This window comes from Quercus lobata, chromosome 8, assembly GCF_001633185.2.
Source record: "Quercus lobata isolate SW786 chromosome 8, ValleyOak3.0 Primary Assembly, whole genome shotgun sequence".
NCBI classification, from domain to species: domain Eukaryota; kingdom Viridiplantae; phylum Streptophyta; class Magnoliopsida; order Fagales; family Fagaceae; genus Quercus; species Quercus lobata.
The window spans coordinates 39,679,503-39,740,450 of NC_044911.1; the positions used below are offsets into that span (position 1 = coordinate 39,679,503).

The 60,948-nt window shown below is 35.6% G+C and overlaps 6 protein-coding genes across 8 annotated transcripts; 2 read left to right on the top strand and 4 right to left on the bottom strand.

Annotated features, from left to right (window-relative positions):
• Window positions 1-776: 776 nt before the first annotated feature.
• On the bottom strand, window positions 777-4,335 carry LOC115955583 (ADP,ATP carrier protein 3, mitochondrial). The gene is made up of 4 exons (XM_031073758.1): window positions 4,233-4,335; window positions 2,238-2,730; window positions 1,678-2,049; window positions 777-1,329 (listed from the first exon to the last, which is right to left on the bottom strand). The coding sequence occupies exons 2-4, from the start codon at window positions 2,706-2,708 to the stop codon at window positions 1,033-1,035; spliced, it is 1,140 nt and encodes a 379-aa protein (XP_030929618.1). The 5' UTR covers window positions 2,709-2,730; window positions 4,233-4,335; the 3' UTR covers window positions 777-1,032.
• A 1,060-nt stretch (window positions 4,336-5,395) lies between these two features.
• LOC115958140 (mitotic checkpoint serine/threonine-protein kinase BUB1) lies at window positions 5,396-10,800 on the bottom strand. The gene is made up of 14 exons (XM_031076505.1): window positions 10,623-10,800; window positions 10,362-10,500; window positions 9,622-9,779; window positions 9,405-9,495; window positions 9,168-9,278; window positions 8,986-9,073; window positions 8,058-8,161; window positions 7,910-7,981; window positions 7,736-7,825; window positions 7,496-7,653; window positions 6,667-6,721; window positions 6,444-6,578; window positions 6,233-6,354; window positions 5,396-6,017 (listed from the first exon to the last, which is right to left on the bottom strand). Exons 1-14 carry the CDS (start codon window positions 10,688-10,690, stop codon window positions 5,831-5,833), a joined length of 1,578 nt encoding a protein of 525 aa, XP_030932365.1. The 5' UTR covers window positions 10,691-10,800; the 3' UTR covers window positions 5,396-5,830.
• Window positions 10,801-15,647: 4,847 nt separating this feature from the next.
• LOC115956858 lies at window positions 15,648-16,386 on the bottom strand. Its single transcript, XM_031075134.1, has 2 exons — window positions 16,023-16,386; window positions 15,648-15,802 (listed from the first exon to the last, which is right to left on the bottom strand). The coding sequence occupies exons 1-2, from the start codon at window positions 16,384-16,386 to the stop codon at window positions 15,648-15,650; spliced, it is 519 nt and encodes a 172-aa protein (XP_030930994.1).
• A 5,814-nt stretch (window positions 16,387-22,200) lies between these two features.
• LOC115958592 (squamosa promoter-binding protein 1) lies at window positions 22,201-24,297 on the top strand. The gene is made up of 2 exons (XM_031077020.1): window positions 22,201-22,812; window positions 23,730-24,297. The coding sequence occupies exons 1-2, from the start codon at window positions 22,466-22,468 to the stop codon at window positions 23,965-23,967; spliced, it is 585 nt and encodes a 194-aa protein (XP_030932880.1). The 5' UTR covers window positions 22,201-22,465; the 3' UTR covers window positions 23,968-24,297.
• Window positions 24,298-43,530: 19,233 nt separating this feature from the next.
• Window positions 43,531-52,793, top strand: LOC115955700 (putative E3 ubiquitin-protein ligase RING1a). The gene is made up of 10 exons (XM_031073958.1): window positions 43,531-44,149; window positions 44,274-44,316; window positions 46,229-46,287; window positions 49,311-49,392; window positions 49,561-49,681; window positions 49,770-49,811; window positions 50,356-50,877; window positions 51,116-51,223; window positions 51,933-52,148; window positions 52,404-52,793. The coding sequence occupies exons 1-10, from the start codon at window positions 43,801-43,803 to the stop codon at window positions 52,431-52,433; spliced, it is 1,572 nt and encodes a 523-aa protein (XP_030929818.1). The 5' UTR covers window positions 43,531-43,800; the 3' UTR covers window positions 52,434-52,793.
• A 716-nt stretch (window positions 52,794-53,509) lies between these two features.
• LOC115958253 (protein TPX2-like) lies at window positions 53,510-59,372 on the bottom strand. 3 transcript variants are annotated; one of them, XM_031076659.1, is made up of 19 exons: window positions 59,033-59,372; window positions 57,602-57,687; window positions 57,265-57,470; window positions 56,914-57,150; window positions 56,732-56,831; window positions 56,513-56,638; window positions 56,288-56,401; window positions 56,030-56,200; window positions 55,858-55,920; window positions 55,688-55,768; window positions 55,427-55,585; window positions 55,202-55,333; window positions 55,026-55,106; window positions 54,823-54,942; window positions 54,560-54,726; window positions 54,360-54,468; window positions 54,206-54,265; window positions 54,030-54,124; window positions 53,510-53,912 (listed from the first exon to the last, which is right to left on the bottom strand). In XM_031076659.1, the coding sequence occupies exons 1-19, from the start codon at window positions 59,205-59,207 to the stop codon at window positions 53,816-53,818; spliced, it is 2,379 nt and encodes a 792-aa protein (XP_030932519.1). In that variant the 5' UTR covers window positions 59,208-59,372; the 3' UTR covers window positions 53,510-53,815. The 3 variants fall into 3 exon arrangements, with proteins under 3 accessions (XP_030932519.1, XP_030932518.1, XP_030932520.1); XM_031076658.1 differs by having other exon boundaries at window positions 56,914-57,162; window positions 59,033-59,371; XM_031076660.1 differs by having other exon boundaries at window positions 56,030-56,182; window positions 56,914-57,162; window positions 59,033-59,369.
• Between the last annotated feature and the right edge of the window lie 1,576 nt (window positions 59,373-60,948).

Here is a 60,948-nt window from a genome sequence, read left to right on the forward strand (position 1 = left end):
AGGGACTTTTTGGTAATTGCAAACTCCAGCCCATGCGAATTTAACTTTAAAAGATGATTTGGAGAGCCCCATGTAATAAGTGCTCTAACAAAACTTCGTAAACATTAAAAACCACCGTACAAAAATCTAGCTTGCTGTTTCCAGCACCAGGTGTAGTAATCTAGTAAATTACTCCTAAAACCTAACTCATATTCATAATCATGTTGTAATTACATGGGATGGACAATCATTAGGGGCCTGTTTGGTTGTATTATTTAAACAACAATTTTCGTTGTTTAAACACATGTATTTTCACAATACTTTTTCACCCAAACATATTTTCACAGTACTTAAACAACATTACTAAAATAACATTACCAAATAAGTCCTAGATATTTAAGATAACACAACCGAACTCAAGATATTTAAGATAACACAACCGAACTCAAGTCCTTCGCAGTCCACGGGATCCATCAATATTAGCAGTCCCAGCCCCCCATCATCTCCTAGAATGAGATACAAAACCACATAAATAGCTTAAAAAAAAAAATATATATATATATATATATATATCTCTACAACTCCAACAAAGCATATAGTTCTAGCAATACTATATTTGAATACCGTTTATTTTGCTAAAAACTGAAAAACACTGTAGTAAAATAATTTTTAAATTTGTAAAAAATATTCAGTTTTAAAGTTTTTTTTTCTTAATTAAGTACTTGTAAGTGTTGTGAACACTACACAGGACCTACAGTGCATAATCTCATGAAACGCTCTTCCTCGACCCCAAAAAAAAAAAAGCCAAAACGCCAAATCTGGCAGCTGTATCCGAACGGATACTAATTATTCTCCATCAAAAGAAACAGAAACTACACATTGGAGGTGCTCAAGCACAGATAACAAACATTCAAAATTCAAGTAATGTTTTTCAGAACTATAATTTCTAATATCAAATCCCTAAATACTGGCACTATTGTTCACCAAAATTATTCAACTCTTGAAGAAGGCACACTCATCATCATCATCTTCATCACCATAACTTGTGCCATATTAACCACCACCAGATCCATATTTCTTGCCGAGCACTATGAGCTGCAACTTGTCGTAACCTGCAAGCACACCAGCACCTGCAACGGCACGCAAAATGTTTGCACCAGCACCCTTGAAGAGTGATTTAGCACCCTCTTTCTGGAGAATTTGATTAAAGGCATCCAAAGAGCTCTTATATTTAACAGCTTCTCCAGAGGTCATCATCATCCTTCTACGTACTGTATCAATGGGATAAGAAGCCAGTCCGGCACCTATTGTGATTCCCCATCCCAGCAAGAAACTAGCAAGAAAACTATCCTGTAAACACCAAACAAGAGAAAAGTGAAGATAAAACATGCCTAGGAAACTTTATAAACATCATTTAAAGCATTGCAGTACAACTTTGGCCAACATTCCATGCACGGAACAAAAATAATTGGGAGCTGGGCATTAATTCACAAATCCAAAGTTGGACAAATTGCAGTCTCTGAAGTAAACCTAATTAGGGCAGATTTCCAGGCAAGGCAGACTGGCTGAATGATCCCATTCCAGTGATAAAAACATAATGATGAAACACAAAATTCATCCAGAGAAATGAAAGGGCTGCTTATCAACAAACCCAAAAAACACAAATGAAACAGACTGCAACTGGAGATTGTCACATACCTGCAACCCACCAACAAGAACCACAGGCTTCAGAGAATCATACATTCCAAAATAGAGACCACGGTAAACTATGATTCCAACACATGAGATGTTGAATCCACGATAAAGCCCAGCAACACCATCAGATTTGATGGTTTTCTTGTAAACATCGACCAAACCATTAAACTGCCTCTCACCACCCTTTTTTGCAGCCTTTGCATCGTTAGCCAAACGTGTTCGGGCAAAGTCTAGGGAATAGACAAATAGAAGAGATGAAGCACCAGCAGCACCACCTGATGCCAAGTTACCAGCAAACCACTTCCAGTACCCATCTTTGTCTTTCTTGAAGTTGAAAAGGCTCTTGAAGTAGTCCTTGAAAGCAAAATTCAAGGCCTGGTATACATGAAGGAATACAAGCATTACCAGTAAAGCGCAAAAAAGAAAAACCAAAGAGTAATAGTTAAAGTTATGATCTACACTTCCCTTAAAAATTACACTACAAAAAAAGTTGCACCAATAAGAAACAAAGAAAAGACAGAAACGGTAGAAGACCAGCAAACAACAAGAGAGAGGAAATTGACCTGGGTGGGGAAGTATCTAATAACATTAGCAGTGTTTCCTCTCCAAAGAGCAAGGACACCTTCTTCCCTAACAGTTCGCCCAAAGCAGTCACCAATTCCCTTGTATGGTTCACTCAATCGACCAGCCTTGATCATCTCATCCTGATTTTGAATTAGGAGCTTAACACGTTCAATTGGAGCGGCTGCTGTCTTGGAAACAGCAGCAGAAACTCCTCCCATGAGAAAATCCACAAGAAAACCCTTAACACCTTTCTCGGATGGAGCTTGTACAAACACAGGAGACAGAGGTGAAAATTGTGCCAAGCCGGTAGCCTGGGATGCTGGCTGCAGGGAACTCAGCAAACCACCATTGACATAAGCACTACTTGCACTATAATTCATGGGGTGCATATTGGGGGAAAGCCTAGAAACAAGGTAAGATTGCCCGTGTATCTTCTGAAATACTGACAGATGTTGTGATCCATCCGCCATGTTTGTGACTCAAGACGGTGACCTGCAAAGGAATAACATTATATCATACACACACAAAAATGTGCAAGGGTAATCAACATCAGTTTCTAAACACTATTGGATCTTCAGTTACCATATACACACAATTGCAAAAAACATAAAATTTGCAGCTTCCAACCATAAGTGACAAAAAAGAATTTTTCCATACAACAGCTCGAAACAGAAAATCACCTTACCCCTCCCCCCCTCCCCCCCACCCCCTTCCTTTTTTACCCTTCACTGCAATATGGATAAATTCTTATTGTATTTTTCAGTGTTGGATAGGCTTTTGTAAATCACACTATGAAAGGAATAGCCATTTGTTTCACGGGCAATTCTATTACAAACGTCATTAAAGAAATGCTGTTATATTATGCTAGTCATATGTAGAGCATGGAAACAAATCAAGCATAAACCATAATCAGGCGCACCACCACGTATTAAAAACAGATAACAGAGTGAACATTAAGATATTTTGCAACTGTACCAAGATTTGAATTAAAATTCCAAAGGTCCACAAAGGGCACTTCTGAATTTAATTGGATGAACGTCTTCATTTTGTTTAAAAATGAAATGCTGAAATGACAGAACGACAGCTAAATAATCTTGTAAGACTTCATACAGGGTTTTCACCTTCATAACACTGCTTTAAAAGACCATTTTTATTCAAACTAACAATAATAATAAAAGCTCATTTTACCAGCACATGATCATTTCACCATTTCATTACAAACAAAAAGTATCATCCCATTACTTTGAACAATGCCCCACCCATTAGAGTGTACACTATTATTGGTTCCAATTGGTTGCACAAAAGATGTGGAAATAAAAAGAATATATTTAAAGACAGAATTCCACACAATTGAGCATAACAAACCACTAGGTTCCACAAAACTGAGGCTGATTCAAGTACCGCAATTAATTGCAATGGATACTAAACATTAAGACCCAGATTTCATTTTCTTTCTTTTCCTCAACATAGGCTAAACAATAAGCGTTCAGATCTTAGACTGATCTATAAAACAATCAGATAAAAAACCCAAAACTGAAACCAACTTCAAAGATCTCCACTTATCATCATACAAACCAAAAATGTACAAAACTAAATTAGCTTGAAATGCTCTTCACCTTTATCTCTCTCAACTTTCTCAGCAACCAAACAACGTAAAAAGAAAATGAGTGCAAAATCACAATGATCCCCGTACAAACACAACATAGTGAACTCTCATTTCTATCATTTTACTCAATTTTCTCAGCAACCAAACACAGATTAAAAAATATATATATATATATATATATATGAAAGCAAAATCGCAAAGATCACCCCCACAAAAACAACAAAAAACAAGAAATGACAAACCACATCATTTCGAACCGGATTCATTTCCTCTAGGAAAAGAAAGATCACCACAAAACAATCAAATTCACAATTTAGCAAGCTCGAAACGTTTCGTTTTCGATTCTCATACATCTGAGACTATGAGATCGAAGAAGAAAAACCCTAACCTGAGAAGGTCGCCGAAGGAGAGAGAAACGGTTTAGAGTGAGAGAGAACGCTACGTCCTGAATGTCAGGGGAAGACGATGACCAAGGAGGTGGCTCCCAATATATAAATGGGAAACTTCTATGCAGCCATTTAGGGTTTCTCTTTCAATTACGCTTTTCACCTTCATATCCTGCTTAAACCACGCTTGTGCCACTGAAGTGAATGAGTCAGTGGGAGCGAGGGAGTGGGTGAGTGAGTGAGTTGACTCGTGAGTATTAGGGAAAGTGAGAGTGTGGGCTTGGTCTACGTAGCCCAATGGCCCGATCTCCACCAAAATTTTTTTGGTAATTTCCTTATTTCAATTTGATCTTATCCGTTATAATAAAATATTTTGTTTCCGATTATATGGTAGTGACTAGACAAGAAAGAGAACCATCCAAGTTTGTTGACCATGAATTTAAGGGCTGCTAATGCTTTCGGTACACACTATGATCATTTTGTCGTGCTAATCTAATCCAACAATTTATATCCATACATCTAAATATCTAGGTGGTTGAACTCTCTCTCTCTCTCTCTTTTTTAGTTTAATAGTCGAGATAAAGGATTTGAATCATGAAAGTTTCCATTGAAAATATCATGAACTGCTTTACTGCTTATTAAGCTACAAGTCTCTTGTTAATATTTGAATAATTTGATAATAAAGTAAATCAAAAGTAAGTAGGTTATACACACACATGATGCAAACATTGTACAATTAGCAAATAATGTACAATGCTGAAGTAGAATTTCTCTAACTCCAGTCTCCATGACCTGAAACTAATAATTCTTCAAGGCAGGGCAAGGAGTGGATATTCCAATGGGCTTTCAATAATCAAGGTTTGGAGAAGAGCTACTTTAGGTTGAAAAGTGCCAGAACAAAGCCTCATGTCTAGACTATACAGCATGGTGGTATGTTTAAAAAGGTGGTTAATACATCTTTAGTTCTTGCCAAGTCCATGGATGTTGAGACTTTTTGAGATGCTGAGTAGTTATACATTAGAACACGAAACACGTCTGCTCAGCAGCCCAAGCACCTGAATTGGAAGAAAGAATTGCAAGAGGCAAATATTTTGGGTTTCAGCTTTACATCATATTAGAGTATGAGTGGACCATAATAGAAACAAAGTGAAAGGGTATGAAACGGTAACACGAAAAAAGAATGCTGAAATAGTAATGAAAATCAATGAACTAAAACAAGAGGCCACTAAGAGTACAGATTTGAATATGATACACAGAAATCAACAGTACTAATTTGCTAAAATATACAAGCATACCAACTCACTACATTCTTTACAAGCTTAAACTATTCTTCTGAAGACAGAAAGCTTCACACTTGCAAGTGCTCCATCAGACAAATCCTCTCATGAACTCAACTGACTTCAGGAAGGAAGGGAGGAGGGGGGTGCAGAAGAGTAATTTAACATTCTCAGAAATCTTAATATGGCGTTCAAGGATGTGTATGTATTTCTAGGTAAAATTAACCTAGAGTTTCACCTAATTTTGCTTTTGTTGCACTGTGCATAAATTTGACAATTCCATGAATTTAAGAATTAAGATTTGGTGGAAATGACCAAAGACACTAAGCAGAACACAAGGAAGCCCTTTGCTTCACCAGTAACTCCTTTAGTTTCTTTATTAGCTGAGGTTGAGAGCACATGTAATCCTGGAATGATTCCCTCAAATTCTGCAACAACTTTATGTGATCACTGCCAGGGCTTATGTTAAGCAGCTTGGTAAAGAAATCCTTCCAGAGGTCAATCCAATATCTGAAGCCAATTAAACAAAAAGTATGAAAGTGAGTTAAATATAAGAGAGATTTCATAAAGATGTTCATTTTACGGTCCTGTATATCTCAAATTCTGAATTGACATTTACTAAAAATTTAAGAAAAATTAACTATTGCATCCTCTTCCATCAATCAAGAGAACAGTGCTCAGTAATATCAACAGATGCCTAGGACTATGCAGATATAAGCGAATACCGTTTAAAAGGTGATTTGGGTAGATAAATGTAGCCACCATCAGATGATACTTTCTTTTCAATCTTCATATAAGAATTGTGCAGCATCAAATGGACAACAGCACAAAGGCCATATGTGTCTACCTGGAGGCAAATAAAAGAAAAGGTCTAATATGAAGTTAGTCATTAGTGCTAGCAACTGCATTTGATACATTATGTAAGTGGAGACTGGCCTGATATGTCCATGGCTTATTCTCCAGCATTTCAATACAGCGAAAGCCAGAAGTCCGGCAATCTCCCATAAACTCTGTATTGTCAGGAAAGAGATGTTGGTCTATACCCCGCCCCCAGTCAACAAGGCAAAGACCCTGGAAAATAAAATTCTAATTAATTATAAACAACTCAAAAAATAAAATAAAATTTAGGCTTTGATACAAGGTTACAAACAGAAATTACCTGATCTTGCCAAGAACCAGTTCGGTCACGAAACCCATCTTCTAGAAGGTCCCCCCTGCCAAAACAGTCAGGTAATTAAATTCAAAAAGACATTATCTGCAAATTGCAGATAGTATAATGACATTAGTGTCTGATCATGAGAAAATATGCATTAGAGAAATATAGGTTATCTTTTGGCAGCATTATGAAACATGGAAAAAAGGTTTGACATACAAAAATATTCTTCTGCATTTATTGTGGATAGATATAAGTTATGCACTGTGAGAATCCGTTGCAAGAACATTAGTATTATACAAGTTAGAAGGTAAAAATCCAACAAAGATGCCAAGACAAAAAGGGATGCTGGTAAATCTGGGGCTAGACTTTATCAAACACAAACCAATTTTTGAGATAATGTATGACTTGCCTATATTACAGTTCTTATGTGATGCAGTGAATGTGCGTAAAGAGTGTATAGCAACTTTGTCCAGCAATTGATAATTTTGAAAAACAGTGTCTTTAGTAGGTTAGGAAGTGTCTAACAATCTGATGCTGCAAAAAAATCTAAATATTGCAATCGCCATTTTTGAGAGATGAATTTTCTCCCATACATAAAAAATGGAAGCTTTTTACAAAAAACCACAAACAAATAAGCCAGGAATCAGAATTTAAAAGAAAAAACAGCAAAATGGAGGACCAAAATAGAAATTTGACATTCTGATGATATATAAGAGATTGAACCAAAAGCTGTCGTTAACACTCACAAATTGCACTCTGTTGTTTCTTGAAAGTTCCTTTAAGAGGTGACACAGTAATGAGTCTAATGACCCACAATGAAAAAGTTTGTTACCTAGAATAACGAATAAGCAGATTATCAGGCTTGAAATCACCATGAATGATGCCAGCACCATGCAAAGTTTCTAGCATATAGAGCATCTCTATAGTGTAGTAAATGCATAACTCCTCTTCCATGGACTTGCCAGAGACCAGATAGGAGTTTATGGCATCCTGCCCAAGGTTGATTTGTAGCCTGAGTATTACAGAGGACTAAAACCATTAACATAGATTATAAAAAATATGATAAACCAACCTGAAGAGTTCCCTGGGCTAGATAGTCAAAGACAAGTATGCTGTAGTCTGAGTAGAGATGCATTCTGTGAGCAATTCCAAAGCTTGATCTCTGATTACACGAGTTATAAAGAATAAGTGAATAACTAAAACCAGAAACTGACATTAAACATTGGAACACTAGAAAAAGGCATACTTCCTTCTCTGAGATGCGCTGATCTAGTTGACGATACATGTAGAACTCCCAAGGGAAAGCAGGCTTTTGTATCTGCCAGAAATTTCAAAGACTGATATAATCCAACAAGAAATCTGGTCAAGAAGGAGAATACTAAGATAGCAATTACCTTTAGTGCAACAACTTCATCTGGATTACTGTTGACATATGCTTTATATACTTGAGCAAAACCACCTTGACCAGCACAACCCTTGATCTGGTACTTCTTTCCACCTTTGAGTATCACAATGCACACAATCAAGGGTAAACAAGTTTGGGCTCCTAGAGTCCTAGTATCTAACTCTTGCCTTTATTTAAAATTCAGAAATCATAAAATGGTAACTCAGAGATATGTTTTCTTCCTCCCTAAGCATAAAAACCTAAGAAAGTGATATCCTTCAAGAGAAATGGCCAGAAAACAGAACTGACAAAAATGGATATGCACGTATGTTGCTCCAGAATGGTACTAATTTATTTGACAACAATAAATTAATGGTGGCAAGCAATTATTTATATGAGACACAACTTCAGGGGTTTACTCACATTTTTGGTAAAAAGCTAGAACTTGAATATTAAGTAAGAGAAGCAAGAATTTCTAGAATGCCTCAGCCTCAATAACTTGTCTCAACAACTTAATATTCCAATCCATTCAAATCCATTACAGAAAGAGAGAAAGAGGGCAAGAGTTTCTCTCTTCCGTTTCATTCTATGATAACAGAATTGAATAACAGTTCTTCCCCAGAATTTTCAACCTGGTTTAAAAGTGTGAATGCACTTCTGTTTGTCTATAGTCTGTTCAAGAAAGTCAGATCTCATAATTTTAGAAACTAACTTATTGCTCATGTTTGAAAATCTTAGATATCCGATGATAAATTAGAGTGATTATTTCTATTGCTAAACTATTGCATTTTTTAAATCAAATAAAGTTCATGCAAATGATTGACATTGAACAATTATTTTATACAAAGAGAAAGATTCATGTAAAACTAAATTCTTAATGGCAGTTTGAATATTGATGTGTATATATCAAAGTAAATGAATCTAATGTGGAGCATCACCTATCTCAATAATCCTGTTCCTTGATGACTTCTTTAAAGAAGTTAGGGTCACTTTTCCTGTATAAGCTTTTGTACTGTGATGGTATCCCTGAAACATGTGTCAAAAAGCAATTACAACACCAACTATTAATGAGATTACTATATGCAAAACTAAGCAGAAGATAAAGACTATACTGCCTCACATCATATTTTATTATTTGAGTATTCAGCTTCTTCAATAGATCTTTCATAGTGGAGGCAGACCATGGATTTATGTAACTTTTCTGAAACTTAATAGTTTCACCTTCACCGATCTGCAAATGGAAATGAAAAAAGATGAATCTTGACACAGCATATAGATATGAAGTTCAGCTAATTAAAACTTCAACCCTCCACCCTTTCCTTAAGAAAGAGCTGCACCATTTGGAACGTGAACATACCTTCTGAAGTGAACAAGCATTCACTGATTCAGACAATCTATCAAGAAATAAGGCATGCGCTTTCTTCAACAACTCAACCGGTTTGGCATTCCTAGCAGCAGAGTAACATTACAAGTGTTATGACACAACTTGAAACACCAAAAGGATAAGACACCTCCAATCTGAGAGAGAGAAACAAACAGACACAAACAAATTGGGGAGGGAGAAAGAGAGAGACCTCAACATTCCATACTGATAAACCAGGTGAGCATCATGCAACTTCTGTTTCAATTCAAGAAAGGACGCGTAGCATACATAAAGCACAGAATGGTCAATACATATCTCACTCTCCACCATTTCTCTAAAAACACTCTCAAAATCATTACTAACGTCCATCTACAAAAAACAAGAACGCCAAATTAAGCCCATCAAACTTTTCAACCAACACAGACAAGCAACTTTAACGGTGAAACAAAATGACCCAAAAACAAGCAAGTCCCAACTAAAACATCAATATATACAGAAACCAAACGAACCCATCAAAAATCTTAATCTATAGAAAAAACTCAACCATCCATGAAAGTACCATAAAGAAACAAAACCCAAGCAATTGAATTGGAAAACAAAACGACTTATATAGACTAACCCAGATCAACTTAAAGCAACTTAATTGTGAAACAAACACAACAACAACCAAGCCTTAGTCCCAAAAGTTTGGGGTCAGTTACATGAAGCCGAGAAACCAAGAAAACCCACAAATATTTTAAGCCTAAAAGTAATAACCCATTAAGCCCAATTGAAAATGAAAGGCAATAACCCATAATAGACACGCTTATAGTATACACAAACAAAACTAATAAAGCAATTGAAACTAAAGTGAATGTGAGTTACAAAGACAAGGGAAGTGAACCCATTAAACATTTTTTAAAGCAAAATAGAAGAAATTGAGAAATGGGAAAAGAAAAAGGAGGAAATTACGTAGAGGAAGCAAATCTTGAGAAATCTGAGGTCGTTTCGGTACTGGGTATTGTCCTTGAAAGTGTCGAAGCAATCGGAGAGAAGCTTTGTGAGATCTAACCCGGAACCATCCTTTTCTTGAAGTGCTTTCTTGATCGACCTGGAATCGGATCCACCACACCAAAAATCATCACCATTAAACACACACAACAACAACAACAAAAAGCCAATAATGTGTTTGTTTGAATGCTTCAGACAGAGAGAGAGAGAGAGAGAGAGTACCAGAGCCAGGACAAGAGAGGATCAGTGGCAGAGTTTGTGTCTTGGGAGTCTTTGGAGATCACAGCCATGGCTTGGACTTGGCCTTTGTGTGTCTCTGTGTGAAACCTGTGAACGAAAACTCGGAAAAGGTTTCTTCAGTTTGAACTTCTTTTTTTTCTTTTCTTTTTTTGCTACAAAAAGAAGCGGCAAATGGTACTTTTTTGAATTCATTGGATTCAAATTTAAGCCTTTTTTTTTTTTTTTTCTATTTCTGGTTTCTAGTAAAAAATTAACAATTTTACAACTGGTTGATTCCGGCCGTATGACAAAATTTTCCCTCAAATCCATTTGGATTCTCCTAATAAATCATATAGTTGTTTCTATTATTTAAATAAGTGTGAATAACAAATATAAAAACAAGTATAAATAATATTTTGAATTGTTACACAGTGAGTTCGAGGAAAATTATATCCTTACCTTTTTATTTTTGCTTTTAACAAGTGAAGGTTACTGGGTCAATGGTTTTTGGTAGGTTAGTTGTAATATTCTATGAGCATGAGTATTTTTCAAGTTTTTTTTTTTTTACAAGTGAAGGGAATTGAGTCCATGATTTTGGCTGTTAATTTATTATTTTATCCACAAACAATTTGTTCCCCTTTTTCTTTTTAGGGTCCGTTTGGATAAAACTTATTTTGCTGAAAACTGAAAATACTGTAACAAATAAGTGAAAAAACGTGGATGATATTTTTTAATACAGGTACTATAGCTCAACTGAAAGTACTGTAGCAAATAAATACAGCGTTTACTCTTTCTTTCTTTTTTTCTTTTTCCTTCTTCTATTCACTCCTCATCGTACCCTAGCTAACGCCTGTGCTTTCAGAGAGTTCCATGCCCACCAGAGAAATCCACAAGGAAGACCTACATCGGTCTGACGCCGACGAAGAGCTCAGGTAAGAAATCCACGAGGAAGACAACCCCAGTCCGACGCCAGCATGTACTCTTCCTTCCATAAACCCATTTCACCGTCTTCCCCAATTTCACTTGAGCTCCCACCCATGACACCTCTCTTCCCATAAACCCATTTCGTCCTCTTCCAATTTCACTCCTCTCCTAGCCTAACACCTCTCTTCCCATAAACCCATTTCACACCTCTTCCAATTTCACTTGATGACCCATTTGTTAAATTTCTGGGTAAATGGGTTTTTGAGTTTGTGAATTATGGATCTTTCGTGTTCTAAATCACAGGTACCTTTCACAATATTCTCATTACTGTGATTTGTGTGTGTGTTTTCTCTTTGTTTCTTTCTATTTTGAGAACTGGATTTCAATACTTTGATTGTTGTTTGAAACACGTGATGATCAAAGCTATAAACGGAGATGTGGATCTGCTGGGTTTTTTTTTTTTTGGTTCTTTTTGCTTAAGATTATAACCATAAAGATAATTTAAATAAAATCAAGTCAAGATAAATTCACAAAGTATCTTGAAATGTGGCCAGTATCGATCTGAATGCTGAATATGTTCTGGCACGTCCCGAAATGTACGATCAGAAGGCTTGATAATGTCCGCTGCCATAACGGTGGCTAACAATGTAACTACCGTGGCCACATGTCGATGCACTGCCTCACTCGAGTGCTGAAATTTATCCTACACCATTTTGTTACCCTCAGCATGACTAAGTACCACCAATGTCATGGCCACAGACTCTTCCAAGCAAACTCTTCTGGTATTTTTATATCCATACTAAGTGCGCAATGTATTATACAATTGTCCAAACACATGGCTTGACATTCTAAAAGTTCTTAGACATTTCTTCACATTTACAGTTAATGTATACTGTACCCATTCATACCCTGTTTGTATATTCATATACATTGGTACTTTGGTCATACAGGTCTCCACATAAACTACACATGCACACCCAGCTATATATGCTGCGAGTACAATGTCGTCGCTTATGTCGAAGTTTGTGTCCTTGCATATGTTACTGACTTTAATTACATGTACAAATGGACAGATAACCTCATTAAAGATAGGCTTAACAGAAAAGAAAGAAGTTATTACCCCATCTAGGCAATTGTCAAACAAAGTTTCTGCGATGCTTTGCTTTCAATGGCCTTAATTTCTATCACACCTTTTAACCATCTAGAAAGAGGTTTTTAAACATTCTGAAATTTCAGATATTCTCATACCAATTGTGATGCTTTTTATAGATAACCCCATTAAATTGTGATATTTTTTTCCATTCTATGATTAATTTGACTCTCATCAATACCAAGACTAGTACACTTTTGTGACATCCAAGTCACCATAACCAATCTATTGAGTACGATCAGTACACAGTCAACATCTTTCAAACTTCAACAAATCTAAAAATCAAATAAATTAAACAGAACCATCAAATAGCACACAAAGTTTTAGACTTTTCTAAATTATGTAGTAGTATGTAGATACCAAACTTCACTTCTTAGTTCTTAGCTAGGTTTGCCAACAACTATAACAGTTTCAGACTTTCCTCACTTTTAATGTGAGCTTGAAACTCAAGCTTCGGCTGACATGGTTCCCATGTGTTTCAATATCCAACCCTTTAACAGTGGCTGAAATGTGTTTCAATATCCAACCCTTTAACAGTGAAACTTCAAAATGAATCAAAAAAAAAAAAAAAAAAAAAAAAAGTACCTGCTTTGCCATCTTGCCATGCGATGAAAGAGAGACTAGTCCCAAGTCCCAACTTCTATATTGATTTTGAACTTATCTGTCTTCCTCTAGAATTCACCAACTAATAATTAATTTTTCTTACCTATTAAGTAATTACTTTAAATATAACATAGTAATTTTTTGTTGGATAGACTTGTCTTAAATATTAACTCTCTCATAAGGCAGAAGAAATGTCATCATGATGGAAAAAACTGGAAATTCTATATTTTAGTTGAATTGTGGTTCTGGACCTTTCTTTATTCTCTCCACACATTATTTCAATATGCAATTTTGAACACAGGCCCTTATCAAGGACCACCAGTGGCGACACCTCCTCAGTACCATACAACTCCACCACCACCCAAGCGAGAACCAAGTTTTCTTGAGGGATGGTGTGTACTATGAACTAGTTTTGTATCATAATTGCTTCTTTGTTATATATATATATATATATATATATATATAAGTGGGTGTTAAACTTGCTCACTCTCTACCCTATTTTTATGAGAGCAGGAAGAACTATTAGAATTGGAGTTCAGATTTATACATCATCATTGAAAGTTTGAGCATTTCTTTCTAACATAAAACAGGAGAACAATTTATAACCCATGATAATCCTGCCATGCCTATTGAGTAAGCTATAGCATTCCCCTGCATAGATTATTAGCCAGTCAATCAACAATCACAGACATCTCAAATAGAAATACCACTTTGTAAACCTCAGTTGATTTAGTAAAAAAGAACAGTAAACACTACTCTATTGCTCTTTTAAGGATTCTAAATGATAAGAAAGTGTATATCTACATTGTTAGTAATAACAGCAATAGATGATAAGAAGGCTTTTGAGTCCTAAAAGATTAGAGAATGCAGAGCAACCTTAAGCCAATTCCATCCAAAACAAGCTTAGAACTTAGAATACCTTAAGCACTTAAAATGCACCACTGTCTAATTTTTAGTTGAAGTATAAATCAGATAAAATGCGAGAAATTCAACATAGAAGTTTTAGGTATTTTCTAGGAAAGGGGAACAATGTCACTTTGAAGTATGTCATACCAACATTAGAGAGAGTTCTTCCCAAACTGAGCTTAGAAGTACAAGAACCGAAAGCTCCTCAAACCACTAAAAACTTCTAGATTTCAATTTGTCATTATTTTCTAGACCTTACAACTCTCATGATAGCAAAACTTCCAACACAAGAATGAACACCACCATTCTAGGCATCACCAATGCATGCCAAACAAGGATAACAATAGTGACCAACATATTACTAGAAAACAAGGATAACAACCATGTACCTAATTAAAATGAACAAAACCAGCTAAGCCTTATGCCAAGTGATGCACCTCCTAAGCTACATGAATTCCCATAAAAGAAGGGGGGAAACACAAAGACATTGAAGTGGCAATGCTATAAAAATATTACCACTGTCGCATAGAAATTTCCAACATATTACTTCAGATAATGATGAATATTAAACATCTGCAACATACATTCTAGTACCTGCAATTGCTACTGATAAGTTGAAGATTGGAATCGAACCAATAATAAAACGAAGCTCTTGCATCAACAAATGAAATGGTGTTAAATTTAAAAGTAAAAAGATATTCCCTCCATCCCCAAGTAAATGATAACATTTCCCTTTGGGTTATTCCGGAATATATGAAAATTTTAAGAAGTGAAGTCCAACAAACCCCATAATCCCCAAAGAGAGTTCAGATCAACAAACCCCAACAGCTTTCTAAGTAAACTTCTTGAGTACTCGAAGGCATTCGTCCTTATTAAAATTTTCTTACTCATCAGGAAAAAAAAAAAAAGGATCAATGAACCACAATATCAAGAGCCTTTTGGTCCACCCATATTGAGGTTAGGCAACCCTAATATCCAATCCAGAGGGCCATCCTACATCAGAAACCATATCAAATGCACAACACTACAGAGTTGATGACAAGAACTATAAGCTACCATCCAAATGAAGTTAGGTAACATTTTTCAGCAGGTGTATGATACTAAACAGAAACTTTAAAAAAATAAAGAAAAAGATTTACTAGTTTCCAAACTCACCAAAAAAAGAGAAAATGCAACAAGCAAAGGAACAGGTAAGCATAAGAAAAAGGAACAAGTAAACATATACTACATGACAATTAATTAGTAATGATTGTCTTACGTAAGCACCCATGGTAAGCATAGTTTCTACCAATAAAAAAAAGAAAAAAAAATAGTGCAACAGGTACAACACTGAAAATCCGATTACTACAACACCAAGCCTAAGCAACTCTATCGAGACAATCCTTTTTCCTTCAGGAAAAATGATATTCAGGGTGCCTTCGGTACTGCCTCTCTAGCCATTTCAGCTAGACGTCCTTGTCATCGCTCAGTGCTGCAAACATGGGCCTACCCTCTACTTGTTCCATGAAGAAGAGAGTGCTGAACAGATGAAGGCGATCACCTGATTGCACTCCAGGAAGACTCAACACCATGTCCAGAATTGCTTTAGCTTCAGTAGTTGCTGTGGAAGCAAATGGTATACGAGTATTTACACTTCTGCTTTCAACAATAACATCTGAGATGCTCTTCAAAAAGTCTGACATCTCTTGCGCAACTGAACGTTTTTTTTTTTTTTTTTTTTTTTTTTTTTGGTTTCTTGCAAATTGGCTTGAAAAGGTGGACACTAGTTGCCAAGCCTTTCCCCTTATTCACTGTCGGTCTTGCCCTCGACGATGATGGACCTTCAACCTCCATTGGGTCAGCATTCACAAAGGGTTCACAATGGGGGCCATCACTGGCCTCAAGCATCCCAGTTCCAGCATTAATACCCAACCCAATCTCATTGTCAAAACACTCAGCATACTGCTTCCACAGTTTTCTCAGATGATCCCATTTGTTTTTAACTTGCAGGTAAGTCACCACTTTCCTCATGTCACCTAACTGCTCAAACACTTTGTCAACCCCAGTTTTGGTCAAAAGTCCTCCGGCCCTTTTGCCCTCTAGGACTTGAATAGCACAGAACTCACAAAAAGCTTGTAGTTCCTTAGGATCTTTCCAATCAGCTCTTGGATCATTATCACCGTCCTTCGATTTCGCCTTAACCATTTTTGCTACAACTTTCTTCTATACTCATTGAGGAATTTCAACAAACAGTTCGTGTGCATATCATAATCGGTTAGGCATGCCCACATGAAAAATGCAAAGCAAAGTCACATATATATCCAAATACAACAGAGATAGGAAGAGAAACACATAAAATTACACGAAAGAGAGAGAAACCCACATACTAGTGTCATGGAAAACACAAAAAAAAAACCACACACAAACGTTGAACACAAAAAACCACAGATTGATGAAGCCTCATGGAAAACAATATAACCACACACCAACATATCAAAGAGCATGAGAAGTTAGACACAACTTACCCGTGAATGCAGAGACCCATAGTGGCGGCAATGATGTCCCAAGCGGAGAGAAGGTGAGCTCGAGCGAAGGAAGAATAGAGGGGATCTTTTTAGAGAGTTTCGCGTAATGGGTTTGCTTGTACCGTGTGTGCTCTGTTTTGATGGTTTTGTGGTTGGTGGGTAGGTGCAATTCATTGAAGAGGATTCGGACGGAGCATTGAAGAGCTTTGAAGACATTCTACCATGGTAGTTGAGAGAAATGAAGAAAGCTGAAGAGAATGTGAAAATAGCCGTTGAACAGAGCACACCGTTTTGATCAGATAGCTATGCTTGTGCAATGAATCACTGTTTTGATCAAATCGTTGAACAAAGCGCACCGTTTTGATCATTCTGTGCTTGTGCAAAATGAATCACCATTTTGATCAGATTAATTGGGCTTGTGCAATTACTATTGCTGGCTTGCGTCCATGAACATTATAGCACCATTTTGATCAGATCATTGAATAGAGCGCATTGTTTTGATCAGTCTGTGCTTGTGCAAAATGAATCACCGTTTTGATTAGATCAGCTGCGCTTGTGCAATTACTGTTGCTGGCTTGTGTCCAAGAATAGTACAACACATGTGTTTGGAGTTTAATGAAACGGTGCATCTCTGATTTTCATTCCTACGTTTTAGCTCAAATCGTCTTTGTGTTTATTTTGCCTACTGTAGTGTGGATCCCATCTGAGTTTTAAATGCAGACGCAGGAATAAGCTGAGAAACGTGGATCCAAACGGGAACCTAGATGGGGAGAATTTTTTTTTCTTTGCTATGAAAGAGATATACATACAAAAATGTATACACACACATATATATAAACAAAATAAGTACATATATTACAAGATCAAACCCTTTTTTTTTAGTAGAATGATCAAATACATAAAATAGACCTTTGGACTTCCCATCAATACATAAAATAGATAGACTGAGGTTGTACCCAACTTGCATCTCATTGTAGAGTAATTTTTCAATATGTCTGAAGGCTTTTACAATACCATAGTTTTGTTAGAAGTATGTGATTAAATTATTAAATTTACCATATCCTATCAACTTGAACTTTTGGGTCAAACAGTAATTTAACATGGTGCCAAAGCGAGAGGTCTTGAGTTTACTTACCATATCTCATTAGCTTAACCTTTTAGAACAATCGATAATTTAACAAGTCTAACTCAAAATAATCTTTAAAATCATAATTTAAACTTTCACTCAATTGAGTCGTAGTCACATCAATTCTCTCTCTTCCCCCCCCCCCCCACACCACTTATGTTTTATTTGAAGATATATATATATTTTTTTAATTCAATCTATTACCACCAATACTAATATATTCCCCCATTCCATACTCTTTTTTATATTCTAATTAATTGAACCCATTAATTTTTTTTTTAATCTTGAAATGAATCAAAATAGGAGAGCATCCATCTTGGGGTGGGCTTACTACTTAAATGCTTTTTACCATCTACCCTATAAGGTTCGAAATCCCTATTTACAACTTGTAAATTTTCTTGAAGTCGCCACACCATCTTTCTTTTATTGTACCCATTAGAAAATTTAGACCCTAATCTCAACCAATTAATCAATTTTAGTTATACCGAGTTTGATGAATTAACCAATTATGTTTTGAAAATTAATTCATGGTTAATCCATATAAACACCATATTGCAAAATATAAACAATGAAAAATAAATATCACATGCAATATGGTTAAGAAGAGAAATCCCTAAAAGAAAAAACTCTTAAAGGGTTTACCACTAACCATCAAGGAAAAAAATCCACTAAGAATTACGTGTTTACAAAAGAATTAGCCTTGATTCTAATGTGACTTCTTGTGATACTGATGTGACCACATACAACTCCAAATCCTTGGACTCTTATACTATGGATTCCGTTCAACCTGAAGCATTAAGGTCGTGAATCCCTAGTTTCCCTCCAATAGAAAAACAAATGTCGCATGTTTCTCAACCATATGCATACTATAGTAGGTGATGTGGCAACATCCTATTAAAAGAAAAAGAGACGTCTGGTTAACTAATAGTGGAAAAGGAAAATGCTAAAACCACAAAATATTTTACAAATTGTTAATGTAGTGAGTGGTTATTAGTAAGCAAAAAAACGAAGTTACCATGGGTTCAAATGAAAATCAATAAGAATTCATCACATCAACCACTTGTAAAAAATACAAAAAAGAAAAAAAATCACAAAAATTGAGTTAAATTTTTTTATTTTATTGGATCACATTTGAGCTCACCACATACATCACTTCTTTATTTTTTTATTTTTTTATTAACCACTAATAGCATGACATATCAACAATTGTGAATTCTTTTGTGTGTATAAACTTTCTTCTCTTAATAGGTTGCAAGACCATCCTCTGTTGACTTGAACTTGATTATAAAAAGATAAAGTTTATGAAAAAAAAAATTGACATATATTGATATGACAAATTTTTAGTCATAGATAAAAAAAATGAAGTTAACGGTGTACTTAAATGAGAACCAATGAAACTTGCCAACTCAACAAGTGTGAAATAATTTCTTTATAGGTGTGTTTTTGTTCTCATAATCATGTAGTCTCTTACTTAGGTAGTACACGGCTCTCTCATTCTTGCCGTCATTTTCTTGGGCTAGCATGCTCCCTATGACATCTTCTATGACTAATAGGTAGAGGAGGACAGATTTTTCGGGCTCTGAAGGTATTTGGACAGGTGAGTTGAGGAGGTAATCCTTGATGGTTTCAAAGGCTTTCTGACATTCCTCATTTCATATTTGAGATTCATTCTTTTTCAAATGAGTTATCAAATTTTTCGTATGCCTTTTGTATAACTTAAAAAAATAAAAAGAGAAATTAAATTGACACTTATCCAACCCAATTAATAATTCAACGGTTTCAACCCCACCATGGTTTTCTTTGTGAGGTGAAAACCCATTCTGCCCCGGGTTGGTTGCTTTCTCTCACATGCACAGCAAATATGGGCTCCAGAAATGAAGTCAATTTAATACTATCCAATGACATCAGCTACTCTGTTTGTTAAATTTGCAAGTAGTTTTGAAATTTTCTAAATTAACACACACATATATAAATATTATGGTAGAATTTAGGAAAAGACACCGTTATTTTAGAATCATCATGCAGTGTCTACTGTCTCACATATCTTCTACTACAAAATACCCTGACAAAATACCAAAATTCCCTGATAAACACATTACAATCAAATCAACAGAGATGGGATTTGAAACTTATTGATAATGTACAAATTTATGAGGGCTCAAATGAATTTCTAAAATCTTTGAATGAATAGAGTTTGGTATTGGCCTTCAACAAATAACCTTGACCATGAGTCCACTCCACGACCGTGACCCAAAAGAAAGAGATGATTATTATCACTATCAGGAGGAGAAGGACCACTTTGGGCATCTTGGCTGGCAGTCGGCACATGATTTTTTATTTTTTTTTAGCTTTCTCTCTCCAGTCTCCCCCACTCCTTAGTCCTACACCAATCGGGTCGGATCCTAACTGGGTCGTCACCAAGTTCTAAAAGTTAAAAAAAAAAAAAAAAAAAAAAAACCAATGTCCCCACCACTGTAATTAGGAATCGTACCACGCCCACTTAAATAGGACAAAGACCCAACCTTCACTACCAAACTCCTCATCACCATCAACTCCGATAAGACCCCCACACGTTTCGATTTCCCATTAGTCAAGTCATCCCAAAGTCAATGAGGACCACCCTATCCACCAATCCTATAGCTCCACGTTACTAATTCCCACACCCCCTCATCACCCACCCAACTCTTTCACCCCACCACACATACACTGTCCCTCTCTCTCTTTAACCATAGCCTAGGGCCCACCACTCACGAGAAGACTCACAGCCCATGAGCCTTGACATAAAAAAGATAGTGTGTGTGCGTGTGTGAATATTGTTACTTTTGACTTTTTTTATTGATTAATATTTTTCATTTCTTAACTGCTAGAATTGAATAATTAATTTATGAAAAATGTAGCGCTCTAAACATGTTTTGTAATCTTAGCCTTCAACTATTAATAAAAAAATAAGATGCGTCATATCATGTTTATTACTTATTTGATTGATTGAGTTAAGTGGGTCATGTGCATTAAACATAACAAAAACAAATATTTTTATTAGTGGTTGGAGCCTAAATATGTTTGGATTTAAATTTATCCTTAATTTATCATTATGGGATTAAAGTAGGAAGAATTTGAATTCAATCTCGCCTTACCTTACATTAAAAAGCTTACACATGTTTGTCCCACTTGTTTAGGCCTACCACTTATATTTTCATTTTTATTTTAGAAACAAACACATATTAAAGAGAGGGATGAAGTTCTAAGTTTTAAAACAAAATTACACCACCAATTTCAATCAAAATTAGGGATGGACCCAGAATTTCAAGTTAGAAGGGCCAAAGTATAAGAAAAAAAAAACCAAATAGGTATCCATATAGTATTAACAAACTATCAACTAAGATAAATATACAAAATCATTGTTTCTTAATACATTAAGATATAATCATCTACCAACAACGACAAAAAAACACAATAATATTCTTTCTTAAGAGCACCAACTATTGCAAAAATAATTTATTTTCACAAACCAAAAATTATTTTTGCTACTTTAATATAACATTTGAAATGTCTCGTACAATAGTGTTTTTGATATTTGGTATTCTAAATACTAAATATTTAGCATTTAGAACACCTGATGCTAGTACTTTAATATTGGGTTGACTATAAATTTTTATCTTTTATTTTAAAATTTTGTTTTTGTTAAGTTTTTAAGTTAAGAAGTTGCTAGTTGGGTTAGACTAATTAAAAGGAAGAGGTCTAAGTTTTTGAAAGGAAGACGCAACTCTAAAAAAATATATATATAACCAATAAAAAAAAATCTTTTTTTTCTTTGATCAGGGGGACCTAGGTCGTTTGTGATAAAAAATCATGATAACTTTTAATGAGAGGCGGAGTAAATTATACTACAGTACAACCCACTACATTAAGACTTTAAGGATTATCCAAAAATAAATAAATAAGAGAGAGAGAGAAATAGGACTTTAGGAATAAGAGAAATTTAGGCCAACATTTTAGAGTCTAAGACCGAGGACTTCTCTGTTTAGTATTTAGAATGTACACCATGTCTTTACCACTACTCTCTACCCGGGTGGTCACGTTTCTTTGACAATTGACATTATTTGATTATTACCAATTATCAGCTTTGAAAAGCTTACTTATTACCATTAAAAAAATAATAATAATAATAAAAATAAAAAAAAGGAAGAAAGAAAAGCTTACTTATTAGTAATTAACTAATTATCCACCCCCCTCAACCAAAAAAAAAAAAAAATTTACTCACTACCTCCCCCATGTACAACAAAACAAACATACAACCAAACAGGCCGTCAGTCAATCAGGCCCAGAAACAACAACAGAAGAACAAAAAAAAAAAGAAACAAACAAACAAAGAAAAAAGAAAAAAAAAGATGCAGCAGCTCCACCACCAGTACCACCCTGTCCCTGTGGTCCTAATTCCCTCACTCCCTCACACACTTTCTATTGTTACTTTTTCATGTTCCAACTATAATTCATCTTTCATTCAGTCACTCCAACCCTCACATCCCTACCCAACTGAACTGATCATTCATTAATATCTTTTTTTTGCAACACACTTTTTTTCCAACTTCTTCTCTCACTTTTTTTGTTAAGACTTAAGAGTAAGACCATCATCATGAGTCTTGGTAAGGCTGATGGGAATTACCAGAGGATGGAGAAGCAACAGAAGGCGGTGAAGAAGGAGGCGATGAGGGAGTCTTCTGATGAGGAATTTGAGAGTTTGGAGGAGGAGGAGAAGAGGCAAAAAGGGGTGGTGGGTAGTGTTGGTTTTGGAAATAATGGAAAGAAAGGTGGGAGTACTGCAGGGAATGGGATGAGGTGTTGTCAAGCTGAGAAGTGCACAGCTGATTTGAGTGATGCTAAGCCATACCATAGGAGGCACAAGGTGTGTGAGCAGCATGCTAAGGCCCAGGTTGTGCTTGTGGGTGGGATTAGGCAAAGGTTTTGTCAACAATGCAGCAGGTTTGGGGGGTTTTTTTTCTTTTCATTTGTGATGAATTTCATGATGTTTTGTCTTTGTTGTTGTTGCTGCTGAATTCCTTCATGGGTGGGATAATTCATAATTGTTGTTCAATTGGGTCACTTTTGTTCAATTGTGTTGGAATTTGAGGCCTCCTAAAAAAAAAGAGCTTGTCTTTTTGTTTATTGGCTTATTAGTTTGTTTTTTTTTTGGATTGAAAAAAAGGAACAATAAAATTTGCAAAAATTTAGAAGGCAAGTTCCCAATAGCTGATCCCAAGAAGTTTGGAATTTAAGGCTACGGTTAGTTTAGTTGTGGCTGGTACGGTCCCTTTTAAAGTTTCTAATTTAGATTTTTCTAATGCAACTCTAGCTAGGCTAATTAGAATCTTCCAAACAATCCGTCAGAACAGTTTGTTGGTATGTGTATTTTTCATTTTATATTAAAGATAACAAAATGTTTGTTTCAACTTAGGTTGTTTTATATAATATTTTACTCATGAATTTGGCACTATGGTACCTTGAGCTAATGCAGTGTAATCTGTATATATATATATATATATATATTATTGTTTAAACAGCTCTTTCTCCGTTTGAATTGCATGATTATGGTCATTAACAGTTCCTTAATTTTCTGTGCTTTGATATGGTCATATATAATTATATATTGTATTGGATTTCAAAATTGCTTTGCATTTCTGTACAAAGATAAAAACTTTCTACGTTAGTTTCATAATCTATTAAACGTTAATACAGATTGACACATGCTATCTCCTAATCTTGGTAAAAATATATGTATCTGTTTTGTATAACTTATACGCTGCCTTAGTCTTCCAATGTCCAAAACCAAGAACTGGGACTTTCCCTTTTCAGTAATTGAACTATATATTCATTGTAAATGTGTGGATATTGTGGTGCAGATTTCATGAGCTGTCAGAATTTGATGAAACAAAGAGGAGTTGCCGCAGGCGTCTGGCCGGACATAATGAGCGACGAAGGAAGAACTCTGCTGAGTCTCATGCAGAAGGGTCAAGCCGCAAGGGAATAGGTGGCAATCATCAGTTGAAGGATCTTGTTTGTGGACAGGTTGATGATAGGGGAAGAATTAAGATAACCATCCATGAAAATTCCACTTACAAGCATTTCCAGATCAGATAAGATAATCCAACTATGCCTACTCTCAACAAGCATGCTCTCTCTCTTCTGTCATAGGATGTAATGATAATAACTTAGTGCTGTTGTGTACTTTGTAGTGTGGATTTTCTCAAGAAATTTATTTAGGCTGAGTACAAATGCCTGCGGCTTAGCAACTTCCATTCATGGTTCTAGAGTTGCTAATTTTAGTTGGAGGTATAGACTATCTAGTACCTGGCTAAGCAATTTAACTTTGTATATTTTGCAAGGTTAGATTATGATTTGCACGTATTTTCCTTCCTGGGCCCTTAATTAATTAGGGCTTAATCTATCTTATCTATTATTTTCTGCCTACTCTAAAGTGCTTTTGGAGCATCTACCACTGTTTTAGCTACTCCATTTTCACCTTTTATATTTTTCATAGAAAGTATATATGTTTTGTATGAAATATGCTGCCTTTTTACTTGTTATTACACTGGTGCATAAGCACAATTTAATTACCTTAAAAGGGATAGGATAGGAAGGGTACTTTTAATCTTGTAGGTGGTAGTTAACGGGGTTGGTTTAGTTGATAAGACTCAAATGCTTTGTCTAAGATGCCTAAGTTCGAATCCTGTTGTCAACAATTCTCTTTGGTGGGCGATCTGTAAGTCCAATGTAAAGTTATTTTATATGTCTATGGCTTTCCTTAACCTTAGTATGAGGTAGCCTCTCCTCAACTAAACTTTTTTTCACAAAAAAAAAAAAAAAAATTTGAAGGTGGTTGGGTTCCAACTTGTAGGCATCTCTTTCTCAAGAAAAAAAAAAAAAAAAATTGTAGGCATCAAATATATTTGTATGGTGTACATTTTGGTTACGTGTTGTCAGAGTTTTGAACTGTTTTAATAAATACATTTTGAGATTTATACAGAGTGTGCATTAAATTGTAGTTATGAAATTTGAAAGGTCTCAAGTACCTAATCATTTCCCATAAAAAAAATAATAATAATAATAACAGAGTACCTGATCATTGAAAGCTGATTTATGGACTGTATTAGCTCTTAAGGTTCCTAGTAATCCATGGTTATTAAAGGGGCCATATATAATAATAATAATATATGTATTATATATTCCTTAAAATATCTTTGCAATCACTTTATTGTACTGAAAAGCATCTGCAATGTTTGATGATCGTTTTTTTTGTTTTTTGAAAACAATGTTTGAGGATCATTAATAATATATGTAGGGGGCCCATGTCATGTGGGACCTGTGTTACTATGTAGGTGCACGCGGATGGGATCCCATGTGGGAAATGGGATTCCATGAATGAATGATGTACTAGATTTTTGTATTTTGTTGAATTTTAACAGCGGCGAGGAATTGTAGGTTGATAAGAAGTGATTGAAATTTTTTGTTTTGCCCATTCATACACGCTAATACGTTATGTTTGTCTTGATAAGTGCCGTTTCATACACGGTGTACTCTATATCAAATACGCTCCACTCTTTTTAGATATTCTCAATTGAGTGCTGTCTATTACACACACTTGTACATAATCATGCATGCTTGCTATTTTTTCACAGGAGTCACAATTTTAGTTTTAAAAAGAAAGGTATGTGTGTACGGTTGTGCTGAAGAGACATTTAGTCTTCATATCACTGTGCTAGCCTACTTTAAATCGTCACACAACTCACAGTTTCACATATGAAGTCTCACTAGGATCATCTCTCTCTCTCTCAAAAATAAAGAACTAGCATGTATTGCATTATGATAGGTCCCAGTCCTTTTTTGATTTCGAAACATTTGCAAATTGCTAATACTTCTTATGTTGTCTTGTCTTATTAGCATCAATATATGTGTCAAAGAGTTTTAAAGTTCAATTGGTTGGCATTTTTGATTGTTTTTAATGAAGACACGTAGGGTTGAAATCTTCTCACCCCCTACTGATGTATAAAAAAAAGGTTCCAACTTAACAAAATGAGGTTAGAATTATAGTTATAATGGCCCACGGCTCTTCTATTATATTTATACCTGTTGTTCTTGCCATATATATCTAGCATGCATCATTCATGATACACAAAATCCAACTGGTTATTTGTTTTCAAAAATCCTTCACATTAACTGGTAAATTATATAAGAATCGGTTCAAGTTACACATGATGTAATTTTAAGTAATATTATACCACTCAATATTTTTTTAATTGGATGCGAATTTTGACAAATCCACCATTAGATTACATTATCTTCGTATATTCTCCATACTTGCAAAATTTCAAGGTGATAAAAGATTATAGTTATGTCATTAATAAATTGTTTAAATTCAAGTTTCTATAATTTAAAATAATGCATAAAAGATGAGTTTATGAATCGAATGGTAAATAAAATTCAATTGACATGAAAATTGGCATGAATGTTAAAAATATATAAAACATGTAATTTAACAGTGGAATTTTCAAAATATAAATTATTAACAAGTTATTGAATGATATAACATTATTTAGAATTATACTAAGTGTAACTTGAATCTAATCCATATATATATATATATATATGATCATGATAACTAAAGGAGTAATTATTCAATATTTTGAAAATATAGTGACGTGTGATACTCTCTTAGGACCTCATCTTAAATGAATAGTAGGTGGGTGGAATCTACCATTTGTGAATATCGTCTCTGTTACATAGCATCATCATAGCATCCATATCATGGTGCATGCAGCACAACATGGTGACATAGGAGTTTTTTTTTTTGGGTGAATGGTGACATTGGAGTTTATGATAGGCAAAGTGGACAGGGAAATGTCCAATCATGAGAAATTCTTACTTTAATCATTTAATATTATGGTAAAGCAAATTAAAATGTAGAAGCAAGACCGAAGCAGCACAGACACAGTCAAGCTAATGTATAGGATTTGGTGCTCTGAGAGAGAGAGAGAGAGAGATAGAGATGGAGAGAGAGAGAGAGAGATATTTTTCACCTAAATATTATTTAGTTCCTACATTTTAAGGATATTGTCAATTTAATCCTTATATATTGGTAGTAGTTAATCTAGTACATATTATTTTAAACTTATAGTCAATTTAGCCTCTACGGTCTGCTTACTAATGATAATTGATTACAAGTTAAAAATAACAAAGACTAAATTGGTTGTTACCCAAATATAAGGACTAATTAAATTGATAATAATCTTAAAATGTAAAAACTAATATGATATTTTCACTTTTGGTTATTTTCGCTAAATCTTTCATTTCATGTATTCTTTAGTGTTCATTTTAATGAAGGTGTGTAATCAAATTGGTTTTAATAGCGGTGGGACGAGTGTCAAGTTTTTAATAAATGACCGTTTGATAGTATGTTTGGACAAATATGGCTTGTGTTCAGTGCTTTGGCGAAAATGGCCAAATGGCCATCAGATTCTAACTATTTAGTTAATAGACCCATTTTGAAACTATATAGCATACTAGCAATTCGAGTTTGAGAGTCTCGATTTTGGAATCCAAAATCGAGTCTCTCAGACTCGATTTACAAACAAATTTTTTTTTTAAAAACCTTGAGCCTCACCTCACCGGATCGGATCAGATCACAGAGGGAGAAAGAGTCAGATCAGATCAGGGAGAGGGAGACTAGATCAGAGAGAGGGAGACCAGATCAGAGGCCGCACGACCTGGGTCGCGCGACCTGGGCAGCGCGATGCCGCGGCCAGGCCGTCGCGCGAGCCCTAGGTCTCGTGCGACCTGGCCGCGCGCGAGCCTCAGGCAGCGCGAGCCTGGCGGCCTGACTCGCGCGGCCAGGCTCGCGCGCTGCCAGCTCGCGCGCGGCCAGGGGGCGCGCGGCCAGGCTCGCGCGCGGCCAGGGGGCGCGCGGCCAGGTCGCACGAGACCTGGGGCTCGCGCGACGGCCTGGCCGCGGCGTCGCGCTGCCCAGGTCGTGCGGCCTCTGATCTGGTCTCCCTCTCTCTGATCTAGTCTCCCTCTCCCTGATCTGATCTGACTCTTTCTCCCTCTGTGATCTGATCCGATCCGGTGAGGTGAGGCTCAAAGTTTTTAAAAAAAAAATTTGTTTGTAAATCGAGTCTGAGAGACTCGATTTTGGATTCCAAAATCGAGTCTCTCAAACTCGAATTGCTAATATGCTATATAGTTTCAAAATGGGTCTATTAACTAAATAGTTAGAATCTGATGGCCATTTGGCCATTTTCGCCCTTTTTTTGCGTTGTAGACGATATGATGTAGATGCCTATTCAAAACTAGACATGTGTCCGAATCATAACGTATCCAATGTAAAAAGACACTTGACACAATCTTTACCCTGTTTGGCCAAAATTGTCTTATCATAACAAGCTACTCTATTGTTATTTTAGTAGACAACATTAAATATACTAGTTGCATCAACTAAACAGTCTAAACGCATGAGTAATGCTACACATGTCTCCTTATAAAATTTATCCATAAAAAAAGTCCCCTTGTTAAATTTATTTTATAATACACACGTATTTATTAAAAATTTTGAAGGTTGGGTAAAAAAAAAAAAAAAAAAAAAAAGAAGTTGCCACCCTCAAATTTCAAATTTATTTTATAGGAGAAATATTTATTAAACTTTTTAAAGGTTAGGGCAAAAGGGAAAAGAAAGAGTTTGGCCCACTAAAAAAATTGAATTGACCTAATAGTACCTGTTGAGGTCTAAAAAATCACAACACCCAGGCCCAAAGAAATAACACAAGGGGCCATAGAAAGTGAAGTTAAGAAAAGGTGGTAAGCCCAAAAGGCTTGAAGCCCAAAAGCCATAAAGGGATAAGCCTTAAAGCCTATGAGAAAAGAAGGAAAAAAAAGAAAAAAAAAAAGGTCCAGATCAGAAGATTGAAGAAAGACCAGTGTAAAGAGTTGAGTCGAGATCCCCATAGGCTGCCAAAGGCTCGGGATCCCCGAGACGTGTAGCACAGCTAAGACAGGATTAAGACAGCTCAAAGGAAACGCCAAAAACAAAAGAAATAAAGGGTAGATATGTCATTCTCAAGCACCAGAGATGCAGCAAGAAAAGCAGAAAGCTTAGAGTAACCACTCACGATGCAAGGGAATGGTATCTCGAGGAACCAGAATGAGGAGCTATAAAAAAGGAAGTAGCAGCAAAGACCTTCGAACCAGCAGAGATGGATTCCACTCACTTGGGAAAAATGACAAAGAGGAAGGACGGCCAAAAACTGAATCATAAGGGGTAAGAGGTTTGAGGAATGTGAAATTGGGAACAAGCGCACTCTGGAATGGAAAGTCAACCATAGGCTTTCAAAGAAATAGCACCAAAATGAGAAAAATATGAGAAATAGGGAAAAGCTCAACCTTCTGGGTGATAGGCACAAAACGGGCTCTGATATCCAGGGAGCAAAACAGGGGAATCAATAGTTCCTCGGGACCCTAGAATTACACTATAAAAAGGGGGGAAGGCAGCCAGCAAAAGGAGAGGAATTTTTGAGCGAGCAATACAAAACCTCGACAAGAAACCATTAAGAGAACTCTGTCAAATTCAAGGGAAAACAGTGAAATATCTCCTGGTATCCTAGAAACAGCCACTATAGCATATACTTGGATTCAAAATGATTCAAATTTTACAAGTCTTAGAGGCCTGGATAGCCATCAAAGTCTGTAACTTTTGAGCTTATTTGAACCTTGTATCACGTCTTAGTAACCGCATTGTAACAATAATTAAGAAAAACTAATGAAGTATTTCTTATTAATTTGAGGATCCCTAACAATTCTTTTGTGTATTTCCTTATTACTTTGCACTCTTTTGCCGTTTTCATTGTTGTTTAATACAAATATTCTCGTTTTACTAGTGTGGGGTCCAATAATTTGTGGCCCTAGCCCATTTTTACATTGGGGCCCAAGGCCCGAGCCGAGGAAGGGTATAACCGAGGATAAGTAATAAAAATCCAAATAGTTATGAGACACCGCCGAAGATGATTCTGTCCTCGGTGTATCCGAGGTTCCCTAAGAAGGAAGGGCAAAAACGGTATAGGAACAGTTTGGGAAAAAAATCTAAAATATCTATGTCAATAGAGAAGGATACGCTGGATAGTATAACGACCAAGGACAAAGGGAAAGCTGCCCTTACTGCCATTCAATACTCTGCACCTGACAGAGCCATACTTATCAGCTTTTACAACCACCCCCAACCACTCTGGATATGGGCTGATGGGACAAGTATCAGTCCTGGAAAGTCGAACCCACACGTGGACGTTGGATAAGGGATACAGGCTAGTATAAAAGGAAAAGTAAGCAATCCAGAGAAAGGGGCTGGGAAAAAAGGCCAAAAACCAGAGCCTCCCAGCCCGCCTCCAGGAGAAAGACTCCTAGAGCGAACGCGATTTAATTATGTATGAACACCACGAACAACCCACCGTCTGGTGACCAAGGCCTAGCTTTTTAAACCCACGCTCTATAAATGATATTATTTGGACCTTTTTACGTGCGAACCCAATATTATTCGGGGTCGTTACAAATCGTGTCCTTACAATTGGCGCCGTCTGTGGGGAAGGCTTGTGTCTTGGCACAGATGGAGGGTTGATACAATCCTTCACATCATTTCCAGCGGCCGGATGTAGTGTTCTAGCGTAAAGTTCCACTAGGGGCTATGTTTCTTCACTAGGTGCTGCGCTTCGTAGCGTCAGCGGCACGAATGGTTCTAGGGGCTTGGCCGAGGAGCTAACCCCCCAAAACCAAGGTCCCACGCCACAATCGAGGGGTTAATTCCCCCAACTACTTAAATATCAAGTTTTGGACAGAACCAAGGTATTGCATGGTCCTCGGACTCAAACCTATGGGGAAACCAACTACTTAAATATCAAGTTTTGAACAGAACCAAGGTATTGCATGGTCCTCGGGACTTAAACCTATGGGGAAACCAACTACTTAAATATCAAGTTTTGGACGGAACTAAGGTATTGCATAGTCCTCGGGACTTAAACCTATGGGGAAACCAACTACTTAAATATCAAGTTTTGGACGGAACTAAGATATTGCATGGTCCTCAGACTCAAACCTACGGGGAAACCAACTACTTAAATATCAAGTTTTGGACGGAACCAAGGTATTGCATGGTCCTCAGATTCAAACCTACGGGGAAACCAACTACTTAAATATCAAGTTTTGGACAGAACCAATGTATTGCATGGTCCTCGGACTCAAACCTATGGAGAAGTCAGCTACTTAAGAAGAATCCTAAATCGCTCAGTTCTCAGACCAAATACCAGAAAAGGTTAAGGCTATGAAAGTTATTAGGAAGATGGCGAAACGCCTTATTACTCAACAACCTACAGGGGTTGTACGTTTTTGGGTTATATATCCTCGGATGATTACTTCCTACATGGCATCGAACATTCAGCCATCACCTCGTTCAAGTTTGGGGTGTACAACCCATTTTCAGGTCGGTCTTATTATACACAGTACCTCTAATAAGTTCATGATAACATTTTTTTTCTTAGTAAGGGATTTCGGCCCTAAGTATTGTTTTCTTAGGTCGGCGTCATTATGCCAAACAGCTCTGATAAGCTCATCATAATGTCTTTTTCTTTTCTTCTTAGTAAGGATTTCTGCCCAAAGTATCGTTTGTTCAAATCGGCATTATTATGCCGGATAGTTTCAATAAGCACATAGTAAGGTCTTTTTATTAATTGGAATCTCGGCCCTAAGCATCGCTCATAGTATAAAAATAAAAAAGAAGTCACAGGATAGTACGTCTATTCATGGCATAACCATTTCAAAAAGAAGAGATAGAATATACGAAATAAAGCAATGACGACTTTTATTAATATAAAGAGGCATTACAGCGTACAATGAAGGGCTTAAACAAGCCTATATAGAACGAATTACAAAAGCAATAAAAAACAAAACAAACAGACAACCAGAAATCTTTTTGGCTCTACTCCCAAGTCTTTCCAAATTCTGCCCCAATGACACCCATATTGAGAGGAGGACCTTCCTTGGTAGAAGAGGAGAAGAAGAGAAAGAAGGAAAAGCACCAGGATGGATCTAGTGATGGGAAAGAAGAAGAAGGGGAGGCAAAATGAGGCACCAATGAAGGAAGAGAGGAAGAAGCAGGGATACTTTGTCCCCGCATCAGTCCTGACTCCTAACACGCTGGTGCCATGTTAGCTATGCTCATAAGAGAGCGGCTGGTACTGATAATGGGTGACCCCAGCTCAGTCGCGCCAAAAGTTTGACGCGACGAGCCTCTGCTTTGGATTTTGGCTGAAAGGAGGATGAGAAGTATCTTGAGTCTCTGCCATCCCTGCCCTGACCGAGCCATTTTTAGCTTCACAAGAACGTAGCATTTCTGGGAAGGGTATGGTCTCTTCATTCCCACTCCTATCTTGGACGTATCACAATTCAAGGTGTAAGCGAGCGGATAAAGGAAACTCTGGGGGAGGCTAAGAGTTTTCAGACTTTAAAAGGATTGAAAGGTTTCTATGTAAGGGAGGTAATCTCTTGCTTTCCTTCTTATATAAAGGGCAAAACGGGAGGCATCTAATCTGTCCAAATTTCCAAAAAAATCTGTAAACGAGAATATGCTCACTCCACTTCCCCACGCTGTCAATAACCGTCGAATTTAAATGGCCTCGTAAAGGGAAATCATTAAAGGTGCATTTCGGATAATGAAACGGCAGGAACACATCATGAATGAATTCAAAGGAATGTCTCGTAACCCGGCGCATTTCTTAAGAAGATGAAGAGACACCAACATTAATGAAAGGCAGAGCTAAACGAGCCGTAATAAAGGCTTGGCATTACCAAAACCCTCCTCTCCGACCAAAAGGTCGGACAGCAGGATTTTGAGGGGCTATTGTGGGGTCCAATAATTTGTGGCCCTAGCCCATTTTTACATTGGGGCCCAAGGCCTGAGCCGAGGAAGGGTATAGCCGAGGATAGGTAATAAAAATCCAAATAGTCATGAGACACCGCCGATGATGATTCTGTCCTCGATGTATCCGAGGTTCCCTAAGAAGGAAGGGCAAAAATGGTATAGGAATAGTTTGGGAAAAAAATCTAAAATATCTATGTCAATAGAGAAGGATACGCTGGATAGTATAACGACCCAGGACAAAGGGAAAGCTACCCTTACTGCCATTCAATACTCTGCACCTGACAGAGCCATACTCATCAGCTTTTACAACCACCCCCAACTACTCTGGGTATGGGCTGATGGGACAAGTATCAGTCCTGGAAAGTCGAACCCACATGTGGACGTTGGATAATGGATACAGGTTAGTATAAAAGGAAAAGTAAGCAATCCAGAGAAAGGGGCTGGGAAAAAAGGCCAAAAACCAGAGCCTCCCAACCCGTATCCAGGAGAAAGACTCCTAAAGCGAACGCGATTTAATTATGTATGAACACCACGACAACTCACCGTCTGGTAACCAAGGACTAGCCTTTCAAACCCACGCTCTATAAATGATATTGTTTGGGCCTTTTTACATGCGAACCCAATATTATTCGGGGTCGTTACAAATCGTGTCTTTACAACTAGTTTATGTGTATTGTAGGAAACATGCCCTGTGCGCCACTTGGTTCTTAAACAGCTCCTTAGCTGCGGTGTACCAAGCCCAGTCTACTAAACTACAACTATTTGGCCCAGGATCTTTGGGCCAGTGTGCTGAAGAAAAAAAGTACTCTCACAGTACCCAAAAGAGAATTGATTGGTAGGTCAAGTGCCTATAGAGACAAGGTGTTTTCTATTTTTTTTAGTTTTATTTTTATGGTGAAATTTGCTCTTGCATCTGTTTAAGTTTTAATCCTTCATGACTTTGTGGATTAATTCACTGGATTTTTTTATTTTTATTTTCTTTTGATATATCATTTGAGAATTTATATTGAAAATAAATTTTCTAAGAATTTCACTACACAAATTATAATATTTTCATAGAAAATCATTGTCCAGATTAAGTTTGATAGTTGATGCTAATTTTTTGTGTGTGGATATTTTTGTAAATTTTCATATCAAACTAGACAATTTTTATATATTTATTAGACTTTAGAAAAAGGATAAATTGTCTTAAACATTTATCTTGTAAATATATATTATGAGTTATAAAATACTCTAGAACCTTAAACAGTTAAACGTTTTCATTAAAAAAAATCAATGAGTATCGGTTAAGATACAAGCTCTTGAGTTTGACACGGTGTTATTGTGCTTTGACACTAATGGCAATTGATTTTTTTTTTTTAAATAAACATTAGTGGCAATTAGCGTATCACACCATCACTGTGTTTTTACATTTTATAACAATGGTTAAGACTTAATAGGGGTAAGCCCATTAGCCTAAAGTGTAAGTCTGTTATTTATTTATTTATATTTTGTTGAGAATCCCAAAGTGTAAGTCTTAGCTCTTAATAAGAAAATAGATTTTGGTATTGACAAGGTTTAAAAAATAGTTATTATCTATGATCTGGGTGGGGGTTCCTCAATTCAATTGTCTGTAAATATGGGTGCATGGGCCCTCGTGGATCACCTTGAAGACGTGAACAGCTGGATTTTCTTTGCCGACTGGCAAAAATAAAACTTAGGTTGGAGACAATTTCAAGCCCAAACATTTGCGATGTGGGCTGTATGATCAATATGACCCCACGCTTCACCTAATTTCTTGAATCATTTCCTCGCCCATATCAGGCCCATTCAACATTTTGAGTAACAGAATGGAAGGTAATTTAGGACTTGTTTGGTAAGAGATTTCTAGTAATATTGTTTATATTTTTTAAAAATATATGTGGGTGAAAAAGTGTGTGAAAATACATGTAATATTGTTTAAACACTAAAAATTGTTGTTTAAACAATGGTAATAAACGGACCCTTAATTAAGAGTCAAGACTGAAAAAGAAAAATGTGAGGTAATTTCCTCTCATCCAATAAATAAAAGTCCAAAAAATTAAAATAAAATAAAGCTGTTCTTATTACTATTTTTTTTTTTTCAGGTTTTTAAAAATTTGGTGTTTTAAAAAACTTCACAAATAGGAAAAAAAAAAAAAAAAGTTTAGAAAAGCTTAGTAATGAGATGCCAACACGCTCAAATTCGTCTTATATAGTTTTTTTTTTTTTTAAATTATTTTTTAATTTTTTATTTAAAGAAGAAGAAGAAGAAAGATGATGAATATCATTAATCAAGACAGTTAACCATAATCAATCACAATCGACTAAGATAATATCATGAAAGTGAGGTGGAATATCCTCCATCCACATCATTAAACTACTAACATCCCGTATGTTTAGTTAAGTTATGAGTTATTATGTTCCCCTGCCTACGAGTATGAGAAAAATAAATCATATCAAAGGAAGTTAGAGGGATTTTGCAGAAGCAAGCAAATGGCCATAGGAGGCAAAAGAATCATATTCACTTCTCAAAGCATCGATGATAATCTCATAATCTCCCTCAACAACAAAGGCCAAGTTCTTGAGAAAAGAGAATAGCTCTTGCTGCCACCATAGCTTCTACATCATCAACTAAAGTAGGGAGAGTGATCTTTTCAGAAAGTGAAGCTAGGACCAGACCTTGAGAATTTTGAGCAATCACACCCAAACCTGCCTCACCCTAGTCTTGACACATGAAACCCAAGGAGGAACCTAGCTGACCTGAGGAGGTATTGGGTTGGAAGTTGGAACTCAAGAAGAAAGATTATACCTGAAATAGTCAGACATAGCTTGTTGAGCACTAGGAATAATCTGAGAAATGGGAAAGTCCTTGCTTCTTGTTCTGAGTTGGTTACGTCTAAACCAAAGAATCCAGGTTGTCTCATATTGCTTGATTGCTGAAAAACCCAAGCTTAAATAATATTTTCAACTTGCTATTTTCTAGGCCAAACTTGAGTACTATGTTGTTTAGTTTGGTCATCCTCAAATTATTTTGGCTTGCTCTTATATTTGCCAGGAACTTCGTAACACAAATGATTGACATTTTTTAGTGTTTCCAATAGAGAAATCCAAGATTTAAATCCATTCACTCCAACAATTGAATTATAAAAAAAAAAAAAAAAAATCTACAATTTACAATGATCCTTGGTTCAATTGATGCCTGAGAATTCTAATAGAAATGTTTAGGTTTGATCTCCTACCCCCAATTTAATGTAGCCAAAAAAAAAAAAAAAGGGTTACTAAGGGTCTGTTTGGTAGAAAAGTTTGAGTAATGCTGTTTATAATTTTTTGATATACGTGTGGGTGAAAAAGTGTGTGGAAATACATATAATGTTGTTTAAAAACTAAAAAAAATGTATTTGAGTATGCTTACCAAACAAGCCCTAAGGGGTGTTTGGTAGAGTAGTTTGAGAATTGTTGTTTGGAGTTTTTTGAAATACGTGTGGGTAAAAAAGTGTGTGAAAAAGTGTGTAATATTGTTTAAAATGTAAAAATGTGAGTTTGAACTTACTCACCAAATAGGCCCTAATTTGTTATTTTAGTGTACATACTAATTATTTTTTAGAATCAAGTCATTGGAAATATTGAACTTCAAGTTCTATAGGGATTAATGGTTATACTTAAACTAAATTGAGTCAGGAACTAAATTTAGATTGGCAATTTTATTGACTCAAGAACTAAATTTGAGGAAAGTAGTAATTGAAGGCGGCTCAAAGATTTGTATAGATACTATTAACAGAGCTCCAAAAGAGGAAATGCCTATCTCTGTTTCTTGGGAAGCTGTAAGTATAGTAGAAGATTCTTGTGAGATGGCTAAAGAATTAGATTCCTTGGACTTCTCTTGGATAAATCATGAAGCTAATATGGCAGCTCATTGCTTAACCAAATAGGGTCTTAACAATAGGTGGTAGGTGTTTGTTAATGAATCATCCTTGCTTGATCAGTTTGTGGATGTGATCAAGAAGGATAATTTGAATTGTATTTTGTAATGTTGTTTTTTATCTAATGAAGTTTGCCCGGCCTTTGTCAAAAAAATGGTTATGCTCAAACTTTGATTGGTTTTATGGGTTCAACCAACTTTTTGTTTTTTTTGCTAAGCAGCTTGAATTAAGCTTTGGTGAGTGGTGACTACGGTGAGTGTGAGCAATCGAGTTAATATCGAATATTAAATGCCACTTGCCAGGCAAGCTCGATTAAAAATAGTTCAATTGATTCAAGTCAACTTAGGCTGGGTTTGGATTGCACTGAAAAGGGAAGCAGATGCACGTTTACGTTTTTTCTGTGAGTCACATGCACTGTTCACGGGACCCGCAAGTACGGAATTCACAAAAAAACAACTTTAAAATTGGGTCCCATGGCACTATTTACACATTTAAAAATTATTTTACTACAGTATTTTTAGTTTTAAGTTATAAGTGGTATCCAAACAGACCATTAAATATGATATTTTTTTTAAAAAGTAAATGGCGTTAGTTTGAGTAGCCCTTTAGGCTTTAGCTCCATCTAGCTTGATTATATATATATATATATATATATTTTTTTTAATTACCTTGATAAAATACAAAGATAGGATTTGAGGTTGAATTTTAATTAACTCAATTAGTAAAATTTTTTGTCGTAGAATAAAATATTTGAGAATTGAATTCCCCTTCTACCAAAAACCAATTAGTTTTTTAAGTTGATAATAAAAAACAACCATTTTTAAGCAGGATTTATAAATTTTAAATTCTGTCTTGTCTAAAAAACAAATATGGTTTGATATTACATTTTAATACAAATACTATTTATGGTCCCGATAAAGCAGTACTACGTAAAAAAAGAAAGAAAGAAAAGAAATTTGTTTACAAAACGTTCTCAGTTCTTGATATGGATCTTTATTCAGGATGTGATTGACCTGTCAATGGTAGAATAATGAGGATACATGTAATGTGATTGTAGACATTCAACCAAAATATATATACATCAGATTTAAAATCAGACTCAAATAAATAACACATGTCAGTAAGATGATTTAAAAATTTTCATTCTGGTGTAACAAAGAAAATTTTTTATAGGTCGTGAAAGATCTAATAGATGAAGTTTCTAAAAAAATTGTTCTCCAGTTATAAAAATTTTTTATGTTTTTTAAGCTTTTTTTTTTTTTTTGGATAGAAACTGATGACTACTTTTAAAAATAAAATACCAAACATGCAAGATTTCAAGAACTGTGTCAAGATTAGGAATTGACATATTTGTAAATAACCTAAACTCTCTCATTGAATCCTCGTAAGTCATAACCCCTGAACCTTTTTCTCCCAATTGTTAAGATTTTAGTGTTGCCTAATTTCATGACTTCGGTTGTAATAAAAGTTAAAGATTTTGATGTATTTTATTCTTTGTAAAAGTCTGGTCAAAATTGCCTTGAAGCTACTTAAAGAAGTGTTGATAGAAGATTCCACTTGAGCAAAAGTGAAGTAGTTCAAGCAAAATGAAACTTACTTAAATCAACTCGAGACTTAGTGTACCTCACTCGAGACTCGCTTAAGCGAGATTGAGGAAGTATGTTTTCCTGATTATGTTTTTAACTAGGTTTTGTTCTGTCTCTTTAAACCTATCTTGTACAACTATAAAATACTTGCTTTGCATTATTTTTTTTTTGCAGAGAAAGGGTGGTCACATCTTGTGCTAGCTTTTCAAAAAGAAAAAATGTTTTCTTTTTGAAAAGCTAGCACAAGATGTGACCACCCTTTCTCGGCAATAGAAACAAAGACACAGGGAATGGGTTACCTACTCTTAACGGTTAAAGCAAACCCTTTCATTCCGAATTCTTTAATTCGGAATGAATCAAATCTCCCTAAGTAGGATTCGAACCTACGACCAGTCAGTTAACAGCTGACCGCTCTACAACGGGAGATTTGATCTTATAGAGTTCAATTCCCGTTCTCAACCCATGACCAATATGAGCTCGAAGTTTCCTTCGTAACTCTGGGAACTTCTTCGTAGTGGCTTCGTTCCATGCCTCATTTCATAGGGAACCTCAAAGTGGCTCTATTTCATTATATTCCATCCATGCCCCAATTCCATTCATTTACTATCCCTTTGGTGTCATTGAGATAAGAGATGTCGTTTCTAGTCTATCTGTTTCTATTTCTATATATATGGAAAGTTTTAAAATCATCATATAATAATCCAGAAATTGCAATAGAAAAGAAAAAGGGAGGTTTGTGATGATTTTAAAATCTTTTATACTAGGTACTCCAGTATTCTTATGCATGAAGATAATCAATTCGGTCGTTGTGGTTGGACTCTATTATGGAGCCTGGTCTTGACTCTTTTGTGTGGTATTCATTCTCGTTCGGCTCTTGGAATCACATCCGGCAGTGGTTGGAACAGCTTGCAAAATCCAACCACTTCACCTACTTCATTGCCCCCAACCGTTTCTGTACCTCAATTGAAACAGAATGGTTTCATGTTCCTTCATTGATTGGTTATTCCTCTCTGTTTGTATCTCTTTTTCCAATTTTGGTCTCGATTAGTTTACAAGATTGAATGGCCAATTCTCCTCCGGACCCTCGATTCGATTGTTTTCCAAGAATGTTGAGCTGGGTATGTAAGCCATGTATCTGGGAGGAACTTCAAAGAAGGGCTTTCGGTTTTTTGCACCCTGTTTAGGTCTTGCAGCTATTAATAATATATATAAAAAAAATGGATTATTATATAATATTTAGAACAAAATTCTTTTTTTATTTAGAAAACAGATTATATATATGTCCAATCTCTAGTGGTGGTGGAACCAACCAAGATGTATGTCGTCCAAACCGACCTCGGGAAGAAAGAAATAGTAGTGAAACCCAGAGTTCAAGTATAAAAACGAGTTCGGCTGGTAGTGAGTTAACTATAACGGAAACGGAAAATTCTAATGATCTAGATTTTACTCAAAAGTTCTATTCTATCTGAACTACTCATTTTCAAATGATGTCCACAGTGTTCGCAAATATTCATTTTTGATTTCAAAAATTTCTTATAATTTAATCCATAACAATTTTCGCAGAAAAATATTTGTAATGTACCATTCATCTTGTGATCCCAAAGAGAGTGAATTGCGCATGCAAGCATAATTGCATTACAAGAAGTAAAAATGTTGGCAAAAGCTATGGGTTTCACATGGCATGCGGTGGGTTTCTCATGGGTATGTTTGGCCAAGCTTCGTGCCTTGTAGGTGCAAGTGTGTTTGGGGTTTCAAGCAAACGAGTTGGGTCGCGGTTGTGCTTGTGGGTGTTCTATGGTGGATGTGGTTAGTTTCTGAGTTTGTTTGGATTCTAGAAAATTTCAATTGGATTAAATTATTTTATTTTTAGGGTGAGATTGAATTTTTTTTTTTTTTTTGATGAGGTAATTCTTATAAGTCAAAAAATTGAATGAAACATGATATTATTGCATCACATTCTTAGAGATGTGAATGTTGATAATATACTCCTATTGGATTTCTCAAACAAAGCACCACATAATTATTATGTGTTAAGTTTAAATGTAATTTTTGTTGAGGAATTCATATTCAAAACCTTATTTCTATTAAATTGTAAGTTTAGTGTCTAGATTTTGTTGGAAAAATAGTATGGAGTGAATAAGAAATTGATGTTTTCTATATTCACTTGAAGATGTTATTATAAGTGTTGAAAATCCTTGAGTCCCACATTAGAAATGATAGAGAATATGAGTTTGGGCTGGATATTGGTTTGGGCTTTAGGCATGTGTGGACTAGGCCCACTTATAACTAATAATAATATTTTATTATTTTATTATTTTATTATTTTATTTTTGAGAAAGTAAGTCTGTATACAACAGTAATCTCTGAAATAGTGTTTCAATTTTAAGTTACGTATAGTTTCATTGTCCCTTATTCATGAAAAAGAACTTTTCAGAGAAAACTCTCCCAGTGAGATTTTTGTTCATTCATTTTGTGTCAAAGAGAGAGAAAGGGGCATTGAGTAGTTCGAAGAGCACGACCTTGTGTGCTTCTCTTTCATGCTGAAGATCATTTTATCCTGGGAGGCAGATGTCCACGAGTTTCAAAGCACCACAGTGAAAGTGTGAGGGGCGAAATTTGCTTTAAGGAGATTGTGTAAAACACAAGACTTGATCTCAATTGTTCATCTTTTCACGCATTGTTCATTCTTTCAAGCATCTAGTTTGTGAGTCTTCAATTATTTGCAGATTTCTTATTATTTATATTCAGTATTTGTTTATTACTTTTGCATATTATATCAATTTGTGTATAATTGTTTAATTTTAAATCTGTGTATTGTTCTTTTTATTTTATCACATCAGTAAATTGTTGAAATATATCCAACATATTTACGTTTGAAGATGCACATTGAAGACATAAGTAACAACTTAAGAATCTGCTCAGAAGCTGAAGGTTTAATTGCCTTGATTGCAGGCCAACCTATCGAGCCTTGTGTAAACTAATTTCTCAGTTTGCAACTGATGATGACCATGGTAGGAATCCGTGCACTAGGATTCCATGACATATCCAAGGTCATATTAAGTAATCATAAAAATAAGGAGAATACTCATTGAAGATGGGGATCTTGCTGCAACGTCTATGTGTCAAGGGTTTGTACCAAGTAAAGTCTCCCACATTGTATTGAAGATCAAGGAGTGTCTCAAGTGAAGTTGTTGTACCAAGAACTTAATTACATCAATCAAGTTGTTGTTGTAGTGTTAGACACAGATTGAGTATTTGTGTGTGGAAGAGATCCACAAGTAAAAGAGTCCAACTGGGTTGAAGTTGCATGTGGTTATGTAATTAAGTTTCTATTATAAGTACTAAGTAGCAAAACTAAGATTTGAGATATTCTTGTACTTGCATTATAATAAACTTCCATTTAGTATATTCTTTAGTCTAGTTGTAATCTATAAGCCATTTGTAGAGTTTTTCTAGTTAGGGTTTTCGCTTCGTAACTATATCGCTTGTGTTAAAATTTATTTTTCGCTGCTCTTTATTGTTGCAATATGATTGCCATCACTGGATGTTAAATTGGATCATTGCATAATTGAATAATAAATTAATTTGGGTAATTTATTAAAATCAACCAAAGTCTATATTTCCCAACATTATGTATAAATAACTATGCCAAAAATTTGTTTTACATAGACATGTTAAGACAACTACATTTAAAAAAAAGAAAAGAAAATAAAAAGGAGGACTTTTTGCAAAGAAAATTCCCATCCATGTTTACATTCTACGACAATTATGTGCCTTTTCTTCTAGTATGTTTGGGATCGGGTCGAATAAAATTGAATGAATTGAACAAGGTTTTTTTTTTTTCAAAAATTTTGTATGCATTACCCTATTTCGAAGTTTAATAAGAGGTTTTTATTTATTTTTTATTTATAATTTTTATTTATTTCTTATTATTTTTTTTTGAGAATCCTAATATATATTTTTTTATGAGAATCTTAATATGAGTGAATAGAATGGTCAATAGAGAAAGCTTGTTAGATTCTATTGCTTTTTAAGCATTCCTTCCAAAAGTGGGAGAAACTCTTATTCCTTTATTGAAAAGGGGAAAAACCGATTTTACCACTAGTTTGAGAAAAAACAAATAAAAGGTGAAGGGTACAATAGTAAAACTATAATATATTTACTTTCCATTTATTCTTTTTTGATCTCATAAACATTTTTTTTTTTGGAGAAATAACATCAGTAACTTTTATTAAGAAAAAACTAGTCATTATCGGCTGAAAGTATAGCTTGAAGGTGTGAAGGAATATCCTCCATTCATACCGAAAAATCTCTAATATATTTTACATGTTTAGTTAGGTTGTGAGCAATAGAATTACCAAGTCTACGAATATAGGAAAATGAAATACATTGTATATTGTATTCCTTAGATTCTTGCATCAAATAGCTTTATACTTGTCTCTCTAAAAAAAAAAAAAAAACTATATACTTTAAATGATATTTTTTAATGTTTTAAATATAGACATTTAAGGTTGTAATTTCTCCATGCCAACTATCGAATTATTAAAAATATATATAAAAAAAGACTATTGCAATCAGGTACAAACATAAAAATTTATAAAATTTATCATCTTCCAGTAATTGAATTAAAAAAAAAAAGACTTTTTGCAATTAGACACAACCATAGGAATTCATGAAGGAGGCATAAGCTTTAGGACATAGATAAACAAAAACAACATTAAAGCCAACCTAAAACATAACATCTTCAAATCCCTGATTCCATGCAAATGCTAAACCCTCTTGTTGGTGTTGTATTTTTATTTTATTTTTTCTGAGATAGAAATCATATGTTAGTCTAATATAAGTGTATATGTGTGTGAACCCCTCTTCGGGATACTTAAACCTCAGCTTTTACCTCCAAGTCACAAGAACTTGTATCTGTGAAGTGACCTTCCCGTATAGAGTGTGCGATTGTCAAATCCTCTTCTTGTTTATTACAATTAATTGTAGAAAGTGATTTTAGGTCAAATGGCATCTTCTCGTAAACTTTAAAATGTAATTGAGTCGTGTATTAGGAATGATTCCAAGAACACAAAACACATCGATATAGGATCACTAATTATAAAAAAAAAGGATCACTAATTATCAGAAAAAAAAAAAAAAAAACGCTTTAATGTGGTGAATTTTGTGTATGGGATACAAAAGTGGAAAATCAATGCCAAAAATTAAATAGTGTATGTGTGTGAGGAAATTGAAATGACAAAAAAGGGCAAAGAGGGACAGAGGAAGCTACCATGTGCTGCTTTTCTTGACCATTGCCGTAACTTCTGATTTCTCCATTCCCAGAGCTACCATGCCTTTTTACTATTATTTTTACTTAATATTAATATAAATATATATGTGAGCCACCCCAAAATCCCATCTCGTTTTTCTTCTTCTTCTTCGTTTCTCTCTCTCTCTCTCTCTCTCCAACAAAAACAAACGCACCGAAAGAAAGAGAAAAAAAAGTTGCGTGTTTCTGTGTGAGTTAGTATCAATGCCTGCACAGAAGCGTTGTTTGTCAGAAAATCTGGACGATGAGGAGCAACATCAGCATCATGCCAAGCAATCACGACCGCATCCTCAATCACTAGTAGATGATGAAGTTATTGTTGATGACGATGACGATGACGATGATGAAGCAGGACAACATCTAGAACTACAACCTCAAGACCAACAAGTAAAAGAAGAAGACGATGAAGATGAAGAAGGAGGAGGAGGAGGAGAAGAAGAAGAAGATGGTGATGGTGATGATGATGAAGCAGAAGATAAGCAAACTGTGAAACAACAGCAGCAACACGAAAAAGAAAAAGAAGAAAATGAAGAAGAAGATGCAGAAGCAGAGGGTTACGTATCTTAACTCTTTCTCTCTCTAGAAATCCCATTTGGACTGTTGCAAAATCGATTTTTGTCATCTGGGTCTTGCTTTGTTTTCACGATTAGCTCAAGCTATTGCCTTTATTTTCCCAGATTCTCAGGGAAGCCCATCTTCTAACTTACAAGAAAAACCCGAGTACTTTCTCTCTCTCTCTATCTCATTGCTTTAATTTTCAACTGTTTCTCGTTCACTGTTTTGATTCCTATTGCCATCGTGTATGTCTGTTTTTGGGTACTGCTTAAAGGGTTATTTGGATGCTTATTGCTTTAACCGTTGATGGGTTTTCTTCTTGTTAATGGGCACGACTACAATGTATTTCGATGAACACCGATTGCCGTTGAACTAGAATGTATTTCGACGAACGCGATTGCCGTTGAATTTGGCACTGTTCTTTTTGTTTTTGTCCTGCTCGGATAGATTGTTGCATGCTGCGATCTGTATCTTGCTTGTGTGCTTTGACCAATCTCAAATCTGGGAAAATGTAAAGGAGTTTCAGTTAATCTGTTATAGTTACAACTTTTATGTTTTTGAATCCTCGTACTATTAGATTAATGTCCATGTTCTTTTTATTCATTAAAGGAAAAAAAAAAAAAAAACATGCTTGAACGTTAACAAGCATATGCTTGTAACCAACTTGTCTGAAACACTTCCATGCCATCGATTGGTTTATTGGGCTAATTTGGAGTTATTCAAAGTTCACATCATTTTGAGAAATGAGTTGTATAACATCACTACTATCTTTGGTAGGTACAACAAATAGGACTTTTTGCATTGAATTGCAATTGCAAAGTCTTTAGGATGCATGACATCAAAGTTTTTATTTTTTACCTTATTTGCTACAGTTACAAATCTGTGTTTCTTCCTTCTCACTTTTCTTATAGTCTCATACGATGTGCTGTTTGACTTGGCACTTTCTCATGCTGATTATGGTCTCAAGTTCTTAATTATGATGATAGATGGGTGGTTTCTTTAAGCTACACATGTTGTTATTGCATTCATCGTTCAAGCAACTTGTCTAACTTTGAAAGTGAAAACAAGCATCACCACTCTTTTATCTTCGATACTCTTTTTTCTTTGATTTTAGATCCTTTTGAGCTCCCTTGTTAAATGGACTGATGGACAGTTTCTGATGTAGAGCTTGCTTCTCAAAGTTTAAGGCTCTGATTTGTGATTGGTGGAGGGTTTAATTCTTCTTGATATTTTTGATAGGAGGATTCGTTTAAATTAAATATTTAATAACATGACTGGGTCCAAAGGTTAGTAAATTAAGCTCAATGCAAACCCAAGAAAGAGTTGATTTAAGCAATGATGGAGTTGGTGATAATGTTGAAATTAGGAATCACTTAAAAATTGGAATGGAAGCAAATATTAGGAAGTTCTTCCAAGTTTAATTTATGATTTAATTGCTAGTTTGAAATTTGGATCCATGGTAAGCTCATTAGATTTTTTTTTTTGATATTCTATAACCGTAGCTGTTGACAATCTTCTACGCATTGTAGTCAATTAAGTACTAAGAATGTCAACATAGAAGTTAACCTTAAGACCAGAACTTGAGAATTTTATCTAGATAAACACCATAGAAGGTTGACATGAGGGAACTTTTCAACAAAGATTAAAATAACTGCTTCGTCTTTTTAGAAACTTAGGGGCTCTATTGGGAAAGAGCAGGGAGAAGATGAAGATCCTTTCAAAAGAGCAATTTAGAATGTTTGGATGAAGGACCAGGGGGCTGGTAGCAGTGGTAGCATTCAACATTCCATTATCAAGAAACCATTGATTTTCAGGCCTTTAGAAGCTTATATCCATCAGATAGGTGTATGAACATCAAATCATAAATCAACAACAAAAATTTCTTTAGAGAAAGGTTACTTTGTTCCAGTATTTAAAGGATACAGCTAAGAGAGTTACATATGGTCTTACTTCAATAATGCTTGTGTATAACTGTATACTCTAATCAACAAGTAGCTTGTATAAATTCTGCATTCAGCATGTATTGGTGAGTGACTAAGTGCAAAGTAATTTAATGTGGTTTTGGTTTCTGCTGCAGATTTGTCTTTGTGCAACTGACAGACATTCGTAAAGATGTGCAATGTCCTATTTGTCTCGGTATGGTTTGTTTTGAACATTGTGTGATCAATTTTTTTTTTTAACAATATTTATGCTGTTGTGTGTTTTCAAATAACACTAGATACAATTTATAAAGCTGGGCACTTGTGCCTGAAAAAAGGTTTGTATATGGAAATACAAAAATTGTAAAATGAGGAGGGAATATCTAATCAAACATGGTTAAGAAATATCACTTAGCAATAGGTCATGTTATCATTTTCTTCTGTTTGTTGATCTTGTATGTCATTGTTACTTGAATCAGAACTTAGGAATTGTAGTTGAAAGGATCAATTGATCTATAACAATTATAACCATGTCAAACTTTTCTGGTTGCAATATTGCATGTTGAGAGCAATATTGTCATGTTGAGGCTGCTAGTTGTTGCAGTGTCATGCTTACTCAGCTTGATAGGTATTCTCTCTGATGTAGAGAATAAGTTGAGAATCTGTTTTATTAGCATTAACAACGTCAATAGTGAAAGTTACAGACTTACACATGAAGCCAACAACCACATGTTCAGATCCTACTTGAGGGGCCACTTTGCAAAGGACAAATTCAGGCCACAATGTGCTTCAAGTGCCATATAGAATGGCGGGTGACCATATGCTGCCCGCCACCTGGTTCATCCAATTGGTCTGGAATGGAACCATTCATCCAGCGACCACGCATTTACTGGTCAGGGCAGGGATGACCTCCATTCAAAAGCACTGGCTGAAAAATCACAAGTTGAATGCAGAAGTGTTTTTATGTGTATCTCAAACTCAAACTCAAACCAAAATTAACTTGAGCATGGAATGCTGTGGTTCTGTTTACATGTGAATGAGGGACAGGCCAATTAGGGCGTGACTTGGGGTAGTGAGAAAGAACGTGATCACTAATAATTTAGCAAAGACATGGCCTTGACAGAACAAAACTGATGGATGTCCGTGTAACTAACTGCACATTGTTAGAATATGACTTACTCTATGTCGGTTATGTGTAATGATGAACTAAATCTAATTTTATACACCATTTTGGTTGAAGTTCTTTTTGCACTTATTTTCCTTCTACCTCCACCCTCCAATTGACTTTTTGTTGGATCCTTACCCTTTTTGTACTCTAGTTATATGCTTAGGTTGATCATCGCAGAAGAAAACTATTTTTTTCTTTCCTCTTACTATTTTACTTTTGATAGGTCAATAACTTATGCGCCCCATAGGACTTGAATTGGCAACCTCACTCACCATCCATTTTTATAGGGGGTGGAGGTGCAATTTGACCCAAGGGCTATTGGCTTTTCCTCCTATCTCTTATGCTACCTTGTGTTGTGATTTAAATAGTAAAATTGTATTGCCAATCAGAGAGGGGTGCACCCAAGTACATGGGAAGCATACATAGGAGACATCCCAGAAAGAAAAATGGTACTATAATTAATCTTTAAGGCATTAGTCATTCAAAATATTGAGAAAGTGTTTGGTGGGTTTTCCTACATGAGCAGTATACAAGGGAGACTTCCAAAGCATACATTATCTGAAAACAGTCTTGAAAAATGGACTAATGATTAACGAACAAATGTCTCTCATTTTCTCGGAGAGGAATTAACAAACATATATTTCTCATTTTCCTTGAGTGGAACTTTTCAAGGAGACCTTTATCATAAAAAGAAAAAGAAAAAAAAAAAAAAACTTCTTCTAAAAAAAATTTGCTAGTTTTAGTTTGTTAAATTACCGATTGTCCAAAAAACTTAACCTGTTGGGATATGGTAAATTTAATCTCATAACCACATACTTCTCACACTCCCCCTCACGTGTGAGCCGAAACTACATTTTAATAGGTGAGGCCTAACATGAGGGAATTTAAATGGGAGGTAGAGTGGAGGAGATGAACTCAGAATCTCATGCTCTAATATCATATTAAATTATTGATTGTCCCAAAAGCTTAAACTGTTGGGATATGGTAAATTTAATCTTTTAACCACGTACTTCCAACATAGTTAATTAATTTAAGATGCAGGAACATCAACTCCAGGTACTTAAAATATGTGAGGAATTTCTGTTCTGTCTTTGAGAAAAAGTCCTTTTACTTATACAGCTTGCAGATGCTTGAACGTCAGAGTTGTCAATCAAAAGCCAGGGAAGTAATGCCCTGTTGGAAGAAGCAGGGGGATTGGGAATGCAGGGGTTTGGAGCTGTTTGGTAGCATCTGACAATTCTTTTAAATTTTGCACTGAACTCATGAGAAAAATTGGTGAAGAATTTTGGTACTAAGGCTTGGTTGTTGTTGTTGTATATATAAAGAGAATCAAGTCTACTGATATTCACTTTTCCCAGAGAAAATCAAATGTTATCTTGTGAGGGAAGGGCTGGAGATTGTTCATATCGCTGTTCAAATTTCCAACTGAGGGAATGTGTTCTTGGTAGTGATATATATAATATATGTATGTAATTTCCAACTGAGGAAATGTGCTCTCATTAATGATTGGTCATATCCATATGTGTCCATATTACTTTTCACAATCTTGTTTATTGTCTATATATATGTATGTATGTGTGTATGCATTTGTGTATGTATGTATGTATGTATGTACAAATGGAATTCTGAGTTTGTAATGCCATCCTCCCAACCAAGTTCAAAGAGCAAACATGATGGGATAGATTTTCTAGTTATAATTAGAAAATTGTTTGAACTTTACCATATATTTGAAAGAAGGGGAAAAAGGTGACTGAATTGAAAAAGAAAAAAGAAAAGCAAATACATTGAGTGAGGGTTTCTGTAGGTTAAATGGGAATGCTAGTTTAATTTCACTGTTTAAGACTATTAATATCATTTTGGAGTCCCTTTTGTTCCAAAAGTTCTGATTTTGATTAAATCATCACTAGAGCATGGGTCTAAGAGACCTGTAGCTGATTGGGCTTTTCTAAGCCATTATCTCTGCAGTTCATTATATCCTTGGATACCAAAATTTTCATTTTTTTCCCCTAATCATTCATGATTAATTATTAATCTGGTAAAGGAATCATTAATCGTGCCTGTTGCCTGTACAGGGATTATTAAGAAAACACGGACTGTAATGGAATGCCTTCACCGCTTTTGCAGGGAATGCATTGACAAATCAATGCGAATGGGGTAAGTAACATTGGCCCAGTCCTGTCTCATCCTTATTTGATTCATGGTAGTACTAGCATCCTGATTTACATGTCATGCCTCTGCTCAGTTTCATTTAGTGAATAGTATGTACAAATACTTTAGAGAGTAAGCCAAATTTTATTACTTAAATAGATGCTTACTTTTCAGGAATAATGAGTGTCCTGCTTGCCGCACACATTGCGCCAGTCGGCGTTCTTTGAGAGATGATCCAAACTACGATGCCCTAATTGCAGCTTTATATCCAGATATTGATAAGTACGAGGAGGAGGTATAGATTGATTGGTATTGCCTTTGGTTGAATGTATCTGATAGTGTTTTTCATATCATGCGCTGACTTACTGAGTATGTGGTCTCAGGAATTGGCATTTCATGAAGAGGAGATGACACGCAATAAGCAGGTCAGAATCCTGGGTAAACATATAACTGCATTCTGCTTGCAGATGCAAGTGCATTTATTTTTAGGTTTTACTGGCTAGAGGTGAGCCCAAAGGGCTCTTCTTTAGAAAGTTTCCCTATATTATAAAAAAATATTTGTTAACTTCAGGAAAAAAAAGAAGCACTTATGGCAGACTCCTGTCTGGATATCTTAAATGGGGTGGATAACCATGCATATTATAAAGCAAATCTCATGATTTTTTTTTGCCTGGTATCACCTACAATGATAATACTCATAGAATTATGGCTTCTGACTGTGCTGAGAATTTCAGTTTTGGGACATGAGCGGTGTTCTTGTGACATGGACGTTCTACTCATTAGATACCTTGCCAAACAATTATTATCACTACTTGACATATTCTTTGTGTTCACCATCTCATTATGTGATTTTACTTGTAGGCATTCTTTAATAGACAAATTGACTCCAAAAGGCCTCCTAGTGTTCCATAGAGGGGATTAGTGCATATTTTTGTTATCAATATGTTGTTTTAATGCTTTGTTGAACAGATTCAAGCATCAATTGCCCAAATTTTACAGCGACAATCAGAAGCTCTAGTTAAGAGACGCCAACTGGGTAATACACCCAGCACATTTACAACTAGATCACAGCGCAACAATCGGAATACTCATTCAAGGCGACGGAGCTGCCGAGGCATTGAACTTCAAGGATCTGAGGACAATGAGGATGAAAATGATAATAAAGATTCATCTTCTGCTGATGAACGAGGTACAGAACTCAGGCAGAGAAGACGCAAGAGACGGGCAGGAACCAGGTCCTCCCAGCCTTCTTCATCAGCAGCCAATTCAGATGGTGGGTGCATTGAAAATGATTTAGAAGTCAGCAGAGAAAACAGAGGAATATCTCCTGGTCTTGTTTGGAACCCTGAAATGCTTGCTTGGGGCCGGGCTGGTACCCGAAGTCACACACGGCATGGCAATGCTAGTGGTTACAACAGTAAGAGTGCCCAAAGCACTCGCTTGTCCAAGCTGGTTGAATATCTCCGGAGCTTAGAGGAAAAAAACGATGAGGTATAGAAGGGTCTGTTGCACTTTTTGTTTGAGTTATGAATAGGTCCATGGGTGACAAATCCAACTCAAGGATGCTAAATAATAAATCCAGCTAGTGATGAAATAAAATTTTATTAAGTCCTTGGCTTTTAGTGAGCACCTCAATGGCCTGATATGGTCCACCAGTGATTTGTGCCTGTAAGTTCACATCCTCCATTATTAAACCCTCTCTATTTTTTTTTTTTTTTTTTGGGTGCAGTTAGATATTCATCTCATGCTTCGTTCTTTGGACTTACAAAGTATACCAAGATTGCAGCAGCCGCACCTTTGCTGTCGGCCAAGTTTGTCTGTTAAACACCTATGTGAAGTAAGATTTCTGTCTCAGTTCCTTATTCCTAGAGTAGTAAATTTTGCTTCATTTTTCTATAATGCATTACTGCATTAGTAATAGAACATCACTGCCAAGAAAGTAGTGATACATGTAAAGCAGGTAATATCTGACCCTACTGCTGATTTGCCTAGGCTTAGTGGGATACTTTTAGGACGTTAGGTCCAGGATGTATTTGACCTGAATACCAATCAATACAAATATAGATGTAACAACCCAAAAAAAAAAAAGAAAAAAAAAGAGGAAACAATAGTAAGGCAATGAACAGGGTAAAAAGAAGATCGGTATAACATCCTATTGGACTGGGGAGTACCACATTGACTAATGCCTTGCCTCTATTGCATCTTTGCTTGCCCAAAAGAAAGTCATGGCTTGCAGCTCACAAAGCACAACCATGCACCTCTGAGTTTTGCCTTTCTTGATTTTCAATTAGGCTGGATTATAGGAAGTTTCTAATGCATATAGTCTTTAGTTATGAGTTGATTAGTCTGGTCCACATTGAGGAACCTAGACCTTCCCAATTTCTGATAAGACATGAACATGTTTAGTTTTGTCCCTTCACCACTTCTGGAGGCATTCTTATATGACAAAGGTAGTGTAATTCTATTTGTTTCTCTTGGCATTATATTCAGTTCCCTCCCCAACTTTTCTGGTCCTCGTCTGATTTTGTAATGCATTTATCATGCAGTATATTGCTTGCCAGGTACCTTTGCAAGCTGAAGAAATTGAAATTCTGGCGCTAAAAGGGCAAGAAACTTCAGGTTTTAAAGCCAATCGCCTTTTGGAAGATGCAGGTGATCCAGGTCATGCTCCCATATTGGAAGATCCGTGTCTGCACATTTTGGAAGGGCAAGAAACTTTGGGAGGGCTTAAAGCCAATTGCATTTCGAAGAAGAATCATTTGGTGAGTAAGCATTTACCTGAAATGGGGAATATTTTGCTTATGGCAGTCTGTTGAAACCAAATACTACTGTGAGCTAACTCACTTATATTTATAGACTTTTCAAAAACTGCAAAGCCTTCGTATTCTCTTATGAAGAAATTACAACTCCATTTTCTATGGTTCTGTTACAAGCATGCTTGATTCTGGATGCTCCTCACAAATTGATATAGAATTATTTTGAAACAATCACAAATTATACTTCTTCTGTTCTTTCAGATTCTAGCATACCGGCGGAAGGTGACTTAGTCAAACCCATAAGATCTGCTATTGGCGTTCTGGAGAAAATTAAAAGTTACATTGCATTTGCTGTTGATAAGAGAGGTTGTAGTCATAGGATGAATTGAACCCAATTGAAGCATTTTTTTTCCCGGTTGCATTGTTGATAATGTAAATTTACACAGCGTGAATGCAAAACACAACAGCTTGGTGCACCTTATTTATTATATAGTGTTTCTTTTCCGTATGTCACAGGTTATTCGTGTTTATGAAAGTCATCATGTACTGTGTGTTGTTAAGCAAGGAGCTTTGTCTAGGGCCACCAAAATTAAAATTCCAGTACGAGCACACAACAGCTGCATCTTATTTATTACATAGCGTTTCTTTTCCGTATGTCAGACGTTATTTGTGTTTATGAAAGTCATCATGTACTGTGTGTTGTTGAGCAAGGAGCTCTGTCTGGGGCCACCAAAATTAAATTCCAGTACGAGCACACTGATATGACCTTTTGGGACTTTTTTTTTATTATAACTTTTAATCGTCTTTTTTGGCTTGCAAGATAAGATGGACTCTTGTAACTTAACCAAAATACAGCTGGAAGCAAATCTCTTTTTGAAGGCAAAAATTTTCAGAAAATACTCCCATGGAAGTGAAAAAACTCACAGCATTTTCATCATGAAGTCTCTAGAATCAATATACCATTGGCAAAGTTTGGAAGCAGCGAAAGCTAAAGGAATTTTCGTGTTATTTTCACTCAACTTTTTTTTTTTTTTTGGCTGCTTAATTAGACAATTTACTTCCCCATTGCAGAAAGAATTGCATTTGAATTTTGAACGGTTTAAAGATTATAAAATCAACAACACAATCATCGTTCAGAATAATGTGGAAAAGAAGATGAAGCCCAAAGGTCTGATATCCAATGCTGCTATGTGCTTGTACAAAGGTGATGGAGTATGTGGAAAAGAAGATTTCAGTTTCTTCCACTAATTTATAAATATCCTAATATAAATTGAGGAAGAACATAAACTGAAAAAGTAACATAAATTGAGAAAGAAAACACAGTTTTTTTTATTCAGAAAAATGTGTGCTTAACGGGCATCATGCGGTTAACACAACCCATTTATTAATTGTTCCAATTTAATAGAATTTGCATCTTTGAATCGTTAGTACATATCTAATCTCTTCTTTCTAAGGTACAACTTTACATGATTTAGTCTGAAACAATAGTACAATAGGTAACAACAGAATGATATTCCCAATGCTGCAACTATATTATGTGGTTGTACAAACCCTTAAACAGAATGAAATTCCAATGCTGCAAACTATGTGGGAGTACACATTGACTTGTACGGACCCTTTTTTACCGGGGTTCAAGAGTTCTTGAACACTAGTCCACTGAACAATGCAAGCACTCATCTCATATGATAAGCACTGCCCAGTTTTCGCCTTTCTTTTCTCTGGAGCACACGCAGATTTGGTGACTTTGCTGTCGTTGTTTCCTTGGAAGACCTGTTATACACAATATCATGCCAACATCAATTAATCCATCAAGAAGGCTGTAAGCGGAATAAGTAGCAGTTTTTTTTTTTTTTTGGTTAATAATCAGTAGGAGTTGGTTATTCATACCTTTGAGGGCAGAAAGGATGATTAAAATTAGGCACTGGTCTTGCATGGGGAACCAATGTTCTTCTCAGTTGTTTCAGGGCCTTCTCTTCCTCCACCTGTAAAAACAGTGCCAGGAAATTTTGAGCTTTCTCATATTGACAATAAAATAATGCAAAAACAATTAATTACATCCATACCATCCGAGATGCCTCGCTCTCTTCTCTATATCTCTTATACATCATTTCTTTCTCTTTAATCTGCAAATAGACCTTAATGAGCACTAAAAAACACACACACACACACACACACACACAAAGCCATGTAAACAAGCAAGCTGGTAAAATTCTTTACCTTTTGATCAAACTCAGATCTATCCACAGCCCGATGATCCACGTGATGATTAAATTCCTGAACTTCAGTGAGGGGTTTGCGCACTTTCTCTGGAACTGGGATAGGGTCCCTGCATGAAAAAAAAAAAAAAACCATGAAAAATAAAATTCTTCCTCTACATATGCATGCATGCAAGGTTATTGTTAAGAATTGCTGCTTACTCTTTCAATACTGGCTGCGCCTTGAAAATTCTCATCTGGGCTTCTTGCTCTTCCATCCTCCTCCTTTCTTCCATTTCCCTTTGCATTTCCTCCTCATGCCTCACCAGGCTTTCCAATTGGAAGGGTTCTGGTTTTGTACATTGCTTGGGCTCTGGTTTTGGTGGAACCTGCATAATATATGAATAAATCGTTAACATAGAGTACCATCTTCATCATTATTAATGTAATTGAAATTGAAATGAGATTGAATTAAGTTTCTGTACCACAGGATAGTCAGTGGTATAAGGGTATGGATTAGCCTTGGGAACCCTAGCTCTTTCCTCTTCAAATTGCTTCTGCATGAGTTCTGTAAAAAATCTCCTTTCTTTCTCAGCTCCTCTTTCCTGATGCCAGAAAGCCACAACAAGTTAGTCGTAACCATAACTCAATTGTCTCCCATTGACCAAAAGAATTAATAGGCACACACCTCTGTGCGGAGATGGAACGGATTTGGATTAGTGTTTCTTGGAATCGTATTGTCATGGCGAGGTTCTGAATTCAAGGAAAGCTGCAAAAGAAATAAGTTGATGAGAAACTGCAATTGATGTATTCATATTTGTTTGTAATCTGAATAGAATACAAAACCTTTCATAAAATGACTACCTTGTCAAACAAATCAAAAACAGCTGCAGGCGGTGGAATCCTTTCATTTGTTGCAAAATGAAATTCTTGAGGTATGGTCACTTGTTTCTTTGCATTGCAGAACATCCCCAACTCCCCTTTACTTTCAAAGATCTATAAAAGAATATAAAATATATTTTGTTTAGCGATACTAGGTTGTAAAATTAACCAACATAAATTGTCCATAATATAGGTGCAGAGTCATACCTTCTTATTCAAAGGCTTTGCCTTAAATTTTGGTTGTTTTTCAAGCTCTTCCTGCTCAAGTTCAAAAGAGCTTTTCACCCTGGGGGGACGGGCCCTCAATGATGTATGAAGTAAAGGGGTTTTTGGTGTAGTCAGATGAGGCTTCCATGGATTATTATTCTGTTATAAACATAAGGAGATATATAAGTAAACAAAACCAGGAAATATAGTATAAAAACACAATAAATTTCACAGGGATGGGCTAAAATCTCCAAACCAAACCTGATTGGACATTTCTGTCGAAGCTACAGAAGCTGATTCTGCATTGTGATTTGCCCTAGCCATTGTCTCCAAATGAAATTCCTGCAGCAAATAAAAAATATTAGTCTGATATCTAATAGCAATTTTCTTTCTTAAAAATCCATTTCTCTCAGTCCATTACTCTGGTTTACCTGAAATTCCGGTGGCTGTGGTGCACTCCTTGGTATTGCAGGTAATGTTGGAGCCTCAAGGATCTGTAACAAAAAGGAGAATGGGGGAAAAAAGAGAGAAACATTTGTGTCACAAGTTGACCACATCTCTGAGGAAGAGAACCACAAAGACAGTAAACAACAGAAAATTTACCTTCTTGTTCAGCGGTCGAGCTTTAAATTTTGGAATTTTAGCCATCATTTCTTCCTCAAGCTCAGCAGTACTTTTTATTCTGACTGAGCGAACCCGTTGAGCCGTTTCAAATTCAGGTTCCTTTGGTCTAGTCAGTGTGAGTTTAGGTTTCATCTGGATAATGAAAGCACCCTAAATTTAATATATAGAAGGGAATTTGATATGTATAAAAAAGGACATGCACACAATTAAGGTTGAATTTAAAGTAGGAGTCATTACATGTGGAAGAGAACCATTTGCATGTGGCAGTGACAAGTCTCTAGTACTTGACTGGAACTTCTTCATCATTTCTGCCATTGAAACAAATTGTTTTGGTGGTTCCCGTACATAAACCTTTTAAATTAACAACAAGGAGTCACAATGAGTTAAATCTTGAAGAATGGAAAACAATAATAACTGTAACATATTTTAATAAATTCATAGGATCCGGAGAAAACAGCAAACCTTTCTGTCTTCTTTATTAGCTTTATTAGCTTTTTCAGCAGTTGAAGAGAACAAGTTGGAGGTGCTACTACTGGTAATGCCCAGTTTTGACTTGTGGGGAAAATTTTGAGGTTTAAGACTAATTATCTGAAATTTTAAGTGGAAAATTTTTTTTTCAGATGTTTTAAAATAAAAACAGTAATAGTTAAAGAAGAGAAAAGAAAATTCGTAAAAATTTACCTGTCTAGTTCTTCCTCCGTCCAATTTCTGCCGCTTGATGGCCTGGTTCTCTTGAGCTAAATTGGGAGTTCCAGCAGAGCTTTTCTTCAAATTCGTGTTCCTATAAATTTTGAGAAGCCCAATCAGTACATTAGCATAAAAACAGACTTCAACACAAATCAGACTATGGAAAATCAACCAACCTTTTCACACTTGATGGTTTGATACTTTTGGTTTTTGATGACTGCAACTGATTTTTAGGCTTCAGTGTTGATGGGTTCTTAACCAAACTAGCTATCTTTTTAGCTGTCTCGTGCTTCTTGGAATCAGTCATTCGGTCTCCCTTCTGAGAGGTCATTGTCGGCTTAGGTGTGCAGGCTTCATTTCCTAATTGAATACTGGATTTGTTCAACTTATCATCGCTTGCTTCTACTTTCACACTGGAAGAAACACTGAAATCAGCAAATAAATGCAATTAAGGGAGAGAATAAGAATCACAGTATTAACATGTTGGACTTTATATGGATCACTAATTAATGCTAGGAGAAACAAACCTTCCGTTTTCTTGAGTGCATGCACTCACTCCCTTATCATCTTCACTTGTCCCCTTATCAGCAGAAACCTGGAGGATGCTTGAATTAGCAAGAAGACCATTGTTTCCTTCTTTGGCCTCACTGGGTGTCACTTCCTGTTCCTTAATTTCAGCAGGCTTAGATTCTGAGTTATCAGCAGTAGCTTTGGAATCTGATGACTCTGAGGTCTGCACGAAAAAATTAATTGACCAATGATATCAGAAAACTAGCAAGCCAAATGTTGAAACCCTTGATATCAGAAACTTAGTAGGCCATTTTTGACCAAGAGGAATTAGAAATACATGAATGATCACACCACCTTTTGCATTTGGTCTGATTCATTGAAGTCACATAAGCTCTCAACTTTAAAAGATCTACTGCCAGTCTTGATTCTAGGCATGCAAGCTGCATAGATTAAGACCCAGAAAGATCAAACATTTTGAACAAGTAACAAAAAAAAGCAACAAGCATAAGATCTGAAACTCAAGCACAAATGCAATAAATTGGAGTAAGCAAAATCCATATTCCAAAATCCTATCCACCTCAAAAGAAAACACTAATCAACGCGCAACAGAACAACCCCTACAGGCCTATTTGATAGCACAAAAAAGTGCTGGAAGAGTAAGAACTAAGAAGGGAACGAATACTTTGAAATCTTGCATTATTTGTCATTTGTAATCCTACAAAAAATATGGTCCTAATTCAAACCATCTTTACCTACATAAGAAGAGTTAGTCAACCTTATTTGACACCAGCAGAATCTTTTATTTCTTAGAGAGAAGTCAGAATCTCAATTTTCTTACATTTTCTCAACTACCAAACATACAGTATATTCATCACAAACAAAAACCAAAAGAACTCCCAATTCATCTCTCTCTGATGGAAACCATTCTATTCCAAAACACAAACATACAATATGGCAAACAAAAGGGCTATAGAAAATACACTATATGGCAAACAAGGTTTCCTTGAACCCTAAACCTCCCTTTGATTTCTTAGAATATGTGGAATGCAAATGATAAAACAGAAAATTCGGATTTCATTGCTTGATTTAATTAAGGCCTTTCCTATTCCTTTCCCTTTTTTAAGGAGAAAATTATTTAGATTAAAAGAGAAAAAAAAAAATTACTCATTTTCGTTTCTTTTGCTCAATTTTCCCAACTGCCAAACAGAATCTAACAATTTCCACAGAGAAAATCCATTTCCATGAGTTTCAACTTCCAAAAAAGCCCTAAAATTGGATAAAATTACATTCACATCCAAAACCCTAAAAAATTTCCAAAGGGTGCCTCACACGAAAACCCTAAAATTTCAAGAAAAATTCGCATACAGAAATGAAAATACAAACTCTAAGATTCAAGAACCAATCAAAAACGCAGAAAATATCAATTTACTCAGTCCACAAAAAGAGACCCCCAACTTTGAAGTTTGAACCAAACCAAACAGAAACCACAGCAGAGAACTCAGAGAGAGAGAGAGAGAGAGAGTACATTTCGATTATCCTCAAATCAAAGACAAGAAACCCTAAAAATCCAAGATAGTTTACACTTCACTTATAAACACTAAAATTAGGACCAATCCTATAACACTCAGAGACAAAATCTAGAATTTTCTTCTCTAAAAGCCTAAAGAAAAATCAAGAAAGTGAGTACATTGCAAAGAAAAGCAAAAAACCGAGAAGAAAATCCTGAGTTTTCTTCTTCTTGTAGAAAATAAAGAGAAGAAGAAGAAGTGAGGATGATATACGTACGTGATGGGGCGTAGCTGAGAGCGGAGTCGAACCACAGTTCGGCTTTTAGCAGTTGTTCCTCCGTCTCTCCCTTTATAAAGTCGTAAAAACGAGGCGCCGAGAATTCGTACGCCTCGTCTATCATCGTCGTAGTCATTGTTGTTGTTGTTGTTTTTGTATCTGAATCCTCTGCCATCTTACACCGATTCGAGAGAATTGAAGGGATTTGTGAGAGAGGCTCTCTGTGAGAGAAGATCTCTTTGGTGGTTTATTGTGACTTGTGAGAGAGAGTAGGAGTGAGAGAGAGATATGTGTTTGGTGTGAAGGGGGGTGGATTGGAGGAGAGAAGTATAACGTTATGGATTTGCAACGGTCGAATTTTTTGAATTTTGGGGGAGTGTCTCTCTATTACTCTATTCTCTAAAATCCAACGGCCACGTTTTCAAGCAAGCAACTCTTCGGATCTGTGTGTCTCTCTTTTTTCCTAACGGTCATATTTCACGGTCCTATTGTCCTTAAACGCTGTCGTTCTACTTTTCCAATTATAAAAACAAAAGGGTTTTTGACTTCTGGTTTGTGTGCGTTATTTAAAAGATAAACGGGGCTCCTTGGAAAGATTTTGAGTTAGCCCTAAATCCTAATGAGTAACTACAATACATTAGATTCTTTAATTAAATTTAAACAATAAGGTAGATTGAATTTAATTATCCTTAAGGAAATTATTTGTGTTTTATTGGACAATGTAATCAAAATTTTAAAATTAATTGAGAAATTTAATGTATTATACACCTTAGGTTTTGTTGTTGTTGTTGTTGTTGTTGTTGTGAGGAAGTATACACCTTAGATATTGCATCTAAAGTTTTATCCAAACAAGCCCCACCTTCTATAAAAAGCTCGGCAATTTTGGTATCCATATAGCAAATCATTTTGTACTATAGTATGATTTTTTTTAAAATAGATCATACTTAATTTTAACTGTCTATCTATTGCTACTATTATAAAATAATATATATTAGATAAGATAACATCTTCCTATATTAACGGTTTAGATTAGATAGGTATGTTAGTAAAAAGAAAATGGTGTACAAAAAAGTATATACTATAGAATTCTACCTTTCTAACAATATATTATGTCTAAGAATTTATTTATTTATATTTGATGAGAAGTTCTTGAATCTTCGTTACTCAATCAGCCGGAAAAAAGTACATCTATCATAGTGTTATTCCATTATGAAAATATTTAAACAAAAGTAAAAATTCTTTACTACATTGCAATTACCCTTTAAGGATACTTGTAATGGTTAAAATAATAAGAGGAATCTCTGTCTCTCACACACACATATAGGAGTGTTCATCAAATCGTAAAAACCGCATTAAAATCGCCCATTAAATGACATAATTGCAATTGCACTGCACTGTATGGTATAGTGCAGTTTGTGGTTTTATAATAAGAAAACTGTACAAATCGCACTGCACTGTACCATCTCTATATATTAATATATTATTTATAGTTTAATAACCCTAGTTTTCAAAAAAAAAAAAAAAAAAGTTTAATTGAAATGAATTGCAAAGATAGTTTTTTGGTTCTTTATTTGTTACTTCAAATACTTATTTTTGTGAGTTGGTGGGCATTCAAAATGAATTACATAGATTGTGTGGCATTGATGGTGATCCTCTCTTAAAAAGAAATGGCACAATCTATGAAGGAAAAATATGAGAAGCATTGGGGAGACATTGAAAATTTGAAAAATATATTGGCTTCAAACCGTTCAAATTGCATCTTATATATCACACCACATAGTGACTGCAAAAAAAAGGTGCGGTGTGGTTATGGTTTTGGCTAAACCGCACCACAAAATGCGATACTAGAAATGGCCTAAATCTACACTGTGAACACCCCCTACACAAATGCACATGAGAAGGTATCGTTTTTGAGT

Excerpts from the sequence above, each read along its gene's own strand:
- LOC115955583 (XM_031073758.1), bottom strand. The coding sequence starts at position 2,708 with ATGGCGGATGGATCACAACATCTGTCAGTATTTCAGAAGATACACGGG. Across the intron at positions 2,050-2,237 it reads TTAGATACTTCCCCACCCAG|GCCTTGAATTTTGCTTTCAA; the intron begins GTCAATTTCCTC and ends CATGTATACCAG. Across the intron at positions 1,330-1,677 it reads TTCTTGTTGGTGGGTTGCAG|GATAGTTTTCTTGCTAGTTT; the intron begins GTATGTGACAAT and ends TGGTGTTTACAG.
- LOC115958140 (XM_031076505.1), bottom strand. The coding sequence starts at position 10,690 with ATGGCTGTGATCTCCAAAGACTCCCAAGACACAAACTCTGCCACTGAT. Across the intron at positions 10,501-10,622 it reads CCTCTCTTGTCCTGGCTCTG|GTCGATCAAGAAAGCACTTC; the intron begins GTACTCTCTCTC and ends ATCCGATTCCAG. Across the intron at positions 6,579-6,666 it reads CTGGTTCTTGGCAAGATCAG|GGTCTTTGCCTTGTTGACTG; the intron begins GTAATTTCTGTT and ends TTTATTTTCCAG.
- LOC115956858 (XM_031075134.1), bottom strand. The coding sequence starts at position 16,386 with ATGGTTAAGGCGAAATCGAAGGACGGTGATAATGATCCAAGAGCTGAT. Across the intron at positions 15,803-16,022 it reads TGACCCAATGGAGGTTGAAG|CAACTACTGAAGCTAAAGCA; the intron begins GTCCATCATCGT and ends TTGCTTCCACAG.
- LOC115958592 (XM_031077020.1), top strand. The coding sequence starts at position 22,466 with ATGAGTCTTGGTAAGGCTGATGGGAATTACCAGAGGATGGAGAAGCAA. Across the intron at positions 22,813-23,729 it reads TTTTGTCAACAATGCAGCAG|ATTTCATGAGCTGTCAGAAT; the intron begins GTTTGGGGGGTT and ends ATTGTGGTGCAG.
- LOC115955700 (XM_031073958.1), top strand. The coding sequence starts at position 43,801 with ATGCCTGCACAGAAGCGTTGTTTGTCAGAAAATCTGGACGATGAGGAG. Across the intron at positions 44,150-44,273 it reads AGAAGATGCAGAAGCAGAGG|ATTCTCAGGGAAGCCCATCT; the intron begins GTTACGTATCTT and ends TTATTTTCCCAG. Across the intron at positions 52,149-52,403 it reads TTTCGAAGAAGAATCATTTG|ATTCTAGCATACCGGCGGAA; the intron begins GTGAGTAAGCAT and ends CTGTTCTTTCAG.
- LOC115958253 (XM_031076658.1), bottom strand. The coding sequence starts at position 59,207 with ATGGCAGAGGATTCAGATACAAAAACAACAACAACAACAATGACTACG. Across the intron at positions 56,201-56,287 it reads CAAATGGTTCTCTTCCACAT|GGTGCTTTCATTATCCAGAT; the intron begins GTAATGACTCCT and ends TATTAAATTTAG. Across the intron at positions 55,769-55,857 it reads CACAGCCACCGGAATTTCAG|GAATTTCATTTGGAGACAAT; the intron begins GTAAACCAGAGT and ends TATTTGCTGCAG.